At 33.0% G+C, this 72,089-nt stretch overlaps 1 pseudogene; it reads left to right on the forward strand.

The window, feature by feature from the left end:
- The first annotated feature begins 7,594 nt into the window (after positions 1–7,594).
- On the forward strand, positions 7,595–23,569 carry LOC139855317 (malonyl-coenzyme A:anthocyanin 3-O-glucoside-6''-O-malonyltransferase-like; annotated as a pseudogene).
- Positions 23,570–72,089: the final 48,520 nt, after the last annotated feature.

Genomic DNA, 72,089 nt, shown 5'->3' on the forward strand with positions numbered 1-72,089 from the left:
TCATTATTTCCTAATCGCTTCGTTTAATAGCTTTTAGTCGTCTTTTATATCGCGTTCATATTAATAATAATAATAGTAATCATAATAATTAGATGTTACTAATATTAGTTTAATTATAATAATACTAATAATAATAATAATAATAATGATAATACTAATAACTATTTGAATGATAATAATAATAATAATAATAATACTAATTATAACCTTAACGATAATAACGATAATAATAATAATAAAAATAACAATAATATCTTTTATTAATGACGACAATGATAATGATAATGATAATAATAATAATAATAATAATAATAATAATAATAATAATAATAATAATAATAATAATAATAATAACAATAATAATAATAATTAGATTATAACGACGATAATAACGACGATAATAATAATCATTTTTACAAAAATTCAATTGACTATAACTTCTAAACCGTTCATCGAAACCATTCGATATCTAAATGAAAAGTTCTCAATTTTTCGCTAGCTTTCCAACGACATGCATATCATATACCTTATCTTAATAGTATATGTATTTAATTCAAGATTCGACATAACCTATCTAGTGACAATAACGAACGTATAAGCATGCATAATTCTATATACTCGAGCACTAGTCAGGGATACACTAATAATATATAAAAGTTAAGTTATGAGGGTTCACGTATCAATATTGAGATTCAATATTGCTGGAAAAGTACGTACACGCAACGTGGATGATAAACACTAGTTTGACTCACGAGCAATACTCCCGAACCATACCCATAACCTCCATAGCTATAACCCATAATTTCCTTAGCTCTATCCCGCTCGAAAAACAATTTCGAAATCACTCGGACAGCACTCTGTCGTAATATTTTATGTATACTAATAATATCTTGAAATAATACGGAGTAAATATTTATATATGTAAATCGATTGAGAGAGTTTAGAGAAAAATATTTTCAAGTTTCTATGAAATAATGAAACTTATTGAATTCTATTTATAATAGATTTTTGAATTATTAGAGTGAATTATTAAAGTATGAATTATTAAAGTGAATTATTAAAGTATCAATTATTAAAATGAATTATTAAAGTGAATTATTAAAGTATAAATTATTAAAGTGAATTATTAAAGTATGAATTATTAAAGTGAATTATTAAAGTATGAATTATTACTGTGAATTATTAAAGTTAAAGTAAAGTAAAAATAAAGTAAAGGTAAAGTTTAAATATAGTAAAAGTATAAAACTATGTATGTATAATACGCGTATAAATATATATAATATTAATTTAAATCGTTATATATATTTAATAAAATAAAATATAAATATCGTTATCTTTATCATACTGGTTAAGTAATGAGTTATCAAAAGTGGTTCTAGATATTTATAAAAGTTATATACGTTTTAATAATAAAGTTCTTTTTAAATTGAAAACGTTTTTGTACGTTTGAAACTAAATCAAATAAATATGATAATTTTGTTTTCCAAAACTAAATATATTTAAGAATCATTTTGTTTAAAGGTTAAAATAATGGAAATCGTTATATCATAAAACGTTTTAGAAAAGTAGAATCATATATATTCATAATAGGTTTCAAGTTTTTAAATTACAGTCTGTTGGTGAAGCATGAGATAAAGTTTAAAGGTTAAATAAACGTATGAAATCATCTTAATGAAAATGTCGAGTTACTTAACTTGTCGATATCCAACATCTAAGTTATTTACACTCCACGTTCTTACTTATAAATCACTTTACCATTTTCCGAATGTTGTCAAAAAGAATAGATTTCTTAAATCACAGTGGACCTCATAATATGAGCCCGTAATCATATCACAATGTATATGATAAATCAATCATTTGATATCATCTTCTAATTCCATCGATAAACATATTGAAACAAATACGTTCATGTAAAGTATTATATGTTTAATACTTTATTAATATTCTCAAGTTATAATATATATATATATATATACATATATATACATATCTATTTATATATAACGGTTCGTGAATCGTCAGAATTTGATCGAGGTTATAATGAATTTATGAACACCGTTTAAAATTCTTGAGATTTAACTTAACAAACTTTGCTTATCGTGTCGGAATAATATAAAGATAAAGTTTAAATTTGGTTGGAAATTTCTGGGTTGTCACAGTCCTCACGAGATTTATGGACAAATGAAAGTACTAAAAACTTTTCTATCACTTACGCGATATATAAAATCATATATTTTTATAAATTTACCCTTACTTATTTTGGGTTAGTACATACTAAGTTATACCTTAAAGATAATTAAAAATCGCTCCTTTATTGAGTTGTTTTAAGTCAAATAATTTTGTGCAAAATGGTACTCGTTATACATACTTCTAAATTTACCAAGAACTTCATTCCATTTATGTTGTCACATCAAACGTTTAAAGGTTTTTCAAAACTTCCTCGGTTGATTTTATTAAAGGTTTTCGTATTAGACTACACCATGTAGGGATCACACTTCTTCTCTCCCTCCGTTAGGGATGGAGCTTACCATTAAAATCTTTGTTAAAAATGCTTGAGCCACTTTGGGTGGCAGATTTATAAAAATTTGTTAAGAAGTCTTTGTACTCGAAAAATGTTCCTTTTAAGGTTAGACATGGCAAAATCGAGGGCTGATAAATCAGATTTTTGAAGTACACTCGGTGGTCACCCCATTTTAGGAAAGGCACTAGGTAGATTTCTACTCTCAATGTTTCACGATTAATCGCAACACCCTAGTAAACATCATCTCTACGAATCAGTAGGTTAAGGTACAAGGAATCGTTTTTGAGATTCTTTTCACTTAGAGTAAACCGTTCTTTATGACCAAGGGTCCACGTATCTTCTCATCCGTGCATCCCCATAAGTATAAGGATAAATTCGGATCAATCCGCTCGAAGAGTTCACTCTCGTTCAAAGATTACACCTTTCGTGCGATTTTCTTTCGGAAATGTAGTATAAAATACTTTAAGAATCTATGAATCTTGTTATCCTCTTGGAAGGGACTGCTTAAAACATCTGTAACACGGATATGGTTACTCTACACATTCCTTCCTTCATTGGTTGCAACTATATGTTGTTCTAGTTAATGTTAACCCTAACCTCAACATGTAACTGAAAGGATAAAGTTACATTATGGAACTGTGTTTTCATTCCATCTAAGGATAAGTTCACCTGCAGTATGGTAAACTAAGGTGATATCCCTCATTGTTCGTTCAGACCGTCCTGAAGACACTATAGATAATTATGGCTTGCATTGCAAATAAGTCCGATTAGTCACTTTCAGCTAAAATTTCAATTCATTTAGTCAAATGAAACGTTCTTAAATATCGGGTTCTTTATACCCATGGTCTCCTTCCGAAATCTAGGGGTTAGTAAAATCCGTGACTAGCACTATCCAGACATCAAATCGCATGGTTGTGATCACCATGTTTTCCATTCTACCTGTCAGCTTGGTATTGCGATATAAGCGCTCGATGTTTTAGATGGGTTTGGTAACATTCATGATGCATTTCATGCATCCAACCTACTGAAGATGCCTGTAAGGCTAAAAACATCATCTTTCCTTTTGTGGATATATATTCAGATGACATATTCATGTTAATAAGAAACGAAATCAATTTGTTGATCTCTTAGGACAAGAGACTTAATTAATGGCATATACCTATTCTTACTTTTATACGCTCAAGTACCTTTCAAGGTAAATAACTCACTTCTGAGCCCACGAGTCTCACGGAACTTTGATATGCTCCTTCTCATTCAAATATGGTACCATTGTTGGTCACTCCTTAAAATTTCGGGACGAAATTTTCTCTAACACGTGGGTAATGTAACGACCCGACTTTTTCGACTTGCTTTTGTGCCTTGTGTTTTTGTGAAACTGCGTATTTGTACGTACTGTGCTATTTTATACTCTGGAATCTTACTACACGTAGATTACTTTCATTTATATGTTAAAACGTGCCTTTAAGTACATAGGTTACTTAACTTGATCACCGGATGCCTTTATGACCGTTAGTGTCACTTGACGTTTCGAACAAACTGCGTACTGCGTACACATTTAACTTTTGTCGTAATCGGAATAATATGACTACGAAATATTAATTGTTATTTTATAATAACAATTACTTGGGTTTTTGGATGCTTAATTACACTTAGTAATTTACTTATGCTTACTAGTTAGTCTTGTTGGACTTTCTACCTTGTTGGACTTTAGCCCACCCTACACTAGTTAGTGGACCATTTAATTAGCTCAATTATAAGTAACTAGTGACCCATTAGTATGTAAGACAAATGCCCATTTATTTGAGGGAACATGCTAGCATTTTTGTCAAGTATTATCCTTAATGTTGCATGAGATCCTAACATAAGCACCAACTTTAGACAACCATTAACCAAAAAGCAAAAGTGTATCCCCCTTGTCCCCCTCCCATTCCAACGACCATCACCACCACCCTCACCCTCACCCTCATTCACCTATAAATACAAGCCTTATTCCATCCATTTTACACTTGCTCTCATTTACATTTCACACACACTTACTCTCTTATCTCCTCTCTAGTCTTTCTCACTCTAAAACTTGTAAGTTTTTGAATTTCTTCTTCTTCTTCTCTTATCATTTTCGAATTCATCATCATCATTAAAGGGTCTAGCTTTTTAGCTTTGATCTTGATTACATCTTGTAGATTCAAACTTGGATTTGAATCCTTCAAGAACATGGAAGATTCAAGCTTTCTAGCTTTGAATCTTCACCTACTTTGTAGATCTATATCTTTTAACTTTAATCTTGTTATTATGTTATAAAGATGCAAACATGTGTTTGTAATCTTCATGTAACTTAAAGATCCAAGCTTTATGCTTCAAGATCTTCAAGAACAACCAAGATGCAAGCTTTCTAGCTTGAATCTTCATATCTTTTGTTGGATCAAAGTTTCCTAACTTATGATCTCATTATTTTATTATAAAGATCAAAACTTGTGTTTATGGTCTTCATGTAACTTAAAGATCTAAGCTTTATGCTTCAAGGTCTTCAAGAACACTAAAGGTTCAAGCTTTCTAGCTTTGTGACCTTATAACTTGTGTGAAAAGGATCCAAGCTCTCTAGCTTAGGGTTCCATCACTTTATTTGACTTAGATTATGTTCATACTTGTTTGATTAAAGTAAATTTTGTAGCTTTAGTTGAAAATGTAACTTGTAATTGTGTTAAGACTAAGGATATGATGTAACCTTGGTTCATCATCCATCTAAGACTCTTAAATGAGTTGTGTTCTTACTTGGTATTAACATATTGTGTGTTGATGGTAGAATCTTGGTCAAGGTGATGCTAACCCATCAACGAGTTGTACACTTGAAGCTACAAGCATCAAGGATGAGAACCGTGATGAGCATCAAGCACTAAGAACCCCACCGGAGCACCTTGCTTACTGTTTTTGGGATCTGATCAGACCACCTGGGCTACTGGAAAGTTGATTTTCAGTTATTTCGGTTTGAGTAGATTATTTTCTGTTTAGACCTCGTCTTAATCCGAGTTACGGTTTAGGATTTATGGCCTTCCGAAAGTCACTACACCCTATTAACGTTGTGCTGAAATTTCTAACCTACTCGTACTTAAACTGTCACCACGGTCAAACGAAGACGAGTTTGGTTCTGGAAATTGGTCAGCAACTAAAGGACTCCCATACAGAGCCATGACCACTGATTACGCGTCTTTTCGATTTATGTAGAGACCGTAGCAGCTGATTAAAGTCAGCCTATTATTTCGACCTCTATACTTGTTAAACTTACTTAACTTTTACGATGATGAATGATAATGATGATGACACTTAAACATATTTTATGCACTATTAGAACTTATGAGGATATCATACTGACCTAGTAACCTTTGACTTAGGTTGACGACCTTTTGGACCGACTTACTACTTGCATACTTTCATTATCGACTTTACCGCTCTTATCACTGTGAGTTATAGCATCCCTTTTTATTTTAACTATTTTGGGACTGAGAATACATGCGATTTTTACGTTTTACATACTAGGCACGAGTACTTAAACTTTATATATGTGTGGGTTATACAACGGCATAAACTTTCCCTTTAGCTCGGTAACGTTTAGTCATTGGTTTTTGAACCGGTGAACGCGAATCTTAGATATGGATCCATAGGGTTTGACATCCCCACTCGGGCTAGTCGCGCTAGCATTTAATGGGTGTTTAATACTTCGTAAACTTACGCACTCATCAAGTGTACTTTTAGGGGGTAATATTACGTTAAGTTAGTTACCGGGTGCCCACGGATAAGCATATACTTTATCATACTGATTTGAAATACTGGTTTGAAGCACTGAAATCTCGTGGCCTACATTACATTACTGATTACAAACAAACTATAGCTCACCAACATTCGTGTTGACTTTTTAAGCATGTATTTCTCAGGTGCTTAGACGTTGTTGCTTCCGCTATTAGACTTGCTGCCTTGGTGTTATAAACTTGCTGTTATAGACTTGCTGTTACGGACCTGCTGTGTTAGATTTCCGCTGCATTACTTAGAGATGTCTCAATCATGGAACTTTTCTTTTGCATTCGTAATTTATGTTATTTTCAAACAATGGCTTTGTAACTACCTTTGGGTGACATACTTATGTTATTGCTTCTATTCATAGGAAGCACGTTATCTTTTGTAAAACGCTATCTTTTCATGAATGCAAAACTAGTTTTCAAACAGCATATAGTGTTTGACCATGTAATGATCCTGTTGTTGATGAACCGTACACGATGATTTTGTACGGGGCGTCACATTGTGTTTCGTAATATGTAATTATTATTTTATATTTTATTTATAAAAATTATATGAACGACACCTATTAACCACTCTTGAATTATATCTACACCCAAAATTTGCTCTTATCCTCTTTTTCTGCTTTTACAGTTCACCATCCCAATTCTTCTTATATTGGCTTTTCATCCAAATATGAACACAATCAATTACGGAGTACCGTAGTTTACACATATTAAATTGAAATAGTGTTATCCATATCCGTATGTCTACTCTGATGTTTATAAAATCTCAAATCTTTATAAATCAAACCTAGATCTTCGCCATCATCAACTGAAAACTTAGGTATTGTAAGTTTGCTTTTACAACTTGTGTTTGGTGTTGATTGTGTCTGGATATTACAAAATCAATTTTTTCAAGTAGAGGTTCAAATGAAAGAAGAAGAAGAAGAAGAAAAAAAGCCCTAATTCAAGGGGATGAAGATGGGTGTGCTGTTGGGGGTTGTTAAAAGGTTACAAGAAATATTGAGAAAAGAAAGAAGGAGAAGTGAGAAGATAAATAAAAAAAATGGGAGGGCAGATGTGGAATCCTCACGCTGAACCAAATGGTATATCATTCAGATGGGGTGGTGGCGCTGACCGATTCACAGGATTTGGTTCCATTCAGAGGTGATACTTATTGCAAAACAAACACTCTGAATGCTTAAGGATTCAGTGTTCAGCACTGAACTGCACCATTCAGGAGCAAACAAACAGACCCTAACTCAATTCAAACCAACGTCACCACTAGATATTTTGAAATTGAAAAATGTCAAACGTTCTTGACAACTGCCGAGTATCTCCGCCGCCTGCCACTGTGGGAAAGCGGTACTTACCGCTTACATTCTTTGACGCGGTATGGCTACTCTTTTTCCCGATCAATCAACTTTTCTTCTACGAGTTCCCACACTCTTATTCACATTTTTTTAGAACATATTGTACCCAACCTTAAACATTCACTATCCATCACCCTTCAACACTTTTTCCCATTTGCTGGCAACTTGATTATGTTCCCTAATCCAAATAATTCAAGTGATTTTAAAAAGTCTGAAATTCGTTCTGTGGAAGGTGATTTTGTTGCGGTTACTTTCGCCAAATCTAGTCTTGATTTCGACCATCTTATTTGAAATCATCCTCGTTCGTGTGACATGTTTTATCCCCATGTACCAGCATTAGGACGTGCAAAAAAAGTATCAAATTATGTCGCAGTACCTCTGTTTTCCGTACAAGTGACTTGTTTTCCTAACAAAGGGTTATCAATCGGACTCACGAATCATCACACACTATGTGACAACCCGTAAATTTCCGGCAAAATTTAAACAAAAATCTTTATATGATTTCATTTAACCTCGACTAATTCTGACGATTCACGAAAAATTATTTGTAAATAATTACGCATTAATTTGATATATTAATATTATTATTATTAATATCCTTTTTAAACAAGATATCAATAATTAATATCTTTATTATCAGTATTGTTATTATGAATTAAAAAAAATATTGAAAAATATTCTTGGAAAAGTAGTAAATCAATTTGTTTATTTTAAAAAAAATATATAAAAAAATCCTTAAAATAAATGATTTTTTTAATAAAATAAATAAATAAATAAATAAATTACTTTTTAATTAAAAATTATAATGGAAAACTACTTTTTTTATTTTATTTTGGGCATTATCTCATGACCTAACATTTCATACTTTTAAATTTTAAAATCCCATTAAAAATTAAAATATTTCTTTTTCTTTTAATTATTTTATTCTTTTTACCTAATTTTTTCAAGTATAAATACCCCTCATTTCTTATTCAAACTCACACCAAAATTTCTCTCATTCTCTCTTTGAAGAATTACTACTAGTAAGTATTCTTTTCTTACTTTTTACTTTTTACTTTTTTACTATTTACTTCGGTTTATTATTTTTTTACCGAAATATGTAAATAATGTTATAAATTATATGCAATTAAAATTAAAATAAATAACATGTTATAATTAGTAATATATGTTACTAAAAATTATAAAAGTATTTTTATGAATTAATATATAGGAGTTATAATTAAAATTGAATTAATGAATATATATGTATATACGCACCTAACGTGAAGGTTATAATTAAAGATAGCGTACAAAGACTACAAACATCACTGCTACTTGTGGCCTAGGGTGATCCTTGTTACCATTATGGGACGCTTGTGGATCTCGAATGCTAAGACTTAGATTCTGGTCAAGAGATCCTGGGCCGCTCGGTAACAATAGATCATTCGAGTGACTTGCATGTTAGCGACGAAGTTTGGGCGAGATTGTACAACATCTTTGTTAAGAATTATAACCCGAACATTCTTAAACTAGAAGCTTACTATAAGTGGTAGTTTTTCATAAATAGTAGGTTTCCAAAAATAGAAACTTTTGAGAAATAGGAACTTTTCTCGAAAACCGTCACTGTCAATATAGTTGCTATATTAATAAACATACTTTATGTCAAGTTAGACATTAACTAATCAAACGTTATACCTCAAGGTTGATATCCAGATCACTTACTTGCTTTACTTTCCTTCTTGCGTGGAATACTTTAACTGCTATTTAATGTGAGTTCATCTGCTCCCTTTTTATATATTTTTGGGCTGAGAATACATGCGCAACTTTTATAACTGTTTTACACGTATCAACTATTAAACTGTGATATGTTGGGCTTTGACCAGCAAGTCCCCAACCGACTAGTATAAACGATAACTTGTACGGGGCAAACTTGAAAGTCTAGTCTAAATATCAGTACCAACTACTAAACTGTGATATGTTGGGCTATGACCAGCAAGTCCCTAACCGACAAGTATAAACGATAACTTGTATGGGGTAAACTTGAAAGTCTAGTCTAAATATCAGTACCAACTGTTAAACTATGCTATACCCGGCTATGTCCGACTAAGTCCCTACAGTGATATTTTTAATTACTGCGGCATTCTTAATTATTGGGGATAGGCCTATCGGGAGTAACGTCCCAGATACATTTGACTAAGTCTTTGTATTACTTGATAATGAAATTAAACGACAAGGACAGGACAACTTGTCACGGGGCAAACAACGTTTAGTCTAAATATCACGCACTGGCATAACTTTTTGATCCTGCGGGAGATCAACTTGACTGGATCTGAGTGATCTACTTATGAAAACAAATCTTGTGGTCTAACACTATTACTGAAATCATTATTTATGACAAACCTATGAACTCACTCAACCTCGTGTTGACTTTTTAAGCATGTTTATTCTCAGGTACTTAAATATTGCTTCCGCTGTATATCTACTGCTTTGATGATGATTGCTTGCTATGCTTGGAGTCTTCATTACATATCATATCAATTAAAGACATATTTATATTTCGCTGCAAAACTCAACAAAACGTCTCATGTAGAGTCGTTCTCGTTTATACACCTGTGATTTGATATAATTAGTCACAATAACCCAGACCCTATTTGGGGGTGTGACAGATTGGTATCAGAGCAGGTTAGTTGTAGAGAACCAGGATTGCATTTTATGTGTGCCTTATACAATTAGGTACCTTAGCAATGTAGGACTACAATATTCCTTGACCGTAGTGCCTTTAATTGTTGCCTTTAACTGTTAAATGCTACACTAGACTCTAGAAACTTTACTTATCTTAGAATGCCGATTCAATCTAAGAACTCTTCTCACTTTCCTAAGTACTATCCAATTCCGCCACCACATTTAAATGTGCACGTCATACTGCCATTATTGCATACGTGGAGTATATCTTATCATATCTTATCATGTCTATCTCAATAGACTTTGTCTAAAACTTTTCTTAAATTTCCTCCGTAAATCACGGAAATCTTTTGCTATATATACGTATTCAAGGAGACGAATATATCATTCAATATTTGACACCCATTTCATATCAAACCCTATTCCAAACACATAAAATGGATTTCTCACCTGATTCCTCAAGTTCCTCTAGCTCCGAAGGTAGTGTGACGGGAACACACCCACCGATCAATTACCGTGATTTCTTCAGAAAATGGGAATGGGTTCGCGAAATACTCACCCTATGGAGAAATGAAGAAGGTACTCCTTATCACGAGCCAAACTTACCACCAAACGCCGGAGTACTCGATCCGCTTACCGGCGAACCTGTTCGTAATACCGTTTTCACTCTTTTCGCAAGGATTTTCCGCCTCGAAGGTCGACTCGATGTAGCCCAAGACAGTATTCGTCCTCTACTCCCGAATTCTAACCAGATAGGGTTATTAGAAGAAGTTAGAAGACTTCGAACTAAATATCAAGAATTGACAAACCTTACGGAGGAATGGATAGAACAAATCCATAGACTTGAGCGTAAAGTAGAAACCCTGAAGGAAACAGTGCACGATTTGGAAGCTAGGATCACATCTACTACCCAAGTACCACAAGCAACACCAGCAACATAACCAGTACAACTAGTACCATCAGTACCACCAACATCACCAACACCGCAAGCATTGTAAGCACCATCAGCATCACCACCAACAGCATCAGCTTCATCAACAACAACATCCGCATCTCACTCAGTACCTCAAGCATCAACATCATACGTAAATAGATACCAAGGAATATTAGTAATAATGAGTTAAGATGTATTGACTCATTCTCCCTGAAGAATTATACATGTATATTTTATATATATATATATATATATATATATATATATATATATATATATATATATATATATATATATATATATATATATATATCTTTTCGTACCAAGCTATTACGTGTGAATCTTAACTAGTATGTACTACTTGGTTAATTCATATCACTAATATGCTATGATGAACATCCTTTGTTAATAACTTAGCAATCGTTAATCACTGCTTCAACACCACAAACTCCATTTCATAATATTTCTGCTGTCACGGAAATGTTAATTTTGAAAATATTTTAACGGGTAGGTAATACCCAAGAAATATTTAGACTTCACATTAATATGTTACATTGTACATTCTTCCATTCTGATACAACAATCATTAACTATACTACTTACATTCACAAGATATATGTATCCGTTCACTAAAGAACAACCATCTTCATACAAATTCAACTACCTATTCTGATTTTGACGTATCAGAATCCAAGTAAAACTTTAGCAGGTGTTATCTTCCTAAAGATCACTACATTCCTGAATTATATTTATTCGTATTTTGCGCTGAATTATCACATCAAACCACAGAAATTATCATTCATTACTTTTAAAATCAACAACGTCTATTCATCAACCATTAGATCCGTTGACGATTACAATCAGCGTTTAATCATCTAAAAATGAAATTTCTTGAAACCATCTCGGATTGATAATCAATGATTCAGATTCGTTAACCTTGAGAATGCTGACGAAGCAGCAAAAGCTATAGATGGTCTTAATGGCCAAAAGTGTGACGATAAAGAATGACGCCTTGAAAAAGCTCAGATTTGGAACTGGAAAACGGATTGAGCAAACTATGAAGGAGGCTGTGGATAAATCACAAGGACTAAACCTGTAATCAAAGAATCTAGATAATTCGATTTCTGAAAGAAATCACAGAAGGTCTTCTTACTTATCTTAAATCCTTACAGAAAAATTTTCCTCATTATCCTTCGATATTAGAAATTCTAAGATATCATCGTATCCTTTGTTATAAATATCCTCTATATTTCTGAAGATATTTTCATAACGATTCTTGTCCGCAATTAATTATCTCTTTACAATATCTTTATTACATCATAAAGGAAACTGTATTAATTTCTATATTCTGTGAAATTCATGTTTAAATTATAAATGTTTTGAAGAAGTGTTGAGAATTGAAGCATGAGTTAGTATAATATAATGACGTCAGGCCAACGTGATTATATTACAGTAAGTCATGCTAAATTTTTAATGGAAGATGATGATTCATAGACTTTATAATCATCATTTGCCATGTTACACGACTCTTACATTCTACTTAATCTCTGAACATATCAAGAACATATATTCTTGATAGTTCTATCCTCAGTAATTCTGGTAATTTACCAAATCAAATCATGATATTACGTTCCGTTCTACTTAGAACATTAGGTTCATTTGAAACTTCATACCTACGAATTCTGGACCGTTACTTGCTTTACAAAAGCATGAAGCTTCGACATATAAGGGAAAATATAAAGCCTGATAACAACACTGAAATTACAAACCGTGTATATCAATGCGTATAGCAATATAAAGACACGGGAGAACTAAAAATACGATAAATCCTAGAGCATAATAGAAGTAAACACACTCCTCTGGTGGGAGTTGGAAAAGAAGGAAGATTGTGGCGATAACCAATATAAGGTCAAGAACAAGAACTGGATTGAGCATATTAAGAAATCTTTTGGAAGTATGAATTGAGGAAGAAAGTGTAAAAGTGGTGAAGATAATGAAACGGAAGAAGCTAATTTATAGCGAAATTCTAGACACAGCAATCGAGACAATTCACCGCATTTAATTAAAGAAAATCCTAATTTTCTTAATTACCGGAGAATCGAATCTTATAAAGATTATGAAGATTTCTTTAAATCCTTTGAATTCCGAAAATCAACTTTAACCATATCAAAAGTTAAGGTGAACATTTAATTTCCTCATTTCACTCTTTTGTGATAGTTTCATTTATACTCTTTCTATAATCGAATCGTTTTATCCATATTATTTAATGTCGATAAAACTCTATTTTTCAACTCATATTCATCATTCTTGTTGTAAAGAATGACGATCTCTATCAAATTTCATGATTATGATTTTCATGAAATCCTCTCTATTTTGTCTACCCTAATATTGTGGCATAAACGTTCAAGGTTTAAATAAACTCACTATTATTCATCACACATTTCATGTATATTGAAATGCTTGTATAACGTCATCATCTCTTTCTGAGGAAAACCTAATCAATGACACTCTTGTTAAATCCTTTAGATAACCTCCGCATTAATAATAAAATACACTTCGTAGAATTTATGGATCGTAAGATTTAAACGCTAGAAACAAAACAATATCCTATTAGTTGGAATTCACGAAAGGCCCCGAGCATACCTGGGAACGTGAAGACCAAATAAAACGAAAATATCCTCACCTGTTTACAAACAACGCCGACTGATGGCAATAACTAAATTTCGGGACGAAATTTCTATTAATAGGGGGATACTGTGACAACCCGTAAAATTTCGGCAAAATTTAAACAAAAATCTTTATATGATTTCATTTAACCACGACTAATTCCGACGATTCACGAAAAATTATTTGTAAATAATTACGCATTAATTTGATATATTAATATTATTATTATTAATATCCTTTTTAAACAAGATATCAATAATTAATATCTTTATTATCAGTATTGTTATTATGAATTAAAAAAAATATTGAAAAATATTCTTGAAAAAGTAGTAAATTAATTTGTTTATTTAAAAAAAAATATATAAAAAAATCCTTAAAATAAATGATTTTTTTAATAAAGTAAATAAATAAATTACTTTTTAATTAAAAATTATAATGGAAAACTACTTTTTTTATTTTATTTTGGGCATTATCCCATGACCTAACATTTCATACTTTTAAATTTTAAAATCCCATTAAAAATTAAAATATTTCTTTTTCTTTTAATTATTTTATTCTTTTTACCTAATTTTTTCAAGTATAAATACCCCTCATTTATCATTCAAACTCACACCAAAATTTCTCTCATTCTCTCTTTGAAGAATTACTACTAGTAAGTATTCTTTTGTTACTTTTTACTTTTTACTTTTTTACTTTTTACTATTTACTTCGGTTTATTATTTTTTTACCGAAACATGTAAATAATGTTATAAATTATATGCAATTAAAATTAAAATAAATAACATGTTATAATTAGTAATATATGTTACTAAAAATTATAAAAGTATTTTTATGAATTAATATATAGGAGTTATATCTAAAATTGAATTAATGAATATATATGTATATACGCACCTAACGTGAAGGTTATAATTAAAGATAGCGTACAAAGACTACAAACATCACTGCTACTTGTGGCCTAGGGTGATCCTTGTTACCATTATGGGACGCTTGTGGATCTCGAATGCTAAGACTTAGATTCTGGTCAAGAGATCCTAGGCCGCTCGGTAACAATAGATCATTCGAGTGACTTGCATGTTAGCGACGAAGTTTGGGCGAGATTGTACAACATCTTTGTTAAGAATTATAACCCGAACATTCTTAAACTAGAAGCTTACTATAAGTGGAAGTTTTTCATAAATAGTAGGTTTCCAAAAATAGAAACTTTTGAGAAATAGGAACTTTTCTCGAAAACCGTCACTGTCAATATAGTTGCTATATTAATAAACATACTTTATGTCAAGTTAGACATTAACTAATCAAACGTTATACCTCAAGGTTGATATCCAGATCACTTACTTGCTTTACTTTCCTTCTTGCGTGGAATACTTCAACTGCTATTTAATGTGAGTTCATCTGCTCCCTTTTTATATATTTTTAGGCTGAGAATACATGCGCAACTTTTATAACTGTTTTACACGTATCAACTATTAAACTGTGATATGTTGGGCTTTGACCAGCAAGTCCCCAATCGACAAGTATAAACGATAACTTGTACGGGGCAAACTTGAAAGTCTAGTCTAAATATCAGTACCAACTACTAAACTGTGATATGTTGGGCTATGACCAGCAAGTCCCCAACCGACAAGTATAAACGATAACTTGTATGGGGTAAACTTGAAAGTCTAGTCTAAATATCAGTACCAACTGTTAAACTATGCTATACCCGGCTATGTCCGACTAAGTCCCTACAGTGATATTTTTAATTGCTGCGGCATTCTTAATTATTGGGGATAGGCCTATCGGGAGTAACGTCCCAGATACATTTGACTAAGTCTTTGTATTACTTGATAATGAAATTAAACGACAAGGACAGAACAACTTGTCACGGGGCAAACAACGTTTAGTCTAAATATCACGCACTGGCATAACTTTTTGATCCTGCGGGAGATCAACTTGACTGGATCTGAGTGATCTACTTATGAAAACAAATCTTGTGGTCTAACACTATTACTGAAATCATTATTTATGACAAACCTATGAACTCACTCAACCTCGTGTTGACTTTTTAAGCATGTTTATTCTCAGGTACTTAAATATTGCTTCCGCTGTATATCTACTGCTTTGATGATGATTGCTTGCTATGCTTGGAGTCTTCATTACATATCATATCAATTAAAGACATATTTATATTCCGCTGCAAAACTCAACAAAACGTCTCATGTAGAGTCGTTCTCGTTTATACACCTGTGATTTGATATAATTAGTCACAATTACCCAGACCCTATTTGGGGGTGTGACACACTACAGGAAAAAAGCTCTTCCCGGACGACACCTAGGGACGATTTATCGTCCCAGAAGGTATCCCCGGACGACACATCGTCCGGAATACGTCGTCCAGAAAGGTTCGTCCCTGAATGTTTTCCCGGACGGCATTTTTTTTCCCCGGAATGTAGGGCCCACATTGACTTTCAACGCTTGCCTTCGTGGACGCTTTTTCCGGACGACTCCTGGGGACGACATATCGTCCCAAAATAAATAATATTAAAATAATACTAATTATTTATTATTAATTATTTATTAATAACAGAAAAAGGAAAAAAACCCGGACGACTTTCCTGAACGACTAGTCGTCCGGAAAGCCCCCTGCTGTTTCCAGACCAATTCGTTTCTGCTGTTTCCAGCCATATTCGAAACGGCACATTTCAAACCTGCTTCAAACACACCATAAATAAGATTATACTTTCACAAAATACCACAATAACATTAAAAAAAATATCCAAACGAAACTACAATTATCCATACATTTTAAAATCCGGAAAAACTACAATATCGTTTACAAATCAACGAAACTTAACACAATTGTCTTCAAACACCCAACAAAAGCATACTTGTCTTCAAACACACCAAACAAATTACAAACCGGCAAATGGATCGTCAAACAAATCATCATCATTGTTACGGCTTGGGCGCGGAGTATTGGAATTGGAAGTACCGGTAGGATACCCAAAATTTGGTTGAATATCGGGAGGGACTTGAAGATTATTAAAACGAAAGATTTGTTCAATTTGACTTGCCGTGTAGTATGGTTCCATTGGTGGTTGGTGGCTCCGACTGGTAGAAGATGAAGATGCGGAATTACTAGCCGACTTTGGTAACTTTGGCCCCACTCCGCGTTGGTGTCCGGTTCGCTCACCCAAAACTTCATCCATGATATCGGTCTCGTCTCTTCCCGGTTGTTCATTTAGCAATTGCTTCATTTTTTTCTACAAGGTTAAACAAATATTAATTATATATATATATATATATATATATATATATATATACCATTTGACTTATATTTATATTAATATGTAGTACACCAAAATCTATGAAAATTTATTACTTACGTAATCCTGTTTTGGTTTGAAAGCGTTAGTCCACATGGTTCCGTCCTTGGGTTTGTGCAAGAGCTTGTAATTTTTGATAGGACCGAAAGGTTGCGGACTGTGCTTTACCTTATTATCGTTCTACAAACACACAAAAAATAACTTAAATGTATATAAATCAAATAACATATTTTCTAACATTTTATCATTTATGTAAAACATTAAAAACAAGGAGGTTTAAGTAATTTACCAAATGTTTAACTATCGATTTGCTTCCATGCAAACTGTGGTATTGGACACAAGACCGGTTTTTTGCATTTTGCTCACAACGCTTTTGGTATTCTTCGTTAAACATTAAGTCAACAAAAGGATTCCAGAGTTCGGCTTCAACGTCCGGTGGTGGGTGGGAACGAATAAAATTCATATCATTAGGAAATTCGTTTACAAGGTCTTTGTAATAACCTTGTTGTTCACTTTTTCCGTTTTTCCATCTATCCCCCGCTATCTTGTTAATAGCAGCTCGGACTTGTGGTTCTCTCTCCGATTGTAGCCAAGTTTCAATTTTAAAGAAATTCTATGAAAAAAAATAATAGATATATTAGAAGATTGTATATAAGAAACGCATATACATACATATATATACATATATACATATATACATATATATACACGTATATATATACACGTATATATATACACGTATATATATATACATGTATATATATAAGTGTATATATGTATATATATACATGTGTATATATATATATATATATATATATATATATATACGTGTATATATGTATGTATATCAATCCAAACTAATTCTTTTAAAGAACCTGGCACATCCGCCCAACACGCGTAATGTTTCGGGAACTTTGGGGACCTAACAACACTAGCTATCAAATTAACAAACATTGCACTATTGGGGCCTATCGGATTAACGGTTCTCCACGTAAAATCAAAGTCAATGTCGAGTCGTCCGTGAGCATCTCTCAATTTCCGTAAACCTATGTTTCTTGTTTTTCCCCGTTTACCCTTGCATTAGGTTGGGGATCGTCATCTTAGCCACCGGCCCCAGCACCCAGCATTAGGAAAATGAGAGCAAATAAATTAACCTTCCAAAGAGACAAAACACACAGAAAGCTAGTAAATTAGTTATACGCATCCACATCCTAAAAGAGACAAAACACATCCTAATGCATCCACATCCTAAAAGAGACAAAACACACAGAAAGCAGTCCCAAAAAGGGGACCTTCCAAAGTTAATTTGTAATAAATTAACCTTGGATGGGTATTCTATAGGATTGATTAATTTCGAACCTAAGGTACAACTATTCCGAAATTAACCACTAAACCTAACAATGTTCATAAAACAATAAGCATAAACATAAACATAAATATAAACATAAACAATAACATTTACACTTATACTTATACTTGTACAAACTAAACATACAACTTTCATCATCAAACCTATCAATTTACTAACTATATAAATACTTAATTTTCTAATTAAAAAAATACATAACTAAACATAATCAACATGAATACTTAATTTTCTAAATAAAAAATTACATAACTAAACATAATCAACATGCATAACTAAACATAACTTAATTTTCAGTTTATATTAATTAAAAAAATATTAATTTTCAACCTATATAACATACATAACCAACATACATAAGCAAAATTCGGATTTAATTAATAGCAATTACTCAAAGCATGTTTTTCTTGAGCATAAACATAATCACACTCAACAATCTTCAAAACATAAACACAAATTTCGGATTTAATAGCAATAACTCAAATTGGTTCATACAATTTCGGATTTAACTAAAATAAGCAAAAAAAAAAATTGGATTTAACAAAAATAATGAAGAACATACCTTTGTTAGTGTTATTAGAGTTGGATTTGGTTCAAAATACCTTTGGGAGTGTTTTTTTTTTTTTTTTGGTAAATGCCGATACAGATGCTCCTGGTTCAGCTTTTTGGCCAAAATTTTCTCGGACGACCCTTTCCGGACGACTTGTCGTCGGGAAAGGTGGACTGGAGGGAAACGAAAAGTGCAACGCCTTTTTTTTGGTGAAATTTTTAAATAATTAATTAATTTCAATCAAAATTATTAATTACTTAAGTATTTATTATTTATTTGGTGAAATTATTTATTAATAAAATCTATATAATTAAATAAGTATTTAATCAAAAATTACTTCTAAATAATTTTTAGGTACTTAAATATTATTTTTACTTACTTTTAAATTATAAAATTACTTTTAATTAATTAAAAAATTACTTTTAATTAATTAAAAATTATTTTTATTTAATTAAAATTTAATTTTAATCACTTAAATAATTTTTTATTTACTTATAAATTATATAAATTAAACCCTAATTAAAACCTAATTATCATCATCGTCGTCATCATCATCGTCATCATCATCGTCATCATCGTCATCGTCATCATCGTCATCATCATCATCGTCATCATCATCATCGTAAGGGTTTAGGGTTTAGGGTTTAGGGTTTAGGTTTTAGGGTTTAAATTACCATCCGCATCACATGTGACGTCAAATCTTTGGCGGGAAACATTTGGTGGGAAATTTTTGGCTGGAAAACAGATGATGGCTTTTTGTGCGGGAAAATTCTTCTATATAACTACCCCACCAATCACGACACTAGATGACTGCAACAATATGGCTGATAATTACCATTATGGTCCAGTGGAAACTTTACCTGTGAAATTTTGTCGATCTTGTGGTTCAAAGATGGTTCTCAAAACTTGCTTGACTGATGAGTACCAGTACGGTCGACGATTTTATGGTTGTGGTGGTAGGTTCGGCACCTTGATGTCTACACTTTGTAGAATGCGACAAATTTGGATTGATCCGCTCTGGTCTGAGAGGGCGCTTGAGGTGATACCAGAATTGTTAAGGTCCAAAAAAGATCTAGAACGTTCACTCAAAACCGCAAAATGTCAAGCAAAAATGTTGAAACTGATGTTAATTTGTACTTTTGTAGCATTTGTGTCGTATTTCATTTTCAACTAGTATTTCAGTTTCTACTATTTCAATGCATCTTCATGGTTGATATTGACGCCAGCCTTCCATGCATCTTCTAGTATTTCGTTGTTATTGTGTTTAATATGTAGTTTCAAAAAATTGTAACCGTGATGTTGTTTTAATAAAAGTGACGTTAACAAAAAAATAGTGATTTATATTTGTAATAGTATGAAAAATTTTGGGCGGGAAACATTTGTGCGGGAATTCTTGGTGCAGCGGGAAACAACTTTCCTTTTTTTGGAGCCTCTTTTTCCAGTACAATAATTGGATCATATATTTCCGGACGACATTGGGTCGTCCGGGAAAACTTTGTGGATCTACTTAAAGAGTAGCCATACACACTCTTATCATCCATATCCACCCATTCAAGTCTCTCTATATCTATCTCTACAATCACACTATGAATCAACCAACAAATAATAGACCTATTAGTAAAGGTCGACAAGTCAGACTACAAGATTTTCCAGAGATCGATCGTGAATTCAGAAGAATGGGTTGGCTTCCTTTCCTTTTGCTTGATAAGTTTTTTTTTCCTGCTCTCGTGCATCAATTCTATTCCAACTTTGAATTCACTAATGAACAATTGGTGAGGTTTCAAATCTATGACAGGCAACACGAGTATACTCTTGAACAATTTGGTATGCTATTGGGCGTACCATTTGAAGGTAAAAATATCTATTTTCCCAGTGAAGACCTCGAAGCTCTTCCTCCGGATATTCCAAAATATGACATGGCCATACTTGTGTGTCGTACTGCGGTTCCATTCAGAGCCATAGAACGTTCAGGCATCCTTGACGAATACCTTCGTCCGGGAAATATTGCTATAAGAAATGCACTTATTAGGAGTAACATGTACCACCGCGAACCAAACGTCACTCGATTGTCAATGACCGAAGCATGTCTTCACTGGTGCATAACTCACAACATCCAAGTAAATATTGATCATTTGGTCGATTCCCGAATGAATCAACTTCGTTATGCAGAATCAAGGCCTCATCTTCCGTACGGAGCATTTTTGAACCGTCTATTTACTAGTATTGGTGCGGTTGAAGGTCTGGTGGGACGACGTCCGATAACCACGTTACCTATCGACCGGTCCTTCGTTTCTGAAACAACGGCAGCATCGAGCTCAGGTTCTGAAAGTTCGTCCACTAAATCGGATGCTCGTAGTCATCCTCGTCGTCGTTATTAGTGTGTTTCAATACCAGTAACTTTGTAGTCGTGTGCTTGAAGTGTGTTTAATTCAGTAAGTGTGTTTAAATTTAGTAAGTGTGTTTAATTTAAGTCGTGTGCTTGAAGGATATGTAGGACGACGTCTGATAACTAAGTGTGTGTTTATTCCAGTAAGTGTGTTTATTCCAGCAAGTGTGTTTAATTCAGTAAGTGTGTTTATTTCAGTAACTTTATATTATATTAATTTAATGTTTGTCGTTTGTTGTGTTTAATTCAAAAAAATTCGTTTGTCTACTTAAATATTGCTCTTTATATATAATAACCGATTTATCTACTTACAATCCGTTTTCATTCAAAACAAATGATAACAATATAACAATTTCATTCAACGGAACTAATACAACCGATACAAATACAAACGAGACACAAATACAAACGATACAAATACAAACGATACAGAAATACAAACAATACAAATCCACCCAAGTTAACTAACTAACTTAACGGAAAGTTAAAAAAGTGTTTTCGTCTTCCAAAACCAAATAAAGAGAAATGCGATCAGAACGCCAACTTAGGGTTTCTTTTATACCGTTCCACTGGTCGTCGGTACGGAGATATGTGGCGGACAATTCCGGAACACAGTCATCTTCATAAAACAAGACGTCCGTGTGTTCGAACGGAACATTTTCTTGCAAAAAGGTTAAAAGCTCATCTAAACCAACGTCGCGAACGTCAATATTTTTGAACGTAGCTTTTGAACCACGAGTATAATCGTAATCTTTCATTTCATTACGGAATTCACTTCCGTAATACACTTCGATTGAGACAATCATCGGCGAAAGGGTCACCATTTTGAGTTTGGAAGTGTGATAGTGCAGTTTAAGTATTGGATGTGTGTTAGATACGTGTTCATTATGTGTTGAGGATGAAGTATAAGTAGGCAAAATCGACTGTCGTCCCGAAAGGATTTCCAGACGACAAATCGTCCGGGAAAAAACCCCGCGAAAACTTTCTTTTTTTGGAGCCAATTTTTTACGGTACAATAATTGGACCCTATCTTTCCGGACGACATTGGGTCGTCCGGGAAAAGGAGGTCAAACATTCAGAAAAAAGCAAACTGAAAAAACAGAAAAATTTTGTCGTTTGTGGTTTTTTGCGGACGACTTTTGTCGTCCGGGAAACCCCTGTCCGCAAAAATCGTTTTTCTAGTAGTGACACGCTTTGTGATGCAAGTTCACTGTTTAATTTCCTCAAAGCGTGGACGTCGATTGCTAAACATGGTATCGAATTCTTAGCTAGTGAATCTTTGCCATTATATAATCGAGTTATTAAATATCCCAACTCTCTTGATGAAATATACATGAATCAAATATCAGCCTGCTCAACTTGTGGGTCCCACGGACAAAGTTCGTGCGACATTTGTGCTAACACAAGCACACACGAATCGGTTAAAGAATTTGTTAAGAACTAAAGTCCCAACACTTGATTACATATCGTCTTTTTTGGTGTCATGTGCTTATATATGGAGTTGTACAGCTAAATCACGAGCTCGTATTGGAGAACGCGAGGACGAAGATGATGTAGAACAATTTGTTTGTGCAATTGATTGGAAGTCTCGTTACGATCCACCGATTCCTCAAACTTATTTCGGTAATTGTGTAGGGCCATGTATTAGTCAAACTATAAAAAGCAGACTGTTAAGAGGCGAGAATGGCTTTTTGGTAGCTGCTGAAGTGCTTGGAAAGGCTTTAAGTGAGACGTTAAAAGATAAGGACCGAATGCATAAAGATGCTGAAACGTGGGGGAGAATATTAGAACCAGTGAGGAAAATTGGTGTGTCTGGAACACCGAAGATAAGGGTTTACGATGTGGATTTTGGATGGGGGAAGCCGAAAAAACATGAGACTCCATCTATTGATCATAATGGTTCGATATCAGTTAATTCTTGCAGAGACTCACCGTGTGATATTGACTTTGGTGTGTGTCTTCCCGCTAAACAAATGCATGCCTTTATTTCCATACACACAGATGAACTAAAGAGCACATTTAATGATAGCGAATAGTCGTGTTCATAAATTTATTTGATAGGTCTTGTTAATTACTAAGTACGTATAGTACGTGATCATAATTAATAAAATTAAGTTATCTTTTTAAATTTTTTTTTTTTTTTAAAGAATCAGTTGGATGTTCATACAAATTGTAGAAAACACATGCTGGGGTTACTTGAAAAAATTTGGAAATGAAAATGAAGTAAACAAGTTGGGAAGCTAGCCCGTTGCGCGTTGCTGCGGGCCGCTCTTTGTTTGCCGTAAAGTGTTGTGACATAATGTTTGTTCTATGTGGTTGGCCTCAACAATAACTTTGTTTGCAAGTACATGATTGCATCTTATAATTTTATATCATGTGTGTTTTTTAGTTTACACTCTTACTAAAATGGTCACTATATTTTTGGTTCTCAATATTCAATTTTTGGTAATTTAATTTTTAGACATCAAATACTCTGTTTGTGATTTATATTTTTACTACTTGGGAACAAAGAATGTGTTATGACAATTTGCCTAGCGCACCCACACCAGCGGAAGCGAGGATATAATTTGTTTGAGACAAATTTACGAGAAATAATAGAAAGCAAATAAAGTAACTGATAACACGACGATTTAACGTGGTTCGGCAAACCCTGCCTACGTCCACCCCAAGAGCCTCCTTTATTCTTATAATATAAAAGAACCCGGCACAAGAAAAAGTACACTATGAGTTAAACCCAAACCCAAGCCCCTTAGATTTTAGCATAAAATCTAAGTTTCCCGTACACTCTTTTACACTCCTTACAAGAATAAAACTCTCGACCTCACAAAGAAAGGTTCCCGTTGATATTACCGATCAACTCCCTATCTACTTTGTGATTATACCCTCACAAATAAACACTCTCCGTTGATATTATCGATCAACAATGTTCTCTCATTTGTGATATGTGATCCTTTGTGGATATTTGATCCTTTCACTGGATCCTCCCTGGATGATTTCTCTCTACTACATGTCCATGTATATATATTATTTTCATCATAATGTGAAAATCACATATGAAAAGAATCCTACAAATGCAGCACACCTATTCATTCTTTGACTTCATATGCATGTGAAATGGTTCACTTTTTCTTCACAAAGTTGGTATATACTATTACCAAATAGTATCACACACATGTATGTCATGCAAATACCATGCATAACTTAAATGATTGTCAATACATTGGACTACCGTCCAACAATCTCCACCTTGACAAACATTTATCTTCTTCGTCATCGAAAATACTAACACCAAGTATTTTCACCATTGGCCTACTTATCCCCGCTACACATACCTTGAATCACCTTGGTTCTGAACCCCGATTCAAATAACACGGTCAATAACCATGTGCAGCTAACCCTGTCAACTTACCTAGTTTACACCGGAGAGGAGTCTCGAATCACCTCTTCCACCACAGTAGGATTTTTCTTCTCACTATCGTTGATAATGCTAAAAACGAACATATATTTCATAGCATTATTCCTCAAGAATGTGACGCCCCGTACTAAATCATCATGTACGGACCATCAACAACAGGATCATTACAAGGTTAAGTACTATATGCGTTTTCAAAACAGAGTTTGCATTCATTAATAAAAGGTGACGTCATAACTAACGTCAAATGTTTTACAATCCAAAAGCATGCTTCGCTAAGTAGAAGCAATAAATAAGTGTACGTGACCCCAAAGGTCATTACATAACATAGTTTCAAAAGAAAAATAAGTTTGAATGCAAGATAAGTAGTCATGCGATAACAACTCTAAGCAGCGGGTTCTACAGCACGACTAGTACACAGCGGAAGCAACCTCAAGCACCTGAGAAATACATGCTTAAAAACGTCAACACAAAGGTTGGTGAGCTATAGTTTAAGTATAACAGTAATGTAGGTAGGCCACGAGATTTCAGTGCTACAACGAGCGTTCAAAAGTATGTAAAAGTATATGCTTAACCGTGGGCACTTGGTAACTAACTTAACGTTTAAAATACCCCCTGAAAGTACACTTGGCAAGTGCGTATGTATACGAAGTATTAAACACTCGTTAAATGCTAGCGCTACTAGCCCGAGTGGGGATGTCAAACCCTATGGATCCATATCTAAGATTCGCGTTCACGGTTCAAAAACCAATGATTAAACGTTACCGAGCTAAAGGGAATGTTTATGCCGTTATATAACCCACACATATATAAGTTTAAGTACTCGTGCCTAGTATGTAAAACGTAAAATGCGCATGTATTCTCAGTTCCCAAAATAAGTTAAAGTAAAAAGGGAATGCTATAACTCACAGTGATAAAAGCGGTAAAGTCGGTAATGAAAGTACGCAAGTAGTAAGTCGGTCCGAAAGGTCGTCAACCTAAATCAAGGGTTACTAGGTCAGTAGGTTGTTTTTTTATAAATTATAATAGTGCATAAAATAAGTTTAAGTGTCATCATCATCATCATTCATCATCATAAAAGCTAAGTAAGTTCGACAAGAATAGAGATCGAAATAATAGGCTGACTTCGGTCAGATGCTGCGACCTCTACGTAAATCTAAATGATGCATAGTCAGTGGCTATGGCTCCGTATGTGAGTCCCCTAACAGATGGCCAATTTTCAGAACCTAACTCGTCTTCGTTTGACCGTGGCGACGGTTTAAGTGCGAGTAGGTCAGAAATTTCAGCACAACGTTAATAGGGTGTAGTGACTCTCGGATGGCCATAAATCCTAAACCGTAACTCGGATTAAGACGAGGCCTAAACGGAAAATCATCTACTCGAACCGAACTAACAGAAAATCAACTTTCCAGTAGCCCAGGTGGTCTGATCAGATACGAAAATCAGTGGACAAGTGCTCCGGTGAGGTTCTTGGTGCCTGATGCTCATCACGGTTCTCATCCTTGATGCTTGTAGCTTCAAGTGTACAACTCGTTGATGGTTTAGCATCACTTTTGACCAAGATTCTACCATCAATACACAATATGTTAAGACCAAGTGGTAACACAACTCATTTAAGAGTCTTAGATGGATGATGAACCAAGGTTACATCATATCCTTAGTCTTAACACAATTACAAGTCCTATTTACAAACAAAGTTACAAACTTTACATCAATCAAACAAGTATGAACATGATCCAAGTCAAAAGAGGTTATGGAACCCTAAGCTAGAGAGCTTGGATCCCTTTTACACAATTTATAAGGTCACAAAGCTAGAAAGCTTGAACCTTTAGTGTTCTTGAAGATCTTGAAGCATAAAGCTTGGATCTTTAAGATATATGAAGATAACAAACAAAAGTTTGAATCTTTATCACAAAATAACAAGATTAAAGTAAAAGAAAGATGAATCTACAAAGTTGGTGAAGATTCAAAGCTAGAAAGCTTGAATCTTCCATGTTCTTGAAAGATTCATGCTTGAATCAACAAGATATAAGCAAGATCAAAGCTAAAAGAAACTTTGATCTCCATAATATGATGATGATGGCCACGAAAATGAAAGGAAAAGAAGAAGAAAAAGAAGACTTACAAGCAATACTAGAAAGGAAAGAAAGAAAGAACAAGTGTGTGTGAAAACCAAATGAGCAAGTGATTTGAATGAGAGGTAAATGGCTAGAATTTATAAGCAAGGAATTTGACAAGGATTGATGACATGGACAAGGGCTAATATTTATAAGCAAGGAATTTGACAAGGATTGATGACATGGACAAGGGCTAGTATTTATAAGCAAGGAATTTGACAAGGATTGATGACATGGACAAGGGCTAGTATTTATAAGCAAGGAATTTGACAAGGATTGATGACATGGACAAGGGCTAATTAATTGGGTCACTAGCTAGAGTAGGGTGGGCTTGAGCCCAACAAGGTAGAAAGTCCAACAAGACTAACTATTGTGCATAATTAAATTACTACGCGTAATTAAGCATCCAAAAACCCAGGTAATTATTATTATAAAATAATAATTAATATTTCGCAGTCATAATATTCCGATTATGACAAAAGTTAAACGTGCGCGCAAGTTCGCGATTTATTCGAAACGTCAAATAACACTAACGGTTATAAAGGCTTCCAATGATCAAGTTATGTATCCTACGTACTCTAAGGCACGTTTTAACATATAAATGGAAGTAAACCACTTAAATCAAGTTTCCAGAGTATAAAGTAACACAGTATGCACAAATACGCAGTTTCGCAAAAACACAAGGCACAAAAGCAAGTCAAAAAAGCCGGGTCGTTACAAAGAAAGACAAGCTTTTAGTTGCAGTTGTCCTATTTACAAGTAATATTTGTAGTGACCCGAACTTTTCCATGTTTATATATATTAAATGAAATTGATATTTACATGATTAAGTGTTTCCAACATGTTAAGCAATCAAACTTATTAAGACTTGATTAATTGGAATAGGTTTCATATAGACAAATGACCACCCAAGTTGACCGGTGATTCACGAACGTTAAAACTTGTAAAAACTATACGATGACATATATATGGTTATATATATAGTTAACATGATTTTATTATAAGTATGTATCTCATTAGGTATTTTAACAATGAGTTATATACATAAAAATGAGACTATTAAATTAAGAAACTCGAAATCGATATATATAACGATTATCGTTATAACGTCTTACTAGGTACATATGAATCATATTAAGATATTGATACACTTGGTTAATTATGTTAAATGATAAGTAAATATATCATTAAGTGTATTAACAATGAACTACATATGTAAAAATAAGACTACTAACTTAATGATTTTGAAACGAGACATATATGTAACGATTATCGTTGTAACGACATTTAATGTATATAGATCATATTAAGAGATATTCGTACATCATAATATCATGATAATATAATAATTTAAAATCTCATTTGATATTATAAACATTGGGTTAACAACATTTAACAAGATCGTTAACCTAAAGGTTTCAAAACAACATTTACATGTAACGACTAACGATGACTTAACGACTCAGTTAAAATGTATATACATGTAGTGTTTTAATATGTATTCATACACTTTTGAAAGACTTCAAGACACTTATCAAAATACTTCTACTTAACAAAAATGCTTACAATTACATCCTCGTTCAGTTTCATCAACAAATCTACTCGTATGCACCCGTATTCGTACTCGTACAATACACAGCTTTTAGATGTATGTACTATTGGTATATACACTCCAATTATCAGCTCTTAGCAGCCCATGTGAGTCACCTAATACATGTGGGAACCATCATTTGGCAACTAGCATGAAATATCTCATAAAATTACAAAAATATGAGTAATCATTCATGACTTATTTACATGAAAACAAAATTACATATCCTTTATATCTAATCCATACACCAACGACCAAAAACACCTACAAACACTTTCATTCTTCAATTTTATTCATCTAATTGTTCTCTCTCAAGTTCTATCTTCAAGTTCTAAGTGTTCTTCATAAATTCCAAAAGTTCTAGTTTCATAAAATCAAGAATACTTCCAAGATTGCAAGTTTACTTCCAAGTTTTCTAAATCCATTCCAAGTAATCATCCAAGATCAAGAAACCTTTGTTACTTATAGTAGGTTATCTTTCTAATACAAGGTAATAATCATATTCAAACTTTAATTCAATTTCTATAACTATAACAATCTTATTTCGAGTGGAAATCTTACTTGAAATTGTTTTCGTGTCATGATTCTGCTTCAAGAACTTTCAAGCCATCCAAGGATCCTTTAAAGCTAGATCCATTTTTCTCATTTCTAGTAGGTTTATCCAAGGAACTTGAGGTAGTAATGATGTTCATAACATCATTCAATTCATACATAAAAAGCTGTCTTATTCAACGTTATAAACTTGTAATCACTAGAACATAGTTTAGTTAATTCTAAACTTGTTCGCAAATAAAGTTAATCCTTCTAACTAGACTCTTAAAATCAACTATAAACATGTTCTATATCTATATGATATGCTAACTTAATGATTTAAAACCCGAAAACACGATAAACACCATAAAACTGGATATACGCCGTCGTAGTAAAACCGGGGGCTGTTTTGGTTGGGATAATTAAAAGCTAAGAAGAACTTTGGTTTAAAAGCTATACTTCTGGAAAAATGATTTTTCTTATGAACATGAAACTATATCCAAAAATCATGGTTAAACTCAAAGTGAAAGTATGTTTTTCAAAATGGTCATCAAGATGTCGTTCTTTCGACGAAAATGACTACCTCTTTCAAAAATGACTTGTAACTTGTATTTCTGATTATAAACTTATACTTTTTCTATTTAGATTCATAAATTTAAGTTCAATACGAAACCGTGTCCACTGGAATCACTCAAAACGGATTAGAAACGAAGAAATGGCGAGTAAAACAAGATTGATAAAAACTACTCATTTTACCTACATGAAAGTTAGTAATAAATCTATTCCAACCATAACCTAATCAACTTATATTGTATATTATGTAATCTTGAGATACCATAGACACGTATACAATGTTTTGACCTATCATGTCGACCCATCTATATATATATATATATATTGCGGAACAATCATAGACACTCTATATGTGAATGTTGGAGTTAGCTATACAGGGTTGAGGTTGATTCCAATATATATATATATATATATATATATATATATATATATATATATATATATATATATATATATATATATATATATAGTTTGAGTTGTGATCAATACTGAGATATGTATACACTGGGTCGTGGATTGATTCAAGATAATATTTATCGATTTATTTCTGTACATCTAACTGTGGACAACTAGTTGTAGGTTACTAACGAGGACATCTGACTTAATAAACTTAAAACATCAAAATGTATTAAAAGTATTGTAAATATATTTTGAACATACTTTGATATATATGTATATATTGTTATAGGTTCGTGAATCAACCAGTGGCCAAGTCTTACTTCCCGACGAAGTAAAAATATGTGAAAGTGAGTTATAGTCCCACTTTTAAAATCTAATATTTTTGGGATGAGAATACATGCAGGTTTTATAAATGATTTACAAAATAGACACAAGTACGTGAAACTACATTCTATGGTTGAATTATCGAAATCGAATATGCCCTTTTTATTAAGTCTGGTAATCTAAGAATTAGGGAACAGACACCCTAATTGACGCGAATCCTAAAGATAGATCTATTGGGCCTAACAAACCCCATCCAAAGTACCGGATGCTTTAGTACTTCGAAATTTATATCATATCCGAAGGGTGTCCCGGAATGATGGGGATATTCTTATATATGCATCTTGTTAATGTCGGTTACCAGGTGTTCACCATATGAATGATTTTTATCTCTATGTATGGGATGTGTATTGAAATATGAAATCTTGTGGTCTATTGTTACGATTTGATATATATAGGTTAAACCTATAACTCACCAACATTTTTGTTGACGTTTAAAGCATGTTTATTCTTAGGTGAATACTAAGAGCTTCCGCTGTTGCATACTAAAATAAGGACAAGATTTGGAGTCCATGTTTGTATGATATTGTGTAAAAACTGCATTCAAGAAACTGATTTCGATGTAACATATTTGTATTGTAAACCATTATGTAATGGTCGTGTGTAGACATGATATTTTAGATTATCATTATTTGATAATCTAGGTAAAGCTTTTTAAACCTTTATTTATGAAATAAAGGTTATGGTTTGTTTTAAAAATGAATGCAGTCTTTGAAAAATCGTCTCATATAGAGGTCAAAACCTCGCAACGAAATCAATTAATATGGAACGTTTTTAATCAATAAGAACGGGACATTTCAGTTGGTATCCGAGCGTTGGTCTTAGAGAACCAGAATTTTGCATTAGTGTGTATTATCGAGTTTGTTAGGATGCATTAGTGAGTCTGGACTTCGACCGTGTTTACTTGAAAAATGATTGCTTAACAAATTTTGTTGGAAACTATATATTTTTAACATGTGAATATTATGTGATATATTAATCTCTTAACGTGTTTGATATTATGTGATAGATGTCTACCTCTAGAACAAGTTCCATTGACTCACCTAATAATAATGAAGAGTCGAATGTAAATTAGAATGATTCGTGGACTGATTCACAAGTTCCCGAAGAGGAACCGGAAGAAGAGTCGGAACCGGAAGAAGAATCGGAACCGGAAGAAGAATCAGAACCGGAAGAAGAACCAGTGGGGGAAATAATAAAATGGTTAAGTAGAAGAAAATCCTCAACCAACCGACCAAAGTTAATTATGGTCAACGGTGTTTCCGCCAAGGAAGCAAAATATTGGGAGGATTACCAATTCTACGATGAATCAGATCCCGACGAGGATTCCGATGATGTTATAGAAATTACCCCAACTGAATTTAAAAAGGCAAAAGAGAACAATAAGGGAAAGGGCATAAAAATAGAGAAATCTGATTCCAACCCCGATGAACTTTATATGTATCGTCAACACCCGTATTTCTTAAGTTGTAACAATAACCCGGGAACCTCTAAACCACCAGGTTTTTCTAAACCAATGTGGAAAACGACGGCTCGTATTAGGGGAACATCATATATCCCTAAAAACTTAGCAACAAGAACCAAGTTCGAAAAAGAAGAAACGAGTGAGTCGGAATAAGATAGTTGTATTTGTGCGGTGTAATATATGTAATATAGTGTGCTTATGCTTTACGATATATATAAAATTGCTTGTATTAATAAGTATCTTTTATGAATCTAACTCTTGTCTATTTTACAGTTTAAAAACACAAAATGGATAAACAACCCAATATTTTAGAAGACTTACCCGGAGACATGATTGATGAAATCTTGTCTAGAGTCGGTCAGAATTCCTCGGCACAACTATTTATGGCAAAATCAGTTTGTAAGATATTCGAAGAACGTTCCAAGAATTCCTTGGTTTATAAAAGACTTTCGTTTGAAAGATGGGGGATATCACATTGGGAAACCCATAAGTTACGATGTGTTTACTTTGACGCATATATTGCGGGGAACCCAAATGCTATTTTACGCAACGGGTTAAGAAATTATTTTGACTCAATGTATCCGAATATAGGACTTCATGATTTAGAAAAAGCGGCTAACATGCAACATAAAGAAGCATGTTATGCTTACGGGTTAGTAATGTTCGCTTCTCACCAAAGTGAGAAAAAGAACATCGGGCTACAACTATTAAACAAAATGTTCCCACAAGTGACGGAGTCGGTAATTGGGGTAAGAAATGAGGTTTTTAGGTTATTACGAGACTGTTGGTCATTACGTAACCTTCGCCCTTTTGACGACGTTACAACACGTTGTCATACTATCGGTCACAACGGTTACGTTCCACAAGACCAAGGATGGGAAGTGGTATTAGTAAAACCAGAATGCATGACTTGTTTCTGGACGTATGAATTACGTGTCTTTGTTGCCTTTGCTGAACGCCTTATTTATTAACTAGAATTATCTTCGCAACTACTTTGTATCAAAGTTTTATGTGTTATATTTCATGCTATATGTAAAATAGCGGTATTGTAAGTTTGCAAGTTATTGTATAAAGGTTTGAATATGATATATATTTTGTTGCGATTAGTTTTTCATATAGAATTGTAGTAGTTGAAATGGTATGTTAGCTGCTAAGTATGAACTTAACGGGTAGGTACTACCCAAATTAAAGAGTATAAAATGCTAATATGAAGAAAGAGCTTTTATAAATAAGTTCATATTACGCTACGAAATACTATTGACTACTCTTGATATTCTATATGATTAACTCGTTTCATTTGACTATTTTGAAGGAAATGGCACCGACTACTCGACACACCTTGAATATGAGTGAAGAGGAATTTCGTGCCTTTCTTGCTTCAAACATAGCCGCAGTACAGGCCGCGCTACATACCAACAATAACCTTGGATCTAGCAGTACAGGAAATCGTGTAGGATGCACCTACAAAGAATTCACTGCCTGCAAACCTTTGGAATTTGATGGAACCGAAGGACAGATCGGATTGAAACGGTGGACCGAGAAGGTCGAATCGGTGTTTGCCATAAGTAAGTGTACTGAAGAGGACAAAGTGAAGTACGCTACGCATACCTTCATAGGTACTGCGTTAATATGGTGGAATACCTATCTAGAGCAAGTGGGACAAGATGATGCTTACGCACTACCGTGGTCAGCATTCAAGCACTTGATGAACGAGAAGTACCGTCCCAGAACCGAGGTCAATAAGCTCAAGACAGAACTTAGAGGGTTACGAACCCAAGGATTTGATATTACCACGTACGAAAGACGATTCACAGAATTGTGCCTATTGTGTCCGGGAGCGTTCGAAGATGAGGAAGAGAAGATCGACGCGTTTGTGAAAGGATTACCGGAAAGAATCCAAGAAGATATAAGTTCACACGAGCCCGCCTCCATACAACAGGCATGTAGAATGGCACAAACTAGTGAACCAGATTGAGGAAAGAATTAAAGAACAGTCGGCTGAAGAGGCCAATGTGAAGCAAGTCAAAAGAAAGTGGGAGGAAAATGGTGATAAGAATCACCAATACAACAACAACAGCAATTACAACAATAATCGCAACAACTATCCCAACAATCGCAACATCAATCGCAACTACAACAAACGGCCCAACAACAACAACAATAACAACAACAACAACAGCAACTACAACAATCATCTCAATAACAATAACAACCGCAACAACAACAACAACAACAATCAGAAGCAGCTATGCCAAAGGTGTGAAAAGTATCACTCGGGGTTCTGCACCAAATTTTGCAATAAGTGTAAAAGAAATGGTCATAGCGCGGTGAAGTGTGAGGTCTACGGACCAGGGGTTAACAGAACGAAAGGAACAAATGGTGTCGAAACGAGTAATGGCGGAGCAAGTAGTGTCGGAGCAAGTTATGCCAATGTAGTTTGTTATAAATGTGGAAAACTGGGCCACATTATTAGAAATGGCCCGAACCAGGAGAACACGAATGGACAAGTTCGCGGAAGAGTTTTCAATATTAATGCGGTAGAAGCACAGGAAGACCCGGAGCTTGTTACGGGTACATTTCTTATTGACAATAAATATGCTTACGTTTTATTTGATTCGGGTGCGGATAGAAGTTATATGAGTAGAGATTTTTGTGCTAAATTAAGTTGCCCATTGACGCCTTTGGATAGTAAATTTTTACTCGAATTAGCAAATGGTAAATTAATTTCAGCAGATAATATATGTCGGAATCGAGAAATTAAACTGGTTAGCGAAATATTTAAGATTGACTTGATACCAGTAGAGTTAGGGAGTTTTGATGTGATAATCGGTATGGACTGGTTGAAAGAAGTGAAAGCAGAGATCGTTTGTTACAAAAATGCAATTCGCATTATACGAGAAAAAGGAAAACCCTTAATGGTGTACGGAGAAAAGAGCAACGCAAAGTTAAATCTTATTAGTAACCTGAAGGCACAAAAACTAATAAGAAAAGGTTGCTATGCTGTTCTAGCACACGTCGAGAAAGTACAAACTGAAGAAAAGAGCATCAATGATGTTCCCGTCGCAAAAGAATTTCCCGATGTATTTCCGAAAGAATTACCGGGATTACCCTCACATCGATCCGTTGAATTTCAAATAGATCTTGTACCAGGAGCTGCACCAATAGCTCGTGCTCCTTACAGACTCGCATCCAGTGAGATGAAAGAACTGCAAAGTCAATTACAAGAAATTTTAGAACGTGGTTTCATTCGACCAAGCACATCACCGTGGGGAGCTCCTGTTTTGTTTGTCAAGAAGAAAGATGGTACATTCCGGTTGTGTATCGACTACCGAGAGTTGAACAAACTTACCATCAAGAACCGATACCCACTACCGAGAATCGACGACTTATTTGATCAACTACAAGGCTCGTCTGTTTATTCAAAGATTGACTTACGTTTCGGGTATCATCAAATGCGGGTGAAAGAAGATGATATTCCAAAGACTGCTTTTAGGATGCGTTACGGTCATTACGAGTTTATGGTCATGCCGTTTGGTTTAACTAATGCACCAGCTATGTTCATGGACCTTATGAAGCGAGTGTGTGGACCATACCTTGACAAGTTTGTCATTGTTTTCATTGATGACATACTTATTTACTCAAAGAATGACCAAGAACACGGTGAACATTTGAGAAAGGTGTTAGAAGTATTGAGGAAGGAAGAATTGTACGCTAAGTTTTCAAAGTGTGCATTTTGGTTGGAAGAAGTTCAATTTCTCGGTCACATAGTGAACAAAGAAGGTATTAAGGTGGATCCGGCAAAGATAGAAACTGTTGAAAAGTGGGAAACCCCGAAAACTCCGAAACACATACGCCAGTTTTTAGGACTAGCTGGTTACTACAGAAGGTTCATCTAATACTTTTCCAGAATAGCAAAACCCTTGACTGCATTAACGCATAAAGGGAAGAAATTTGAATGGAAAGATGAACAAGAGAAAACGTTTCAGTTATTGAAGAAAAAGCTAACTACAGCACCTAAATTGTCATTGCCTGAAGGGAATGATGATTTTGTGATTTATTGTGCCGCATCAAAGCAAGGTCTCGGTTGTGTATTAATGCAATGAACGAAGGTGATTGCTTATACGTCTCGACAATTGAAGATTCACGAACAAAATTATACGACGCATGATTTGGAATTAGGAGCGGTTGTTTTTGCATTAAAGACTTGGAGGCACTACTTATATGGGGTCAAAAGTATTATATATACTGATCACAAAAGTCTTCAACACATATTTAATCAGAAACAACTGAATATGAGGCAGCGTAGGTGGATTGAATTGTTGAATGATTACGACTTTGAGATTCGTTACCACCCGGGGAAGGCAAATGTGGTAGCCGACGCCTTGAGCAGGAAGGACAGAGAACCCATTCGAGTAAAATCTATGAATATAATGATTCACAATAACCTTACTACTTAAATAAAGGAGGCGCAATAAGGAGTTTTAAAAGAGGGAAATTTAAAGGATGAAATACCCAAAGGATCGGAGAACCATCTTAATATTCGAGAAGACGGAACCCGGTATAGGGCTGAAAGGATTTGGGTACCAAAATTTGGAGATATGAGAGAAATGGTACTTAGAGAAGCTCATAAAACCATATACTCAATACATCCTGGAACGGGGAAGATGTACAAGGATCTCAAGAAACATTTTTGGTGGCCGGGTATGAAAGCCGATGTTGCTAAATACATAGGAGAATGTTTGACGTGTTCTAAGGTCAAAGCTGAGCATCAGAAACCATCAGGTCTACTTCAACAACCCGAAATCTCGGAATGGAAATGGAAAAACATTACCATGGATTTCATCACTAAATTGCAAGGGACTGCAAGTGGTTTTGATACTATTTGGGTAATAGTTGATCGTCTCACCAAATCAGCACACTTCCTGCCAATAAGAGAAGATGACAAGATGGATAAGTTAGCACGACTGTATTTGAAGGAAGTCGTCTCCAGACATGGAATACCAATCTCTATTATCTCTGATAGGGATGGCAGATTTATTTCAAGATTCTGGCAGACATTACAGCAAGCATTAGGAACTCGTCTAGACATGAGTACTGTCTATCATCCACAAACTGATGGGCAGAGCGAAAGGACGATACAAACGCTTGAAGACATGCTACGAGCATGTATTATTGATTTCGGAAACAGTTGGGATCGACACCTACCGTTAGCAGAATTTTCCTACAACAACAGTTATCATTCTAGTATTGAGATGGCGCCGTTTGAGGCACTTTATGGTAGAAAGTGCAGGTCTCCGATTTGTTGGAATGAAGTAGGGGATAGACAGATTACGGGTCCGGAGATAATACAAGAAACTACCGAGAAAATCATCCAAACTCAACAAAGATTGAAAACCGCCCAGAGTCGACAAAAGAGCTACGCGGACAGTAAAAGAAAAGATATAGAGTTTGAAATTGAAGAAATGGTCATGCTTAAGGTTTCACCTTGGAAATACGTTGTTCGATTTGGTAAACGGGGGAAACTAAATCCAAGGTACATTGGACCATTCAAGATTATAGATCGTGTCGGACCAGTAGCTTACCAATTGGAGCTACCTCAACAACTCGCGACTGTACATAACACTTTCCACGTCTCAAATTTGAAGAAATGTTTTGCTAAAGAAGATCTCACTATTCTGTTGGACGAAATCCAAATCAATGAAAAACTTCAATTCATTGAAGAACCCGTCGAAATAATGGATCGTGGGGTTAAGAGACTTAAACAAAACAAGATACCGATTGTTAAGGTTCGATGGAATGCTCGTAGAGGACCCGAGTTCACCTGGGAGCATGAAGATCAGATGAAGAAGAAATACCCGCATCTATTTCTAGAAGATTCGTCAACACTTTCAACAGTTTAAAATTTCGGGACGAAATTTATTTAACGGGTAGGAACTGTAGTGACCCGAACTTTTCCATGTTTATATATATTAAATGAAATTGATATTTACATGATTAAGTGTTTCTAACATTTTAAGCAATCAAACTTATTAAGACTTGATTAATTGGAATAGGTTTCATATAGACAAATGACCACCCAAGTTGACCGGTGATTCACGAACGTTAAAACTTGTAAAAACTATACGATGACATATATATGGTTATATATATAGTTAACATGATTTTATTATAAGTATGTATCTCATTAGGTATTTTAACAATGAGTTATATACATAAAAATGAGACTATTAAATTAAGAAACTCGAAAACGATATATATAACGATTATCGTTATAACGTCTTACTAGGTACATATGAATCATATTAAGATATTGATACACTTGGTTAATTATGTTAAATGATAAGTAAATATATCATTAAGTGTATTAACAATGAACTACATATGTACAAATAAGACTACTAACTTAATGATTTTGAAACGAGACATATATGTAACGATTATCGTTGTAACGACATTTAATGTATATAGATCATATTAAGAGATATTCGTACATCATAATATCATGATAATATAATAATTTAAAATCTCATTTGATATTATAAACATTGGGTTAACAACATTTAACAAGATCGTTAACCTAAAGGTTTCAAAACAACATTTACATGTAACGACTAACGATGACTTAACGACTCAGTTAAAATGTATATACATGTAGTGTTTTAATATGTATTCATACACTTTTGAAAGACTTCAAGACACTTATCAAAATACTTCTACTTAACAAAAATGTTTACAATTACATCCTCATCCAGTTTCATCAACAAATCTACTCGTATGCACCCGTATTCGTACTCGTACAATACACAGCTTTTAGATGTATGTACTATTGGTATATACACTCCAATGATTAGCTCTTAGCAGCCCATGTGAGTCACCTAACACATGTGGGAACCATCATTTGGCAACTAGCATGAAATATCTCATAAAATTACAAAAATATGAGTAATCATTCATGACTTATTTACATGAAAACAAAATTACATATCCTTTATATCTAATCCATACACCAATGACCAAAAATACCTACAAACACTTTTATTCTTCAATTTTCTTCATCTAATTGATCTCTCTCAAGTTCTATCTTCAAGTTCTAAGTGTTCTTCATAAATTCCAAAAGTTCTAGTTTCATAAAATCAAGAATACTTCCAAGATTGCAAGTTTACTTCCAAGTTTTCTAAATCCATTCCAAGTAATCATTCAAGATCAAGAAACCTTTGTTACTTACAGTAGGTTATCTTTCTAATACAAGGTAATAATCATATTCAAACTTTAATTAAATTTCTATAACTATAACAATCTTATTTCGAGTGGAAATCTTACTTGAAATTGTTTTCGTGTCATGATTCTGCTTCAAGAACTTTCAAGCCATCCAAGGATCCTTTGAAGCTAGATCCATTTTTCTCATTTCCAGTAGGTTTATCCAAGGAACTTGAGGTAGTAATGATGTTCATAACATCATTCAATTCATACATAAAAAGCTGTCTTATTCAACGTTATAAACTTGTAATCACTAGAACATAGTTTAGTTAATTCTAAACTTGTTCGCAAATAAAGTTAATCCTTCTAACTAGACTTTTAAAATCAACTAAACACATGTTCTATATCTATATGATATTCTAACTTAATGATTTAAAACCCGAAAACACGATAAACACCATAAAACTGGATATAAGCTGTCGTAGTAAAACCGGGGGCTGTTTTGATTGGGATAATTAAAAGCTAAGAAGAACTTTGATTTAAAAGCTATACTTCTGGAAAAATGATTTTTCTTATAAACATAAAACTATATCCAAAAATCATGGTTAAACTCAAAGTGAAAGTATGTTTTTCAAAATGGTCATCAAGATGTCGTTCTTTCGACGGAAATGACTACCTCTTTCAAAAACGACTTGTAACTTGTATTTCCGACTATAAACTTATACTTTTTTTATTTAGATTCATAAAGTTAAGTTCAATACAAAACCGTGGCCACTGGAATCACTCAAAACGGATTAGAAACGAAGAAATGGCGAGTAAAACAAGATTGATAAAAACTACTCATTTTACCTACGTGAAAGTTAGTAATAAATCTATTCCAACCATAACCTAATCAACTTATATTGTATATTATGTAATCTTGAGATACCATAGACACGTATACAATGTTTCGACCTATCATGTCGACCCATCTATATATATATTGCGGAACAACCATAGACACTCTATATGTGAATGTTGGAGTTAGCTATACAGGGTTGAGGTTGATTCCAAAATATATATATATATATATATATATATATATATATATATATATATATATATATATATATATATATATATATATATATATATATATATATATATATATATATATATATATATATATATATATATATATATAGTTTGAGTTGTGATCAATACTGAGATACGTATACACTGGGTTGTGGATTGATTCAAGATAATATTTATCGATTTATTTCTGTACATCTAACTGTGGACAACTAGTTGTAGGTTACTAACGAGGACAGCTGACTTAATAAACTTAAAACATCAAAATGTATTAAAAGTATTGTAAATATATTTTGAACATACTTTGATATATATGTATATATTGTTATAGGTTCGTGAATCAACCAGTGGCCAAGTCTTACTTCTCGACGAAGTAAAAATTTGTGAAAGTGAGTTATAGTCCCACTTTTAAAATCTAATATTTTTGGGATGAGAATACATGCAGGTTTTATAAATGATTTACAAAATAGACACAAGTACGTGAAACTACATTCTATGGTTGAATTATCGAAATCGAATATGCCCTTTTTATTAAGTCTGGTAATCTAAGAATTAGGGAACAGACACCCTAATTGACGCGAATCCTAAAGATAGATCTATTGGGCCTAACAAACTCCATCCAAAGTACCGGATGCTTTAGTACTTCGAAATTTATATCATATCCGAAGGGTGTCCCGGAATGATGGGGATATTCTTATATATGCATCTTGTTAATGTCGGTTACCAGGTGTTCACCATATGAATGATTTTTATCTCTATGTATGGGATGTGTATTGAAATATGAAATCTTGTGGTCTATTGTTACGATTTGATATATATAGGTTAAACCTATAACTCACCAACATTTTTGTTGACGTTTAAAGCATGTTTATTCTTAGGTGAATACTAAGAGCTTCCGCTGTTGCATACTAAAATAAGGACAAGATTTGGAGTCCATGTTTGTATGATATTGTGTAAAAACTGCATTCAAGAAACTGATTTCGATGTAACATATTTGTATTGTAAACCATTATGTAATGGTCGTGTGTAGACATGATATTTTAGATTATCATTATTTGATAATCTACATAAAGCTTTTTAAACCTTTATTTATGAAATAAAGGTTATGGTTTGTTTTAAAAATGAATGCAGTCTTTAAAAAATCGTCTCATATAGAGGTCAAAACCTCGCAACGAAATCAATTAATATGGAACGATTTTAATCAATAAGAACGGGACATTTCAATATTCGTTTAAATAATAAAAGGTGAAGACAAAAGACAGATTCAACGAATTGAAGACGCAAACGACCAAAAAGCTCAAAAGTACAAAATACAATCAAAGTGGTTCCAATTATTGATGAGAAACGTCTCAAAATTACAAGAGTACAAGATTCGAAACACAAAATACAAGATATTAAATTTTACGCATGGACGTTCGAAAATCCGGAACCGGGACCAGAGTCATCTCTCAACGCTCGACGCAACGGACTAAAAATTACAAGTCAACTATGCACATGAATAAAATATAATTTATAATTAATTCTTAAAATTAATATATATATTATATTATATTATATAATCTGTCGGCAAGCTAGGAGCCAAGCTTGTGTGAGCTGGATTCCACAGCTCCGCACTCGCGGAGCTCTGAAGAGCAAAATCCACCGCACTCGCGGAGCCCAAAAAGTCAAAAATCCACCTTTAAAAGGCCGAGCATTCGGCCGAATTTTTTACATCTTTTTCTCATTCATCATACGTAAAATATATATATTTATATTTTAATTTTAATTTTAATTTTAATTTTAAATCCTAATAATAAGGGTATGTTAGCGAATATTGTAAGGGTGTAAGTCGAAATTCTGTCCGTGTAACGCTACGCTATTTTTAATCATTGTAAGTTATATTCAACCTTTTTAAATTAATGTCTCGTAGCTAAGTTATTATTATGCTTATTTAATGCCGAAGTAATCGTGATGTTTGACTAAATATTAAATTTGGGTAATTGGGTTTTGTACCATAATTGGGCTTTGTACCATAATTGGGGTTTGGACAAAAGAACGACACTTGTGGAAATTAGACTATGGGCTATTAATGGGCTTTATATTTGTTTAACTAAATGATAGTTTGTTAATTTTAATATAAAGATTTACAATTGGACGTCCCTATAAATAACCATATACACTCGATCGGACACGATGGGTTGGATATTTATATGTACGAATAATTGTTCATTTAACCGGATACGGGAATGGATTAATAGTCACTAGAATTATTAAAACAGGGGTAAAATTATATACAAGGACACTTGGTGTAATTGTTAACAAAGTATTAAAACCTTGTTACAGTTTAAGTCCCCAATTAGTTGGAATATTTGACTTCGGGTATAAGGATAATTTGACGAGGACACTCGCACTTTATATTTATGACTGATGTACTGTTATGGAAAAAAACCAGACGGACATATTAAATAATCCAGGATAAAGGACAATTAACCCATGGGCATAAACCTAAAAATCAACACGTCAAACATCATGATTACGGAAGTTTAAATAAGCATAATTCCTTTATTTTCATATTTAATTGCACTTCTAATTATTGCAATTTTATTTATTGTTATTGTATTTAATTGCACTTTTAATTATTGTCATTGTATTTAATTGCACTTTTAATTTTCGTACTCTTTAATTATCGCAATTTTATTTCATCGCACTTTTATTTATCGCAATTTCATTATCATTATTTACTTTACGCTTTAAATTAAGTTGTATTTATTTCTAATATTTTACATTAGGTTTTAACTGCGACTAAAGTTTTAAAAATTGACAAACCGGTCATTAAACGGTAAAAACCCCCCTTTATAATAATAATATTACTTATATATATATTTGTATTTTTTATAAATTAAAACTAATATAGCGTTAAGCTTTGTTTAAAAGATTTTCCCTGTGGAACGAACCGGACTTACTAAAAACTACACTACTGTATGATTAGGTACACTGCCTATAAGTGTTGTAGCAAGGTTTAGGTATATCCATTCTATAAATAAATAAATATCTTGTGTAAAATTGTATCATATTTAATAGTATTTCGTTGTAAAAATAAAGCTATTTCATATACACCTCTACGCACATCAAGTATTTTTGGCGCCACTGCCGGGGAACTTAAACGCCGAAAGCGCAACGCTAATGATATAAAAAAATTATATATATATATATATATATATATATATATATATATATATATATATATATATATATATATATATATATATATATATATATATATATATATATATATATATATAATTTTGTAAAAGTTTTTATTAAGTTCTTCGTATAAAAATATAAGTTTTTAAAAAATATAAAAATATAAAAATACAAAAAGAGTTTGTAAAAAAAATATATAAATTTAAAAAGTATTTTTATTTTTGAGTTTAAATATAAGTATTTTATTGTGTTATAGAAATATTTATTTATATATATATATATATATATATATATATATATATATATATATATATATGTGATAAAACAGAAAAACATAAAAAAAATAAATAAATAAATTTTAATTGAACCTGAGTAAAAAACGAACCATTTCTCAGTTTAAATTGAACCCTTCGCGACTCGCGGAGCGTTTGAACTGGGCCTCACCGCACTCGCGGAGGTCAATCTGACAGGTCAAACCTCAGACGCATTAATTACAAAATTAGGGTTAAATTTAAATTATTATTAATTAAAAGTAGGATTTGATTTATTATAATTAGTTTTAGTTTTATTTTATTTTGTATTTTAAGTTTAATTAGTTTTATAAATATATAAAAATTAATACTTTTATAAAATAAATAATATAAAAATAATATTTTTATAAAAATTGTACTTTTTACAACTTTTAGTATATTTTTATATTTTGTATCTTTTTAATTGTTTTAGCGTAATTTTTGTATTTTTCGTTCGTATTTAGTTTTAAGATATAGTTTTTGCCATAGTTATTTTTACTTCTAGATTTTTTAGGCTTTGCTGTAAAACCCTTAAGTGCTTTTTCTTTAGACTAAGATTTAGGTGCTTTAGAATTTTGCGACGCCGTTTTTAATTTTTAGTTCCTTTTTAATATATTGCCATTTGGGATATAGTTTTACTTGTAAGCTTTAATATTTTTAGACACAACTTTTAATTCTTAGTTTTTAGTTATTTTTTAAGTTTTAACGCGTTACTTTCTTATTTTTATTTTTCGACTCCTTTTACCTATGTATCAATTATCACTCCAATTAGTAATCTCAATTTGCAATTTTAATTTTAAGTTAGTGATAATAATAAGGTTGGGTTAGTCATTTTATAAGTCACTCTTTTTCTTTCTTATTTCTCGCCATTCTAGTTTTTAGGACATAGAATTTTCTACTTCTTCTCTAAATTTCTTTAAATTACGAAAAATTATTTTAAGCGGTTAAATTGATAGACATCAAAATTTTCTGGTTCGTAGTAATAGTTGGATTTGTACGTGGACCGGGTTATTGAAGCCAAACAGTACTCAATTATATTGAGACCAAACGAATCCTGCCCCTCTGCTGCATCTTTTGGCTATTCGAAACGTGGGCAAAATCAGAAAAGTCTATTAATTGGATAACTTATATAAATTTTCTTCCTTTTTAAAAACTAATAGGATATTCAGTGAATGCACCGAGCAAAACGTTGACCACCTTTTGTACGTTCACCACCTGTAACTCGATCAAGACATCTAGCTAATATTACCGCCGTTGATTTTTCTTTAGAATCGTCATCCAGTCGACCAAGTACTCCAATTCAAATTTTCGATAATCCATTTTTTGAACCCGACCTCACAATTGAGAACCCGGAGAATATTCAGGGACAATTCATAGATCCTGAATTAATCTTTCCTCCGGAACCACCAATCATTCAAACAGAGATTGTTGAGGAACGAACCATTAAATCAGAATCCTCTAGTGATTCAGATTCAACAAATTCAATCATGGAAAATCTGGAACCTCTAAGTATGGAAGACCGAATGAGAGCTAAACGCACTGGCTAAGGTCACGCAATTACTCATCCAGACATTAATGCGCCAGATTATGAAATCAAAGGACAAATTATTACACACGGTGACTAATCAATGCCAATTTAGTGGTGCGCCGAAGGAAGATCCAAATGAACATCTTCGTACCTTTAATAGGATCTGCACACTATTTAAAATAAGAGAAGTTGAGGATGAACAGATATATCTCATGTTATTTCCCTAAACTTTAAAGGGAGAAGCCAAAGATTGGTTAGAATCGTTATCTGAAGGGGCGATTGATACATGGGACGTTTTAGTTGAAAAATTTCTTAAACAATTCTTTCCGGCATCTAAAGCCGTAAGACTTCAAGGAGAAATTGTTACGTTCACACAGAAACCAAATGAAACTCTATATGAGGCATGGACCAGATTTGGTAAATTATTAAGAGGATGTCTGCAACATGGTTTAGATACCTGTCAAATAGTACAAATATTTTACCAAGGATGCGACATCACTACAAGGAAAGACATAGATATAGCAGCTGGTGGTTCTATTATGAAGAAAACAGAAACTGATGCTTACAAAATTATTGATAACACTGCTTCCCACTCACATGAGTGGCACCAAGAAAAAGATATCGTTAGATCATCTAAAGCAGCTAGAGCCGATTCTAGCAATGACTTAGATTTCATTTCCGCAAAGATAGATGATGTCGAGAGACGAATGGAAAAGATGACTAAGGATATTCACTCAATACGAATTAGTTGTGAGCAGTGTGGAGGACCACATTTAACAAAAGATTGTCTCAGTATTGAACTAACAATGGAACAAAGAGAGAATGTTTCATATCTAAACCAAAGGCCTGGAAATAATTATCAACCACCAAGACCAATTTACAATCAAAACCAGAATTATAACCGAAATATTTCATACAACAACCAACAAGGTCCTAGTAATCAACAAGTATCCAATAATACTTACAATCAGCAAAGACCTAATTTTCAAAACAAACCACCACAAACCGATGATAAAAAGCCGAATTTAGAAGATATGATGACGAAGCTAGTTGAATCTCAAACGCAATTTTTCACATCTCAGAAACAAACGAATGAACAAAATGCTCAAGCATTTAGAAATCAACAAGCTTCTATTCAAAATCTGGAACAAGAAGTGAGCAACCTAGCAAGGTTAATAGGTGAAAGAAAACCGGGAAGTCTATCTAGTGATACAAATGCTAACCCCCGGAATGAAACAGCTAAAGCTATTACCACAAGAAGTGGTACAACACTTAAACCACCTGAAATACCTGTAATTTCTGATGAAGCTATTCCTACTCCACAAGAACCACAACCTGAACAAGATAAGGAAAAAGAACCGGTAGTTGAAAAGGTTAATGAAGATAACACAGTTAAAGCTAAACCTTATGTTAAACCATACCAACCACCACTTCCTTACCCGAGTAAAATGAGAAAAGAGAAACTTGAAGCCGAGCAATCCAAATTCTTTGATATGTTTAAACAGATAAATGTAAATCTTCCTTTCATTGATGTGATTTCAGGAATGCCTAGATATGCTAAATTTCTGAAAGATCTAATCACAAATAGAAAGAAAATGGAAGAAATCTCGGCTGTTACTATGAATGCTAATTGTTCTGCAGTGCTGTTGAATAAGATACCAGAAAAATTATCAGATCCAGGAAGTTTCACAATTCCATGTTTTCTGGGTAGTCTTAGTTCAATAGAAGCATTGGCAGACTTAGGTGCTAGTATAAATCTAATGTCGTATTCACTATACGTTAAACTAGACCTTGGAGAATTGAAACCAACAAGAATAAGCATACAACTAGCCGATAGATCAATAAAATATCCTAGAGGGATAATGGAGAACATGCTAGTTAAAGTTGGTACTTTAGTATTTCCAGTAGATTTTGTTGTTCTGGACATGGAAGAAGATTCTCAAGTTCCTCTCATATTAGGAAGACCATTTTTAAACACGGCTAAAGCAATGATAGACGTGTTCGGTAAGAAACTTACCCTAAGTATAGAGGACGAGAGTGTTACCTTTTCTGTTGATAGAGCAATGCAACAACCGCAATCTGCAGATGATACATGTTATTATATTCAAACTATAGAATCACATGCAGAATTGTTAGAAGAATTTCCAGAATTACAAGGAACAGGAGAATGTTCTTTAGGAGAAGGAACTAAACCAATTGATGAAACTGAAATGTTAGCTACACTTATGGCTAATGGATATGAACCAACAACATAAGAAATTCAAATGCTAAAAGAAGAAGACAGATATCGATATAAATCATCGATAGAAGAACCACCGACATTAGAGTTAAAGCCACTTCCAAACCATTTGGAATATGCTTATTTACATGGTGAATCTGAATTACCTGTAATAATATCGTCTTCTCTTACTGAAAATGAGAAATCACAACTCATTTCTGTGTTGAAAGCTCATAAACCAGCTATTGCATGGAAAATTCATGATATTAAAGGAATAAGTCCTTCGTATTACACACATAAAATCCTTATGGAAGAAGGTCATAAAACGTATGTGCAACGCCAACGAAGACTAAATCCGAATATGCAAGATGTTGTTAAGAAAGAAATTATTAAACTGCTAGATGCAGGTTTAATTTATCCAATTTCTAATAGTCCATGGGTAAGCCCAGTTCAATGCGTGCCTAAGAAGGGTGGCATGACTGTCATCACAAATGAGAAAAATGAGCTTATTCCTACTAGGACTGTAACAGGATGGCGTGTTTGTATTGATTATAGAAAATTAAATGACGCCACCAGAAAAGATCACTTTCCCTTACCTTTCATTGATCAAATGTTGGAAAGATTAGCCGAAAATAGTTACTATTGTTTTCTTGATGGTTTTTCCGGATACTTTCAAATTCCAATAGCACCCGAAGATCAAGAGAAAACCACATTCACGTGCCCTTATGGTACTTTTGCTTACAAACGCATGTCATTTGGACTTTGCAACGCCCCTGCAACCTTTCAAAGGTGCATGATGGCGATTTTTCACGACATGATAGAAGAATGCATGGAAGTTTTCATGGATGACTTTTCAGTCTTCGGTGATACATTTGAATCATGTCTAGTTAATCTTGAACGAATGCTTATTAGATGTGAACAATCAAATCTAGTTCTTAATTGGGAGAAATGCCATTTCATGGTTAAAGAAGGCATCGTTCTTGGTCATAAAATTTCAAAGGAAGGAATTGAAGTGGATAGAGCTAAAGTAGATGTAATTGCTAAACTTCCACATCCCACCAATGTTAGAGGAGTTAGGAGTTTTCTAGGGCATGCCGGTTTTTACCGACATTTTATAAAAGATTTTTCTAAAATTGCCACTCCTATGAATAAGCTCCTAGAAAAGGATGCCCCATTCATCTTTTCAGATGAATGTATCAAATCTTTTAATATTCTTAAAGAAAAACTCACTAATGCGTCGATCATGATAACTCCAAATTGAAATCTACCGTTTGAACTTATGTGCGATGCAAGTGATTTTGCAATGGGAGCGTTTTAGGACAAAGGATTGAAAAACGATTTCAACCTATATATTATGCTAGTAAGACGTTACAAGGAGCACAAACGAATTACACAACTACTGAAAAAGAACTCCTTGCTATTGTCTTTGCTTTTGACAAATTTCGATCATATCTCGTTCTAGCAAAAACGGTGGTCTATACCGACCATTCTGCTCTTAGATACCTATTTTCGAAACAAGATGCCAAACCACGATTAATTCGTTGGATCTTACTCTTACAAGAGTTCGATATTGAAATTCGAGACAAAAAGGGAGCAGAAAATCTCGCCGCTGATCATCTTTCTCGTCTTGAAAATCCTGAATTAGAAGTTCTAAATGAATCGGCCATACAAAACAACTTTCCTGATGAATATCTATTGAAGATAGATTATAATGAAATTCCATGGTTTGCAGACTATGCAAACTACTTAGTATGTGGATTCCTTGAAAAAGGATTATCGTACCAAAAACGAAAGAAATTCTTTAGTGATATAAAACACTATTTCTGGGAAGATCCACATTTGTTTAAAATTTGTCCCGATGGAATAATACGCCGATGTGTATTCAGAGATGAAGCTAGTAAAAGCTTAAACCATTGTCACACAGGACCAACAGGAGGGCATTATGGGCCTCAACTAACAGCAAGAAAAGTTTACGATGCTGGATTCTATTGGCCAACAATTTACAAAGACGCACACCTTCTTTGCAAATCCTGTGATGCTTGTCAAAGGGCCGTAAAAATAAGTCAACGTGATGAAATGCCACAAAATGTCATTCAAGTATGTGAAGTATCTGACATTTGGGGTATTGACTTTATGGGTCCATTTCCAAAATCTCATAATAATCTATATATTCTCGTAGCCATTGATTATGTATCTAAATGGGCGGAAGCACAAGCTCTCCCGACTAATGATGCACGAGTTGTAGTCAACTTTTTAAAACATCTTTTTACAAGGTTTGGAACACCGAAAGCTTTAATAAGTGATCGGGGAACTCATTTCTGTAATAACCAACTTGAGAAAGTTCTCAAAAGATATGGAGTAACTCATAAAATCTCCACTGCTTATCATCTACAGACAAGTGGACAAGTTGAAAATACCAACTTAGCTTTAAAACGTATTCTAGAAAAAACCGTAGGATCAAATCCGAAGGAATGGTCCATAAAATTGGAGGATGCACTCTGGGCTTTTAGAACAGCCTACAAAACTCCAATTGGAACCACACCTTTTAAACTCGTTTACGGAAAAGCATGTCATCTTCCAGTAGAAATTGAACACAAAGCATTTTGGGCTTTGAAGACATGTAATCTTGATTTACATGAAGCCGGACGTCTACGGTTAAGTCAATTAAACGAATTAGAAGAATTAAGACATGAAGCATATGAAAATTCCTTAATCTATAAGGAAAGAACGAAGAAATGGCATGATAAAAGAATCAGAAGTTCAAAAGAATTTAAAGAAGGAGACAGAGTTCTTCTTTTCAATTCACGATTCAAGCTATTTCCTGGAAAATTGAAATCAAGATGGTCTGGACCATTCATAGTCAAAAGAGTTTTCCCGTACGGAACAATAGAATTAATAAATTCAAATGGGATTGAATTTAAGGTTAATGGTCACAGAGTTAAACATTACATAGATAGTCCGATGGAAGTTGACAACGAAGTTAATCACAATTTCAACACCACAGCTAACTAAGTGTGGGGAGAATTAAGTCTTTTAAGGATAATATTTATTTCTGTTAGAGTTAGATTTTCTGTTTTTGTATAGTTCTCGAAAATGGAACTCGAATGGTCTTTCCCTAGCAGACCCTAAAGAACTAGTCTTCTCCCCCCATTCTGAATTTTTATTTTTTTTAGGTTTTTCGAAATGAAGACTTCATGTGAATTAAACCATGGTCTAATGCTACACGCTTTGATCACTAAACGTAATAATAACACACTTCCAAGTGAATTGGTATCATTAATAAGAGGTAAATTGGACGGAGTAAGAAAAGAATCCAGATGCGAAGATAATAAGTTACAATTTGGTAAAGGAAAATCAAAATCTGCAGCGAAAAGAAGAGCACGACACCTTAAAAAATGTCACAAATGCGGAAAATGGTCACAAGAAGGTAAATGTTCAAATAATCAAACCTATTCAAACACCGAATTTGTTACTTTATGCAGAGACGGACCGTTCATATGTTTAGAAGAAAAAACGTTAAATGCTCGAGGTTACGCCTATGTAGCTATGAAAAACCAATTAGTCAGACTATCTTATGAGTGGGCTAGAGCATATCACTAAGAAATATATTTCACAGGTAAGTTTGTACAGTTTTCATTTTTATTTTTATTTTTAACCTTTTGATAATAAACGCTAATTTGTTCGCTATAAAGTATTAAATTGGTATTCGATAAAATCAGGTCTTGCGACCGAAATTATTGATATCATACAAAAATTTATTACATTACTGCGAAATTTAACGTTTATTCTTAAGGTATAAATATCTTTAATCAATCAACCCAAAATATTTCAAAAATTCGTCATGAGTTAAATTAGGTCATGGAACCGAAATTACTTTACCGAAAAGAGGGGCGTATATTTTTGATAATATTTGATTGATTAAAGTGGGATAAAAGACCAAAAAAAATTTTAATTTTATTTTTACTTTGTTTTTAAATTTAATATATAAATATTAAAATACTATTGTAAACTTTTAAATCAATATATTTAAAATTGTAAATATTTGAAAAATTAATATTTTTAATATAAGTTTGTATGTATAAAAATAAAAATTTAATATAAATTTGGTGTGAAATTTTAATAATATGAATTTTTAATTTTATGCATTTTAAATTTAAGTTTGGTGTGATTATAAAAACAAAAATTTACTTTATTTCGTTAAGTTAAAAATATGATTTTTAAAATTCGTCGTGAGTTGAAGACTAGGTCATTGAACCGAAATTGCTTTACCCAAGGGAGGGACGAGAACTTTTATTATCATTATTTTTAATCTTATTGAACTAAAGTATGCCAAAAACATTTAAAAAACCCAAAAATCTTTACTTTTAAAACCGCGCTTTGAATTGACGAAATTTTAAAATTTTGTCGAGGGACGGACTAGGACATCGATCCGAAACGCCCTCATCCTAAAAAGAAACAAAATTTTAAATTAATCTTATATTTTATAAAGTTATAAGGTTTTATAAAAAAAAAAAAAAAAAAACCACCGCAACTCGCGGAGGTTTAAATGGCCCCACCACCGCACTCGCGGAGGTAAAAAAAACCAGAAAAAAATATAACTGGTCGAACAGACCAGTTTGTTCATCACCACACCCAATTTTCTGCGAAAAAACACACACAAAAATCGCCCAAATTCGCCATTTTTCATCATTTTTCATCAAATCTTTCATAAAATTACAATGAGGAGACTATTATCAAGGAATTACTCAAGGAAATCGGTAAATTTCTACATCTAAACACCATTTAATCCAAATTTTAGTGTTCTTGAAAAATTTCATACATAATTCGATTTTGATGCTTTCTAGTGTAATAATGCTTCAATTGTTTGTGTATTATGCTTGTATAACCTAGATTGATGCTATTTAACATGATTAGAAGCTTTGAACTTCAATTTTTGAATAATCTAGGGTTTGTGTTCTTGAGCAAAATTAGGGCTTTTTGATATAAACAGGTTATGGCCGAATTTTGTTGTTAGTTTATGCTAAATTGAGTAGTGTAACATGTTTAGGTTGCTAAGTGATCAAAATTTTGATCCTAAACATGATTTATGAAGATTAAAGTGGACTTTTTGAACCAAAATTGCATAAACTTGATTTAATTGATATGAATGCCATGAGGAACTTGTTTAATTGTTATAATGATTATTTTTGACATGTTTTAGAAGTTAAATGCGAAGAAACTTTGTATACATTTTTGTAAAAGTATATTTGTAAAAATGTAGAATTGTTAATATTTTGAAAATGTGTATAGAGTTTAATATGGATTAAACATGTCATTGTAATTGTTTATATTTATGATTTTGCTAAAACTAATGCATATTTGGATGCACAAAAATTGTGTTTGATATATTTTGCAGACTGAAAGGGGTGAATCTTCATCCCAGGCTCGCAATGCTCCTCCGGAAGATGCAAATCAACAGAAAATTAATAACCATTACCGACAAGATATGCCTCACCCAATTGTTTCATATTCAAACATTCATGAGGCAGATTTACATCCGAATTTGAGATTTGATAGATATTGGATAGACTATCCAAAATATCAAAAGAACCTACACAACCTTGTGTCTAATAATGTTGAGGTACACAGAGTTATAGATTGGGCACCATTAGAGGTAGTGGAATTGGCCGAGCTAATCAGGGAATTACTTACTCAAAGGTATGGTAATTCTACTTTTAGTGATTGGGTAAGTTTATTCAACATGCGTAGACCTGTGTATAGAGAATGGTGTATAGAGTTATTGTGTACTATTGAAATAAATGATCGGGTGGATACTTTAACCGATCGTAGTTTTATTAGATTTTTATTAGGAGGGGAGATGCGCCATATGTCCTTACTAGACATGGCTCGGGCTTTAGGTATATATACGCCCGAGGAGCTAGCATCTTATGATTGCCAGAGGTTAATAGTTTATGGTAGAAGGGTGGCTGAGAATTTTGATACAAATGACGTATGGAGTAGGATGACTAGCCATCGCCGATTCCAGGGGGAATTATACTCTTATCTTGATATTGATAGAGCCGAATTAAGAGTAATCCATAGGTTTTTAGCCAATTCGATTACACAACGAGGTAAGAATAAGGAAAATGTAAATGAACAGGATTTGTTTTACCACATGTGTATTCGAGACCCACATAGCGCTGTAAGTATACCTTTTTGTGTGGGTTATTATTTATTGACTATGGTTAAGGGTATGAGGCGTGGTAGCATAATAGGAGGTGGTATATTTATTACTTTAATTGCTGAATATCTCGGTGTGGATAGAAGTCGGGGGGGATTATTAATGGCAGAACCAGAACCCCGCGATAGAATAGATTTACGTGTTTATCATGGTGCTAAGGTCTTAAAGAAACGAAACAACGCGGCAGCACGTTATGATGGCAGGCATCCACAGGTTGAAAGAGATCAATAGCAAGGTCAATCGGGAGGGGGTAATCCAATGACGGAAATGCAACTTTTTATGGCTCGACACGAGTATGAAATGGCTAGACAAAAAGCATTTCAAGATTGGCAGTATCATCATAGCCAAATCATAAGTCATTGTACACACGTAGGTAGAGAATACATTCCTACCGTTATGCCCGAATTTGCTCCTTGGACTTTAGAGAGCCGACCACCATATCCTACATATGACCTGACCCAAGCATTTTACAGCATCTATGGATACGCTTGGGACCCATACTGGAACCATCCTCCTCATCCGTAATTTTCTATTTTTGTTTATTTTATTGTAATGTTACTAATTCTTAATTTTCTTATTTCTTATTTTTATTTTATTATTATAATAGCTTTTATAATTTTCTAACTTTATTAGATTTTAATAATTTTTGAATGTGGTGTGAAAACCCAACTTCAAAAATATGTATATATGTGTTTGTAGTTTATCTCATGTACAAAACAGGGTAAAACAGCGCATTTTCAAATACTGGCATTAAGTTCAGCAAAAGCTATTAATTTTGACGACAAAACGAAAAACAAATATGATGTACCAACAGACGGAATGAACAAATGATGTGCACCATTTATCATTCAGCAAACAAACGCCAATATGTTTGAAAACTTTGGTAAAATTTAATTATTTTTCTATGCTAATCACCCTCAATAATTTAAATTGTTACTGATTTCTTGCAAATGAGGGCATTGCAAGATCTTAAGTGTGGGAAGGGGTTAAATTCTTTCGGATTTTAAAAAAAAAAAAAATTATTTAAACACTTGGTTACCATTAAAAATACTAGTAAAACAGTAGTTGTATTAGAATCTAGTGCTCTCTGATAATAAAAAACAGCCATAGTCTTATATACTGACTACCCAATTCTAGTAAAATTTTTCAAAATTTTCAATTAAATGAATTCAAAATCATGTTTATACATATTTATGAACGATAAAACTAGGTGTTAACACCGAAATTATTGTTACCTCGGAAAGGACATAAATTGAGAAACAAACCAAAATGTTAGAATTCATTTAAAATGGAATAGAGGACAATAAAAAGGAAAATAAAAAGCCAAGTGTGGGAAAAATTACCAAGTTATTTAAAACATATATCACATATTTTTGTACAAATAACTGAAGATACTTTTGTTTTGGACAATTTCTAAAAAGTTTTGCCCGATTTACTGTAAGAAAGATGGATCTACACGATGAATCAATTCCATCATTAAAAGGAAGTAAAGTCTTCCGAAAAAGAAACGCGCTTCTTGATTTAGGTCATGAAGTTATCGTCCAGACCAGCTGTAGGTTGACGAAAAATCTAGAAAAGTCATCTCTAAAATCAGCAGGAAATCCACGGACCTCAGCATCAAACAGGGTCGCCAAGTGGGCAGACTTATCCTAACCATGAGAGGATCTGTCTTGTAAAAAAGGGAGGACGCCGTGCAAATTAGCTGGATAAGACTAATGAATCAGATCCCCAGAAAGGATAATCTCCTTTAAAGATCAAAAATCAGCTTTTAAGACTGATATTACTCAATCCTAGAGATTGACCTTAAAGATTGAGAATTACAAACTCATGGAATTCGATGATATCTAAACTCGAGCTTGAACGAGAAAATATTTTGATCAAAATTACAAACCGATTTGTTTTCTAAAAACCCATTTTCAATGCGTTCATTACTATTGAACGTAAAATCCTAGAAATTCACCAGGAATTCATTAGGTCACCTGAACCAAATCGGGTGTCAACCGTGAGAACGGTGGTTGCATAGCATGGTCAAAGACAGGACCTTGTGCCAGACCGAAAAATTATAAGGATGAGCTTTACTATTGCTCCTACAAAGGATAGTAATTGCATCCGACACGTTATAAGACCATAATTAAAAGCATGTCAGGGGACATTGTCTTAACAGTTGCTTGTTCAACGCTTTCCTTTACAATCGGACGGTAGTTTATCAAAAGGTAATCTACAGAGCAAGTATACTGGATGTGTTGCTTTCCCAATACAAGGTTAGAAAGTGGGTGACACAAAACCGCAAGTTTTGAGCTAAAATTTTCAAATCTGAAACCCACCAAACCCACAAAAAGAATTTGCAAACACCGGTGAAGGGTTATTCCGGAAAACTTATCTAGAGTAAAAGCTAGATTCAATTTTCAAAAGATCAAATGTTTTCATAAAGATCCAATTTCCTTAATGGATCTAAATTTTTATAGTCATGTGAGACTGTAAACCACAACGTTACTACCATTGTTTATACCGTCGTAAAAAAATCACTGATGTACAAAGTGTGAAGAATAAAGAAGTGATTCTGGTATATTTCAAGACTATATTGCTTGAGGACAAGCAACGCTCAAGTGTGGGAATATTTGATAATGCTAAAAACGAACATATATTTCATAGCATTATTCCTCAAGAAAGACAAGCTTTTAGTTGCAGTTGTCATATTTACAAATAATATTCGTTTAAATAATAAAAGGTGAAGACAAAAGACAGATTCGACGAATTGAAGACGCAAACGAACAAAAAGCTCAAAAGTACAAAATACAATCAAAGTGGTTCCAATTATTGATGAGAAACGTCTCAAAATTACAAGAGTACAAGATTCGAAACACAAAATACAAGATATTAAATTTTACGCTTGGACATTCGAAAATCCGGAACAGGGACTAGAGTCATCTCTCAACGCTCGACGCAACGGACTAAAAATTACAAGTCAACTATGCACATGAATATAATATAATATATAATTAATTCTTAAAATTAATATATATATTATATTATATTATATAATCCGTCGGCAAGCTAGGAGCCAAGCTTGTGTGAGCTGGATTCCACAGCTCCGCACTCGCGGAGCTCTGAAGAGCAAAATCCACCGCACTCGCGGAGCCCAAAAAGTCAGAAATCCACTTTTAAAAGGCCGAGCATTCGGCCGAATTCTTTACATCTTTTTCTCATTCATCATACGTAAAATATATATATTTATATTTTAATTTTAATTTTAATTTTAAATCCTAATAATAAGGGTATGTTAGCGAATAGTGTAAGGGTGTAAGTCGAAATTCTGTCCGTGTAACGCTACGCTATTTTTAATCATTGTAAGTTATATTCAACCTTTTTAAATTAATGTCTCGTAGCTAAGTTATTATTATGCTTATTTAATGCCGAAGTAATCGTGATGTTTGACTAAATATTAAATTTGGGTAATTGGGCTTTGTACCATAATTGGGCTTTGTACCATAATTGGGGTTTGGACAAAAGAACGACACTTGTGGAAATTAGACTATGGGCTATTAATGGGCTTTATATTTGTTTAACTAAATGATAGTTTGTTAATTTTAATATAAAGATTTACAATTGGACGTCCCTATAAATAACCATATACACTCGATCGGACACGATGGGCGGGATATTTATATGTACGAATAATCGTTCATTTAACCGGACACGGGAATGGATTAATAGTCACTAGAATTATTAAAACAGGGGTACAATTATATACAAGGACACTTGGTGTAATTGTTAACAAAGTATTAAAATCTTGTTACAGTTTAAGTCCCTAATTAGTTGGAATATTTGACTTCGGGTATAAGGATAATTTGACGAGGACACTCGCACTTTATATTTATGATTGATGGACTGTTATGGACAAAAACCAGACGGACATATTAAATAATCCAGGATAAAGGATAATTAACCCATGGGCATAAAACTAAAAATCAACACGTCAAACATCATGATTACGGAAGTTTAAATAAGCATAATTCCTTTATTTTCATATTTAATTGCACTTCTAATTATTGCACTTTTATTTATTGTTATTGTATTTAATTGCACTTTTAATTATTGTCATTGTATTTAATTGCACTTTTAATTTTCGTACTCTTTAATTATCGCAATTTTATTTCATCGCACTTTTATTTATCGCAATTTCATTATCGTTATTTACTTTACGCTTTAAATTAAGTTGTATTTATTTCTAATATTTTACATTAGGTTTTAACTGCGACTAAAGTTTTAAAAATCGACAAACAGGTCATTAAACGGTAAAAACCCCCCTTTATAATAATAATATTACTTATATATATATTTGTATTTTTTATAAATTAAAACTAATATAGCGTTAAGCTTTGTTTAAAAGATTTTCCCTGTGGAACGAACCGGACTTACTAAAAACTACACTAATGTACGATTAGGTACACTGCCTATAAGTGTTGTAGCAAGGTTTAGGTATATCCATTCTATAAATAAATAAATATCTTGTGTAAAATTGTATCATATTTAATAGTATTTCGTTGTAAAAATAAAACTATTTCATATACACCTCTACGCACATCAATCGTCTACCTCGGTCAAACATGTCCCAACATGTTCCCAGCCTGTTTCCCGCGTGCACGCTTTCAAAACCTTCGAGACATGAGTACATCTTGTACTCGCCACCAGACTATATAAACCCTCATACTTCTCTCCCTTCATCAGGACCTTCACGCCACGTGTGATTTTCATAACTCCACCTACGGCCGAATAGCCGTATCCTTGAGAATCCAACACGCATATGGAAATTAGATTCTTGCACATCCTTGGTGTGTACGCCACACCACCAAGAGTGTAAGCAGCTCCGTGAAACAATTTTATTTTCACCATGCAAACACCCTCAACATCACATGTTGAACCATCACCTAAAGTCAGCACCCAGCTTTCTTTAACATTAGCTTATCAAAATAAGCTTCCTTAGAACACACATGCATCGTACAACCAGAATCTAAAATCCATTCATCTTGAGCAGAAGTAGAACTTTTGAAGATTGTGAGAACATCTTCCACCGGTACATTAACTGCTACCGCAGCCGATGAACCCCCAAATTTACCTTCACCATTCCTCTAGAGTGGACAGTCCGTCCGTAGTCACCCCACTCATGACATTTGAAGCACTGGATACCCTTCACGCCGTCTCCTGATCTAGACCTGCTGTTATCGCTAGATCTCTTCTCGGCAAACCTTACCCTTCCATGACCAACCATAGCAAACCCATGCTCAAAACGGTCACTGGATCTTCGTCTCCTATCTTGTGATAAGATTACCGGTACTACTTCCTCCATCTTTACATTAGCATTTCCGTAAAGAACAGTAGTGACCATAATATCATACGAACTGGGAAGAGAGGCAAGAAGAATAAGGGTCTTATCTTCTTCCTCAATATAAACCTCAACTTATTCAAGTGGATTAACCAGACCATTAAACACATCCACGTGTTCAATAATATACCAATCGTCATTCGCCATCTCAAATGGCTCCACCTTAAATTGCATACCGCCGTTTCTCGCCATCTCCAAACAAAAAACTATCCGAAACACCTGGATGCTCTGATACCACTTGTTATGACAATTTGCCTAGCGCACCCACACCAGCGGAAGCGAGGATATAATTTGTTTGAGACAAACTTACGAGAAATAATAGAAAGCAAATAAAGTAACTGATAACACGATGATTTAACGTGGTTCGGCAAACCCTGCCTACGTCCACCCCAAGAGCCTCCTCCTTTATTCTTATAATATAAAAGAACCCGGCACAAGAAAAAGTACACTATGAGTTAAACTCAAACTCAAGCCCCTTAGATTTTAGCATAAAATCTAGGTTTCTCGTACACTCTTTTACACTCGTTACAAGAATAAAACTCTCGAACTCACAAAGAAAGGTTCCCGTTGATATTACCGATCAACTCCCTATCTACTTTGTGATTATACCCTCACAAATAAACACTCTCCGTTGATATTATCGATCAACAATGTTCTCTCATTTGTGATATGTGATCCTTTGTGGATATTTGATCCTTTCTCTGGATCCTCCCTGGATGATTTCTCTCTACTGCATGTCCATGTACATATATTATTTTCATCATAATGTGAAAACCACGTATGAAAAGAATCCTACAAATACAGCACACCTATTCATTCTTTGACTTCATATGCATGTGAAATTGTTCACTTTTTCTTCACAAAGTTGGTATATACTATTACCAAATAGTATCACACACATGTATGTCATGCAAATAGCATAACTTAAATGATTGTCAATACATTGGACTACTGTTCAACAGAATGGAGAAAGAAAAGAGAAGGGTAGGGAAAGAGTGTATATTACCCTCACATGTATGGTAGATGACCCTGATTTAACGGAGATATTTAACTTCTCTCACACGAAGGGATTATATCATTTCAATCCCTGTAAAAATAAAAGATTTATATTTATATTGTATACTAATTAATACTACTATACTACTACATAAGCTCAGTCATTGATTTATGACAAATTAAATATTAAATTTAAATCTAGTTTTAAAATAACTTGCTAATGTCTCGTGAAGTTAGGTGAAACAGAAAAATCATGGAGCATCAGTCAATCATCTAAATACATGAATATAATTTTAATTATCCATATGATGTTTATTTGTATATTCTAGACTAGACGTGGTAAGTGACATATATGAATACTAGTGAAATTACCCGTGAAATCACAGATTTGTTTAAACGAAACAGTTTAATGATATGTTTTAGGTATTAAGTGAACGTAAATGTTAAAGTCATTTAGTTTAATGACCTGTTGAACCACAGAGTCCGACTAAGAAAGTCGTCAGCTGAACATTTCATCAAACATCTAATACGCATATTAAACAATTCAAATTCAATCATAAGAGATAATATTGGTTGTCATTTTATTTTTAAAGTGTAAATTAAAATATAAATTTTAATTATGGTTTCCTTCTACCTAGTCTTTTATACCTTCTCGTACTCAATTCAAAATAATTAATTAAAATAACTCAAAATTATTTAATTTTAATAATTAAAATAATTATTAATAAGATTTAATTTTAATTCAAAATTATTTAGATTAATGACATCACTCACCATGCTTAGTTTTTTTTCTATTATTTTTTAATTTATTTTTAATAAAAAAATTAGCTTAATAATGACAGAAACTATAGATAGATATGAATTTTTACATTAATTAGTGAGGGGAAACGACATGATTCCGGGGGTGTGCTAGTATAATAAGGGAAATTAAGGTCATTATCGACAAAATTTTATATTAGACGTGGTAAGATCATATTTTTATCTTGTGAGGTTTGATAAAATAAGGCATAAAACAATAGATCATCGACAAAATAATGGGCCGATCCGATCCAAAAAGAAACGACGAGCAAGGCCGCCATGGCCCACCAAATAGTAAGATTAATTGAAATGAATTTAATAATTAAATTCCTACACTTTGAGAAGTTTTACCTTCTATGAGAGAGCCAATGTGCTTGTTCATAGGAGCGTTTTCCCGCTTACCAAAAAAACAAAAACCACTTATTAAACACACCTCAAACTCCAAAATCGTTACCAACGCGGCAACGCCTAACAACTTTGATCCAGGTCACTGAAAGTACTTATTATTTAGAACATTATAGCAAACGGAGTCGTATATCGAATTCAGCGTTAGGATCGGTGTCGCCGAATTTCAACCGTCGAACCGCTTCGGCACAACATCGAGGTTTGCTGTCGTGGTTCGAAGTCGAGCAAACGACTTGGGAGCTTTTGGTATCTGACCGTTGGGAGTTTTTCATTTTCAAATTTGGCATCTGTTAAACATATGTATGTATTTAATATATAAAACTGCATTTTAGGGTTTTGTGTTTGATGCTGGAATATGACTATAGGTACCATTACTGTTAGAGCACTCTCAATAGTGATGTGGTGGAGGCCTCCCTCCTCTCCGCCCAGCACCACGCCGTTGGCACCACCACTTCCTGCTAGCCGCCCTGAAGTCGCCCTTGTTTCTTTCTTCCTGAAGCAGATTGCAGGACGGATGAATGTCAAAAAAGGCTAGCAGACTTGTACATTTTGTTCCATTAATTATACCACACAATATTTACTTAATATAGTGAGTCTAATTTATTTGAGGAAGTATGTTCTAATTGGGGGTGTTTAGTCATGTGTTAGTTTTGGTAAGGTGACACTGGTGTGACAGCTAGTCCTGGAGAGGAAGTGTTATTATGGTTTGAGAGCTCTCTTCTAATATATTAATAATTGAGTTAAGACCCTTACAATTTGATAATGTACAACTAACTTCTTATAGTTAATTAACCCTTTGTTTTATTTATTTCATTATTATTTAAGTATTGCATTTTTTTTATTAGTAATTAGTAATGAAAGTTTGTTTTTATTTATTTAGTTTGTATATTGATGTTGCTTGAAATAAATTAAATAATAATAAAAATATTAAAGTGCATTAAATATTAATTAAAAAAATGAGATACTTATGTACTTTTCATTCAATGTCTAATTCTCAGTGTTTCACACTAAATCAGACCATAACAATTCATCTTACTCTTACTCAGTGTTGCAAAAAACCCGATTACTCGTCGATTAATCACCGATTAATCATTTTTAAGAGCAATCCGTTCTGATTTTCAAAAATCTGTTTAATTAAACGGTCAACGTCAATTGATGGGTCAAAATCGAATTTGTTAATCAAAGTTGGTCAAAGTTAAAAATAGTTAACATTTTAACATGAATTTATACTAGAACTTTATAGTTTTTGAGCAAAATAGATAATTTTAGACAATTATGTTAGAGTTTATTTTTATATTTATGATTTTTTTCTATATTTATACATATAATTTTTAAATGTATACAGTACAATCCGATTAATCCCCGATTAATCTCCGAATTACCGATTAATCTTTTTAAAGTCCCGATCGATTAATTCCCGAATAGCGAATTTTGCAACCTTGCTCTTACCACTAGAGAGTACTCTTTTGTTATTTTAATAAAATATTAGTATGGTTCCTTAACCATAAAATAACACAAAAAAAAAAAAAAAAAAGCTAATTTAATTTTTAAAACATAATACTTCGTAATTCAACTTAAATCGTGAGTGAAAGTGTGTTAAAAAGCAGTATAAAGTTTGAGTATGTTATAATTTGGTAGTAAGAAAGAACAGATTAAATTCTTATTTAAGAAGGATGTACATATCTTTACAATTGAGTGAATATTTATAATACTAAAAGTTAACTGTACATTATTCGTTTTCATTTTCAACTATAGAGTAGGTGAAATAGTAATCAATAATTCATAATTTTATTGTGCAAGATTATCAATCATCTCTATTCATCTGCATGCGTACAAAATGAGAATCCATCCATATCGTAACACTCCCCCTTGGATGATAATTTTGTTTCGTTAGAAATCAACTAGTACTGCCTCGTTAAAAACCTTGCTAAAGAAAAATCCAGTGGGATAAAAACTTTAGTCAAGGGAAAAAGAGTGCAGTATAGAGTTGACTCCCCTCAAGTAGACATCGTTGAGTCGTCACATCTTTTGAACTTGCCTCATGGCAATATTGTGAACGTGTGTTCTGAAAACAGCGGTTGACAGTGCTTTGGTATAAAGATCAGCAGGGTTGTTGATTGAACGTATTTCATTTTAATCTGGTTGTCTTTTACGAGATCTTGAGTATATGAGAAGAATCTGAGGTTTTCATCTGAAACTGTATCATCTAAATCTTTTATGTACAAGTTTAGCCCCTGTGATTTGTCTACAGTCTCCTTCATGGTTTGCCCAAACCCTTGTTTCAATTCCTATTCCCTTTTAGTCTTTTCTGAGCCTTACCAACATACCATTCTTTTCCATCAAACTTATGACCGTTAAAACCGTCTATGGATTTGGTGCCTCGTCAGCATTTATATTTTGTTCTGTCACTTTTGATACTCTTCTGTCATTTGTATTATGCAAGCTGCATTATCTTCATATATAGTTGTTGGTGAAGATAGTTGTTGGTCTTTTATAGCGTTCTAGTCCACAAGAATCAGTAATGATTTGTGTCATTGATCTCAACCAAACACATTTTCGAGTAGTTTCATATAATGCAATCACTTTGTCATGATTTGATGATGTTGCAACAAGCGTTTGTTTTAAGAACGCCATGATTTTGTGGTACCTCCATTTAGGAATACATATCGAGTTTGAGATTTATCTTTATGAGGATTTGATGAATGATCTGCATATACATAATCAACCAAATCTTGTTTTGAAGTGTTAGAATAAAATAATTTTAAATCAGCAATTCCTCAAGGGTATCAAAATATCTGCTTGATCCCATTTCAATGTCTTTTTGTAGGGGTTGAGCTGAACCTTGTCAACAAATTAACTGCAAAAGAAATGTCAGGTCTTGTACAATTTATAAAATACATAATAACCCCAATTGCACTAAGATATGGAACTTCTGATCCGTAAAGATCTTCATGATCTTCACGGGGATGAAATGGATCAATGTCAATATTGAGTGATATATCAACCAATGATTTTGTCTTTAAAAATGTTTTAAAATCTTTTCGGTATAGTTTGCTTGATGTATAAGTAAACCATTAGGCATATGCTCAATTTGCAATCCAAGGCAATACTTGATTTTTTTTCTTTCAAGATCTTTCATTTAATTTTTTTAGAAGTTGAATGATTTCATAGATCTCTTTATTTGTTCATATGATGTTATGATCATTGACATAAACAACTTACAATCACATATCCGGATATTGTTTTCTTAATAAGAACACATGTTCAAATAAGATTATTTGTATACCCTTTTTCTTATCAAGTAATCACTTAATCAGTTATACTATTGTATCAACCCATATAAAAATCTTTGTAATTCAATGGAATACATTTCTTTGGGTTTTGCATTAGATGTTTCTGATACCTTAAACCCTTCATGGATATTCATGTATATATCACTATCAAGTGATTCATTTAAATAAGTAGTAATAACATCCATAAGATGCATTTCTAAATTTTTAGAAACTGTCAGACTGTTTAAGTATCTAAAAGTAATTGCATCCATAACAGGAGAATAAGTTTTCTCATAATCAATTCCCGATCTTTGAGAAAAATCTTGAGTTACAAGTCTAACTTTATACCTTGTAACTTCATTTTTCTCATTTCTTTTTCTAATAAAAAAATTCATTTGATTCCATAGGTTTCACATATTTAAAAGTGATCACGATTGACCCGAAAATTTTTCTTTTATTAAGCAATTCTAATTCAACTCGTATTGCTCCTTTCCATTGAGCCTAGCCATGTCTATTTTGACATTAAATGACAGATTTTGATTCCAGATCATCATATTTATTCATGATGTCATTATATGAAAAATTCTCATCAATATTTGTCATTTCGTTTAGGTTCCATAATATTGCATAATTTATTGCAGTTTATGTATTTACATCGTCAATATCCTCTGCAGAAGGAGTATTGATTTGTAGTTCTTCTTGAACATTTTATTTTACCTCATTATCAGATGATTTTCCATTTCGAGGATTTTTATCTTTGGAACCAATTGGTCTTCCACGTTTCAGACGTGGCAAAGACTCATGAGTGACATTATTGCCAGCTTTTTAAATTTCAATTCTAGCTGAAGCATTTACTGTTGGTATATATGATTTAGTCACTCCGTTTTGTATCTGTAAATGCACCAGGTAATTTATTTGCAAGTTCTTGCATATGCATTTTTTTTAACTTTCTTTTCACATCCTTTTGTACGATGATCAAGATATATTAATTTATGTTCACATTATGAAACATATTTTTCTTTATTTTTCATTTCTCCCACTAATATAGGGAACAACTTTTCATTATAATGACACTCAACAAAACGTGCCGTAAAAACATCACCTGTCATGGGTTCAATATATCTTATAATTGAAGATGTTTCATATCCAACATATATTTTCATACTTCTTTGATTAACCATTTGTTGTGGTGGTGCAATTAAAAATACACTGCATAATCAAATGTTCTAAGATGGAAAATATTTGGCTCTCGACCAAAATTAAGTTGGTAATGAAGAATATTTATGACTTGCACTTGGTTTAATGCGAATTAATGTCGCATCATGTAAATTTACATGTCCCCATATAAATATTGAGAGTTATGTACTCATTTCCAATTGTCTAGTTATTAGCTGCAAGCGTTTATCTATTGATTCAGCTAAACCAATTTTGTGTATGCACATGAGCAACTGGATGTTCAACAACAATCCCTGTAGATATATAATAATCATTAAATGTTTGAGATGTTAGCTCACCAGCATTATCAAGTCTCATCCTTTTTAATGGTGTAATCAGAATAATGTGTTATTAATTTAATAATTTGTGCAAGAAACTTTGCAAATGTCATATTACGGCTTGATAACACACAAACATGAGACCATCTGTTAGATGCGTCTATTAGAACCATGAAATATCAATATGGTCCACATGATGGATGAATTGGTCCATATATCCCCTTGAATTCTTTCAAGAAACATTGGTGATTCTTTCTCAATGTGCTTTTCATTAATCACCATATGTGCTTTTCATTAATCACTATATGTGCTTTTCATTAATCACAATATGTGCTTTTCATTAATCACTATATGTGCTTCTCATTAATCACCATATGTGCTTTTCATTAATTACCATATGCGCTTTTCATCATATATCCTTTTCACCATATGCGCTTTTAATCATATGTGCTTGCGCTTTTCATCATATGCACTTTTCATCATATGCGCTTTTAATCATATGCGTTGCGCTTTTCATCATATGCGCTTTTCATCAATTGCGCTTTTTATCATATGCGTTGCGCTTTTCATCATATGCGCTTTTCATCATATGCGCTTTTTATCATATGCGCTTTTAATCATATGCGCCGCGCTTTTCATCATATGCACTTTTCATTATATGCGATTTTAATCATATGCGCTGTGTTTTTCATCATATGCGCTTTTCGGTGCTACATAGATATTTCTCATTATCTGTTATCATTTACTGATAATCATATCCATTATGATATATATTAGTGAAATTTAACAAAATTCTCTTTTATTATTTGGAGAAAACAAGACATTATTTATTAAAAAAAAATTCGTACCATTTGGTAACATGAATTTTGCCTTTTCCGTTCCTTATATCAAGTTTGCAAGACCTGATATAGTATTTATGATTCATTCATTTGATTTAAATCAATGAAATATTTCTTATATTTGATCATAGTGTGTATGCTACCATTATCTACAATACATAGGTCTTTACACTTTTACCCTATATTATATGCAAAAGAAATTGAGAGTGGAATTAATCAAGGACTTGTGGATCTAACTTTAATCAATGATACGGAGTATATTATGAGTACATGATACACGCTGGTTAAAAGTTACAATAACTTTTCTTATACTTGCATTTAAGTAGTTAAATAATTTTGTAAAGGTATTATTGAGAATTGCTACGGTTCATAAAATTTAAAGGATACGAGTGAGTGTCGAATAGAGAGAGAGAACTTTCTCTACTATTTGAGTGTCTCACTCGGGATGAAGAAACAACTTCTCTTTATTCTAGGATAGATGAAGGATTTGTCTACGTCCTACGTTCCTCATACTCCATACATGTGAGATTAGATTTTGTTGCTTTATGTAAATAACTAGTACAAATTATTGGTGAAGTAATTATAGTGGTCAATTATTAAATACTCACCTTTCCCTAATCTTTGCCACAATTCATGCATCTTCTCGGTCCCATTTTAGATTGATGACAAACTTGGTCGAATTATTTATTATTAATGCAAATAAATACATATGGTGGGCTTGCAAAATTTAAGATGGGAACAAGATATTTTAGAATCAGTAATCCAACTTTTTTTTTTTTTTTTTGACTTTTCTCACCATCCTAGTCTTATATACATTCATAGCCCATCATTATATTACCCACTTCACATTTGATCATTCAAAAACATAGTATATCTATTTTAACTCTTTCTTCCACGATCATGAGCAGCTCCAAAAACCTATAACCATCGCCACTTTCATCATCGACCGTAACCAAAGGTTTTGTAAGCTTGCTTTTACGAATGATTAATATATTTGCTTGTGTTTGGCAATTACAAAATTGATTTGGTGGGTATTGATGCAAACGGAAGAAGAAAAAGCCCCAATTTGAGAGGATGTAGATGGAGGATGATCAAGAATAAAAGAAATGTTAAAGATACAGGAGTTGCTTACAAGGGTAGATATGGAATTACCACGCTGAATGAAAGTGTGTGTTCAGAAGAAGTGAAGATGCTGAACGATTATGAGGAGTTGGTTCAATTCAGGGGTGATCTTTATTTAATCTTTATAATAATAAATGCATCTCTCTCTCTCTCTCTCTCTCTCTCTCTCTCTTTCTCTCTCTCTCACCAAATACAACAACAAATCGTAAGCAGATCATAGATCAGGAGCAAACCAAGTCACAAATTAGAATCGAAATATGGGTTTTGATCAGCAAAGTCGCCAGATGAGTGTACCGGAAGAATAACCGACGGCGAACAGTGGTGCGACCCTTCCTACCGGAAGAATAACCGACGGCGAACAGTGGTGCGGCCCTTCCTATTTTTATTTATTTATTTATTTTTATTTTTTCTTAAGAGTATATAAACAAAAATTCAATAAATTAAAAGAAATTATATGTGAACCACAACAAAAGGTGGATGTATGTTCTGTTTTCATAAAGACATCTAAATTCAAGTAGTAGCTAACTACAAAGGTAATCCTTAACTTAATATAAGTAAATTGGTCAAGTGTCGAGTACCACAAATGTGTTTTAAATATCAAAAAGTCATCTTACAATTTGTAGTCGTTATTATTATTTTTATTTATTTCTTTTTATCATGTGTTCATTTAGTAGACATTTAAATCATGTATAGAGTACCTGATGAATCAGTGGTGTAAGAACCCAAGCTAATAAATTCTTGATCAGAAGACACATATGAGGTTTCAAGATCTTCCAGCGGTGGAGGACGATGGCCGACGGGAGCTCTTCGTGCTGATAACGTGTTATAATTTGGTAGTAAGAAAGAACAGATTAAATTCTTATTCAAGAAGGGTGTACATATCCTTACAATTGAGTGAGTATTTATAATACTAAAAGTTAACTGTACATTATTCGCTTTCATTTTCATTTATAGAGAAGGTGAAATAGTAATCAATAATTCATAATTTTACTGTGCAAGATTATCAATCATCTCTATTCATCTGCATGCGTACAAAATGAGAATCCATCCATATCGTAACAGAGTAATATATATAGATAATAAAGTGGTTAGATAAATAAATAAATAATAATTATTGTTGTTATCGTTTGGTTCAAATGGTCAAAAATAAGGCTCCAACGTCATTTTTCAAAATTAACTCGCCTGCCCATATGCTATTGATTGACGAACTGGTGCACGAGAATCAAATGACGGGATATCCACACTTTGCTGCCATCAGCGCCTTTTTTGGCTCATCACATCGACGAGACATTAAAATGTAAAATACGATTATCATTACTTAAGAATATTATATTATGTACATATTATATGAAATGTCTCGTTCTTATTGATTAAAAACGTTCCATATTAATTGATTTCGTTGCGAGGTTTTGACCTCTATATGAGACGTTTTTCAAAGACTGCATTCATTTTTAAACAAACCATAACCATTATTTCATCAATAAAGGTTTAAAAAGCTTTACGTAGATTATCAAATAATGATAATCTAAAATATCCTGTTTACACACGACTATTACATAATGGTTTACAATACAAATATGTTACAACGAAATAAGTTTCTTGAATGCAGTTTTTACACAATATCACACAAGCATGGACTCCAAATATTGTCCTTATTTAAGTATGTGACAACGGAAGCTCTTAATAATCACATGAGAATAAACATGCTTAAAACGTCAACAAAAATGTTGGTGAGTTATAGGTTTAACCTATATATATCAAATCGTAACAATAGATCACAAGATTTCATATTTCAATATACATCCCATACATAGAGATAAAAATCATTCATATGGTGAACACCTGGTAACCGACATTAACAAGATGCATATATAAGAATATCCCCATCATTCCGGGACACCCTTCGGATATGATATAAATTTCGAAGTACTAAAGCATCCGGTACTTTGGATGGGGTTTGTTAGGCTCAATAGATCTATCTTTAGGATTCGCGTTAATTAGGGTGTCTGTTCCCTAATTCTTAGATTACCAGACTTAATAAAAAGGGGCATATTCGATTTCGATAATTCAACCATAGAATGTAGTTTCACGTACTTGTGTCTATTTTGTAAATCCTTTATAAAACCTGCATGTATTCTCATCCCAAAAATATTAGATTTTAAAAGTGGGACTATAACTCACTTTCACAGATTTTTACTTCGTCGGGAAGTAAGACTTGGCCACTGGTCGATTCACGAACCTATAACAAATATGTACATATATATCAAAGTAGGTTCAAAATATATTTACAACATTTTTAATACGTTTTAATGTTTTAAGTTTATTAAGTCAGCTGTCCTCGTTAGTAACCTACAACTAGTTGTCCAACGTTAGATGTACAGAAAAAAAATTGATATATATTATCTTGAATCAATCCACGACCCAGTGTATACACGTCTCAGGCTAGATCACAACTCAAAGTATATATATTTTTGGAATCAACCTCAACCCTGTATAGCTAACTCCGACATTACTGCATATAGAGTGTCTATGGTTGTTCCAAATAATATATATAGATGGGTCGATATGATATGTCAAAATATTTGCATACGTGTCTATGGTATCCCAAGATTACATAATATATTAGAATATATGTATAATACAATATAAGTTAGCTAGGATATGATTTGTATAGAATTGTTAATATTTCCCGTAGCTACTAAAATCAAAAAATATCCAATCTTGTTTTACCCATAACTTCTTCATTTTAAATCCATTTTGAGTGAATCAAATTGCTATGGTTTCATATTGAACTCTATTTTATGAATCTAAACAGAAAAAGTATAGGTTTATAGTCGGAAATATAAGTTACAAGTCGTTTTTGTAAAGGTAGTCATTTCAGTCGAAAGAACGACGTCTTGATGACCATTTTGAAAAACATACTTCCACTTTGAGTTTAACCATGATTTTTGGATATAGTTTCATGTTCATAAGAAAAATTATTTTCCCAGAAGAACAACTTTTAAATCAAAGTTTATCATAGTTTTTAATTATCAAACCCAAAACAGCCCGCGGTGTTACTACAACGGCGTATATCCGGTTTTACGGTATTTTTCGTGTTTTCCGGTTTTAAATCATTAAGTTAGCATATCATATAGATATAGAACATGTGTTTAGTTGATTTTAAAAGTCAAGTTAGAAGGATTAACTTTTGTTTGCGAACAAGTTTAGAATTAACTAAACTATGTTCTAGTGATTTCAAGTTTAAACCTTCGAATAAGATAGCTTTATATGTATGAATCGAATGATGTTATGAACATCATTACTACCTCAAGTTTTCTGGATAAAACTACTGGAAATGAAAAAATTTTATCTAGCTTCAAAGGATCCTTGGATGGCTTGAAAGTTCTTGAAGCAGAATCATGACACGAAAACAAGTTCAAGTAAGATTTCCACTCGAAATAAGATTGTTATAGTTATAGAAATTGAATCAAAGTTTAAATATGAGTATTACCTTGTATTAGAAAGATATCTTACTGTAAATAAGAAAGATTTCTTGAGGTTTGATGATCACTCTACAAGATTGGAAGTAAGCTAGCAAACTTGGAAGTATTCTTGATTTTATGAAACTAGAACTTGTAGAATTTATGAAGAATACTTAGAACTTGAAGATAGAACTTGAGAGAGATCAATTAGATGAAGAAAATTGAAGAATGAAAGTGTTTGTAGGTGTTTTTGGTCGTTGGTGTATGGATTAGATATAAAGGATATGTAATTTTGTATTCATGTAAATAAGTCATGAATGATTACTCATATTTTTGTAATTTTATGAGATATTTCATGCTAGTTGCTAAATGATGGTCCCCACATGTGTTAGGTGAATCACATGGGCTGCTAAGAGCTGATCATTGGAGTGTATATACCAATAGTACATACATCTAAAAGCTGTGTATTGTACGAGTACGAATACGGGTGCATACGAGTAGAATTGTTGATGAAACTGAACGAGGATGTAATTGTAAGCATTTTTGTTAAGTAGAAGTATTTTGATAAGTGTCTTGAAGTCTTTCAAAAGTGTATGAATACATATTAA

This window comes from Rutidosis leptorrhynchoides, chromosome 6 (assembly GCF_046630445.1).
Source record: "Rutidosis leptorrhynchoides isolate AG116_Rl617_1_P2 chromosome 6, CSIRO_AGI_Rlap_v1, whole genome shotgun sequence".
In the NCBI taxonomy this organism is placed as follows: domain Eukaryota; kingdom Viridiplantae; phylum Streptophyta; class Magnoliopsida; order Asterales; family Asteraceae; genus Rutidosis; species Rutidosis leptorrhynchoides.